General features: G+C 39.3%; 2 protein-coding genes across 3 annotated transcripts; one reads left to right on the top strand and one right to left on the bottom strand.

Annotated features, from left to right (window-relative positions):
- The first annotated feature begins 8,375 nt into the window (after positions 1–8,375).
- Positions 8,376–52,131, top strand: LOC127353686 (anoctamin-1). 2 transcript variants are annotated; one of them, XM_051383158.1, is made up of 25 exons: positions 8,376–8,827; positions 15,114–15,491; positions 22,194–22,292; positions 22,551–22,702; positions 25,332–25,386; positions 27,038–27,086; positions 27,569–27,624; positions 27,839–27,880; positions 28,216–28,280; positions 29,230–29,364; positions 31,753–31,913; positions 32,376–32,458; positions 33,141–33,152; positions 36,989–37,057; positions 38,051–38,119; positions 38,239–38,440; positions 40,263–40,374; positions 40,942–40,999; positions 44,454–44,554; positions 45,807–45,949; positions 46,783–46,935; positions 47,097–47,149; positions 47,707–47,891; positions 49,458–49,563; positions 50,959–52,131. In XM_051383158.1, exons 1-25 carry the CDS (start codon positions 8,723–8,725, stop codon positions 51,217–51,219), a joined length of 2,904 nt encoding a protein of 967 aa, XP_051239118.1. In that variant the 5' UTR covers positions 8,376–8,722; the 3' UTR covers positions 51,220–52,131. The 2 variants fall into 2 exon arrangements, with proteins under 2 accessions (XP_051239118.1, XP_051239119.1); XM_051383159.1 differs by lacking the exon at positions 33,141–33,152.
- A 6,278-nt stretch (positions 52,132–58,409) lies between these two features.
- On the bottom strand, positions 58,410–62,383 carry LOC127353733 (zinc finger protein 184-like). The gene is made up of 2 exons (XM_051383241.1): positions 62,115–62,383; positions 58,410–60,303 (listed from the first exon to the last, which is right to left on the bottom strand). The coding sequence occupies exons 1-2, from the start codon at positions 62,338–62,340 to the stop codon at positions 59,105–59,107; spliced, it is 1,425 nt and encodes a 474-aa protein (XP_051239201.1). The 5' UTR covers positions 62,341–62,383; the 3' UTR covers positions 58,410–59,104.
- Between the last annotated feature and the right edge of the window lie 4,658 nt (positions 62,384–67,041).

Raw genomic sequence — 67,041 nt, 5'->3', positions numbered from 1 at the left:
CTGCAGCGTTCTGAATTAATTGGTGCGTCTTAATGGTCTTATTGGGACAGCCTGATAATAAGGAACTGCAGTAATCCAGCCTAGAATTAACAAATGCGTGGATTAGTTTTTCTGCATCTGTCTGTGATAGAATGTGTCTAATTTTTGTAATGTTATGTAAATGAAAAAAGGCAACTTAGAGGTTTGCTGTATGTGGGAATTAAAGGACATATGATCGAAGATAACTCCAAGATTCCTGACAGGGGTGCTGGAAGCCAAGGTAATGCCATTTACAGTAACTATATCTTTAGACAGTGAGTCTTGGAGGTGTCTGGGGCCAAGTACAAGAACTTTTTTCTGAGTTTAACATCAGAAAATTGCAGCTCATCCAGGTTTTTATGTCCTTATGACATGCTTGTAAGTTAGATAACTGATTAATTTGATCGGGCTTGATCGATAGATATAACTGGGTATCATCTGCATGCAGCAACAGTGAAAGTTAATCGAGTGATTCCTAATTATATTGCTTAAGGGAAGCATATATAAAGTGAATAGAATTGGTCCAAGCACAGAACCTTTTGGAACTCCATGACTGACTTGTTTATGGAGGATTCATCATTAAAGCGCACAAACTGAGAGTGATCTGATAAATAGGACTTAAACCAGCTTAGTGCGGTTCCTTTGATGCCAATTTGATGCATGAAGTCTCTGTAATAGAATAGAATATGATGGTCAATGGTGTCAAATGCAGCACTAAGATCTAACAATACAAGTACGGAGACAAGTCTATTGTTGGAAGCAATTAAAAGGTCATTATTAACTTTAACCAGAGCTGTCTCTGTACTGTGATGAACTCTAAATCCTGACTGAAAATCCTCAAATAAAGGCCAGGACACACCAACCCGACGGCCGACTGCCGTCGACTCCCGTCTCCCCGAGTTGGTCAAAAAAGTGCCTCTGAACACACCAAACCGACGCCGACTGGAGAGTAAGTTCTGCGTGTGCTTGAGGCATAATACATCCCCATAACAGCAGGCGGCGCTAATCTGTGTTGTCGCCCAAAAAAATGAAAACCAGAAATGACGCATCACTCTAGACCTAATAAACACAGAGCACGCTGTCGTCAGTCATTGTTTTCATCAGAGAGTGTTGATAGTAGTCAAGAAGGATCGTTATTGTCATTACTCGCTGAACGGAAAATACGATGGCTAATAATAACAAGATACTGGCGTTGGCGTAGTACCATCGTCCCTTCCGGTTTTCTCGTGCACTCACTGATTCGCTAGTCAAGGGCTAGCACTCCACCAATCAGATTGGTCATTGAGGCCGACAGCCACTGGCCAATTCTACATGTCGAATCGGCCAAAATGAACACCGACGCCGACTGACGACGGCACGGGACACACCGAACCGACTCGAGTCACCGACCTCGCCTGACTGTCCGACGACGTCTGACGGCCGATAATCGGGTTGGTGTGTCCAGGCCTTAAGCTGTTGTTATATAGAAAGTCACACAACTGTTTGGCGACTACTTTCTCCAGAATCTTAGAGAGGAAGGGGAGGTTAGAAATCGGTCTATAGTTGGCTAAAACCCCTGGGTCAAGAGTGGGCTTTTTAAGAAGGGGTTTAATTACAGCTACTTTAAAGGACTGTGGTACATATCCTGACAATAAAGAAAGATTGATCATATCCAGTAAAGAAGTGCCAACTAAGGGTAAGACTTCTTTAAGCAGCCTACTTGAGATGGGGTCTAAGGGACAGGTTGATAGCTTCGATGTAGAAATTATTTAAGTTAAGTAGCAGAAAAACAGTGTAAATATAAATCTGATTTTAGATTTGTTAAAGTTCCTGAACTTGGAGAGACAGCGATACCTGTTGAGGGAACTTGGTGACTAATTTTGTCTCTAATAGTAATCATTTTTATCATAAAAGAAGCTCATAAAGTCATTGCTACTGAGGGTTATGGGGATATGTGGCTCAATAGAGCTGTAAATCTCTGTCAGCCTGGCTACAGTGCTGAAGAGGAACCTGGGGTTGTTCTTATTTTCTTCTATTAGTGCTGAATAATAGGCTCCTCTGGCATTACGGAGGGCCTTTCTATATATTTTAAGACTATCTTGCCCAATTCAGTGATATTCTACTAGTTTGGAAGAGCGCCATTTCCTTTTAGATCTGCGGGTTTGGTGGTTGTACCACGGTGCTGGCCTCCTATGTTTTAATATTTTCCTTTTTATTAGGGGCAATAGAATCTAGAGTTGTTTGCAGTGAGCCTGCAGCACTATTAACGAGATTATCAATTTGGGAGGGACTAAAGTTATTATAGGAGTCCTCTATTATATTCAGACATGGCATTGAATTAAGCACTGATGGAATCTCCTCCTTAAATTTAGCACTGTCAGATAGACATCTGCTGTAGGACGTTTGGCCTAATGGCTTATAATCTAGTAATATGAATTCAAAAGTTATTAAATAATGGTCAGATAGAAAAGGATTTTGTGGGAAGACAATTAAACGTTCAATATCAATGCCATACGATAGAACGAGGTCAAGAGTGTGATTAAAACAATGAGTGGGTTTATTTACACTGACAGGCCAATTCAGTCTATTAATGAGATAAATCACTACAATCCTTATGTTTCAGTAGAAATCTCTTCATCAGAGTTGCAGTGGGAGATGTACCACTTATCTTAGATTTCATTATGTCATCCCAAATCCATTAAATAATCTAGGCTAAAAGCAGGTTTAAGTGTTCTTGAGTAAATTGACCTGCAGCCTTTGAAATAAAGCAAGGATTATTGTTGTTGTTAATTAAGCATGAAAATGTAGATGTCCTGATGCTTTTGTAAACCATCCAGCCAAGTGAAGCAGAAAACCTCATGGTTTCTTTACTTCCACTTTAGTTCAAGCTTTCTGTAAAACCTCTTTGAAACACAAGACGTACTGTAAACCTAGCCCCAGTATGTGCCTGCTCATGTATCAACCTACATTAGAGTCACAGAGATTAGCCTCTGATTTTTCTAAAAATAATAGCATGGCGATCTTTGAAAACCTCAGATCTTTTAACAGTACTTACAACTGTTGTTTTCCAACCATCTGAATAAAAAAAGATTTTCAAGTAGTGAACGTTTTTCCACAGATTAACAAATATGGCCATGAGTGATTGTGTCTTACTTGTTTTGTATGACACTAAAATCATAGACAGCAGTTGACTATGAATTACACTGAAGCGCTCGCTGAAATCTATGGTATGTCCATGTGGGTGTTTTAGCACGTAGTCTATTCAGAGTTTTTATTCAACTCTCTGTGATTTATAGAGTGTCCTGGTGGACAGTAGAGTAACTGCTGTGAAATGTATCTCTTTTTAGCTAGTTAGCTTAGCCGTACTGCCCACCTGCTTGATGTCTGGCTGTGTTAGCAAAGTTGCCGACTGGCTAGTTTTTGATCATAAGTAATGTAATCATGACAAATATACAGCTGTCCATATTTATCATCCTCATCATCATCATCAAGGAAGTCTTTCCTTGCTGCCGTGGCCAAGTGCTTGCTCATGGTGGAAACTGTTGGGTTTTATAATTAATCATTTTATAAGGAGTTCGGTCTAGACCTGCTCTATTTAAAAAGTGTCCTGAGATAACTTTTGTTATGAATTGGCGCTAAGTTAAACTGAACTGAACTGAATTTACCACAGTGATATTGCAACTTGGGGCAACAAATACCTTACATAATGTTGTTTTAAGTTAGCGAATATTAGCAAAATGCTAGCTGGCTATTAGTATTAGCTATTAGTTAACATTTCGATAACACTATCAGCTGTAACTAGGTAGCTAACAATTGATGTGGATTAGTTAGTAAATTTGCCAATAATAGCATAAAACACCGTATGGCTTTTTAGCTGTAGGAGTCCAAATCCTATGGCCAGCCAAGCAAACAGTTGCGTTATGAAGGTGCTGATCAACAATAGAAATAGGGGTCCTTTCAGTCTGCCTGGACGGACCTGAGATATATAACTACCTTACTGAATCTCATATTTCTAACATCTGTCACTGTTGTGGTTGTCTGTCCAATGTAATGTTACTGTAAACTAATTACGTCTGTATGTTGGCAAAGAATCCCTCTGCTTCACACTGTCAGACCAAACTCCAAAAGTGTGTTTTATGGTAGAGCCATATTTCTTCACAGTAAAAACTTTATTTACACCATTACTAAGACTGTTTACTGATTCTTTTCAATCCACAGTCGGCAAACATGTCATTTACTCAGTAACATTATTCACTAACCTGCGCTGAAGGGTTTGCCACAGATGGACACACATACTGATTGTCTCTGTAGATAGCCTAAAACCACAGATCTTTTCTTTCACTGTCCTTCAATCTTTGTGAAAGTAAATAAAATCGTAAACTGGGTTTTTATTGTCCAAAATGGGACGGAGCAGCTTTTAGGCATGGTGCCACTAGGGACTTATACAGCACCCAAAAGGGGGCATGGTCATTCTAAAGACAGGAAAGTGACGTATGCCTGTTCTCATGAATGGAATATAATATTCAGGCTTAGTATGTTTGCAATAGTGTATAATCACCTGAATATATAAATAGTTTTGTTTTTGTTACCTTAGAATGAGACGTATACATCTACAGACACTTCCATGGAAGTCACCATGCTGAACTGCCATGTTTGTACAGTAGCCTGGAAAGGACAAACCAAATACAGGCTCTAGATAGGGAAATTTGCATTTGTCTCACATTTCAGGGCCACTGTAGTTTATCCTTCACCCTTGGGAAGGGAGAGTGAAGAGAGGGAGAGGCAATCAGCAGCTACACTGCTAGATGCCACTAAAGCCTACACACTGGACCTTTAATTACAAGAATTTTAAACGTTTTTCTTTTTCATGATCAAAATCGACGAACAAAATTTCAAAAAACTGTTTCCAACTGAATTAGTTCACTTGTCTGATGTCTGATAAGGTGAGGAGACTGTAGGAAAATTATGGTAAAAACAAATTATACATCAATCAATCAATCAAGCTTATTCAAAGTCACACGTAATCATACAACATACAATCACAGTGAACTGATATCCCACCAAAACAAAAATAAAAGGTCATTCAGATGTGTAATCTGTAATTCAGATGTGGGCCGGCTGACATCAAACTTTGTGAACTCTTAAGTAAATGAGGTCCCGAAGCTAAAAATAAATAAAACTCTTGTTGCTCAGCCTACTGATGAGAGCAGGGAACATGAATATCAGTTTGATACCCAAATATCCGCCACCCCTCGTCGTTCAGGTAGCTTAGGTAGTTCCTTCTGAGCCTCCAAAAGGACAACAATTTTATAATTATCAGGTTGTTGATTTGTTCCTCACCCATTCCATAGTACATACATACAATGTACATTACAGTAAAAGTTGTGAAATAATTGCCTAAAAAGAACTATATTGATGCTTTGTAAATACCTATAATTTGGAGTACAGTATTGTAAAGAGTTCAGCAGTTCTCTAGTGATACAGTTTGATTGTCCGTTTGTTAAGGCTCCAAACATAAACCACTGAAGAGCTCTCAAAACTGACCCGTAAAGTGCAGATTAGTCTAAACTTCATTTGACTGGTGTTTTGGCCATTGTTGTTGAAAAAGCTGAGATACAGTATGTGAACACAAACACCACTTCCTTCTGTTTCCTGTGAGAACTGACCTCTGACCCCTACATCTTGCTCCCAGCATCGAGTCAGACACATGATATCCCCTGGGAGCCCGGCGGCATGTGCTCTACAAGGTCCCTGCTTTCCTTTGCTTGATTCTCTGTATATTTTTTAACTCTTAAAGTCTAAAAATACAGCTGAGTGCGGATGTTGCTGCTGCGTTACATAAGCTTGTGGGACTGAAGTGTCAAGAATAAGAGGTTGTACAGAAAGTTTCTGGATCTCAGTTCTCATAAAGTAAACAATCATGGAAGAAAGGACAGTTTCCTGGAACAGCTTCACAGAGGAAAATCTTGACAGAATAAGCTGCAAGCTTCATGTTTTGGTCACTTTTTAATATACTTGAGGAAAAATGTCACAAGTTTCCTGGGCTCCACTGTAAAATTTGATAGTAATGAAGACAATAAGTCAAACTGTAGTTTAGTCTATACTCCACATTTTTATGTAGTATAGCAGTGTTATCATTCCCACAGTAAAAAAGAATGTGCCTTCATCCCCAGAAATGTATCCTGGACAATGTCACCGTCAACTTTTCTTTTATTTCCTGCAACTGTAGAGTTAAGGACAAAGTATTATTAGCATTTCAATTTCTTGCTATCTGATCTAATGAATATAGATAACCTATATTTATTCTGATTAAAGGACACAGAAGTTAATGTAATTATTTCTGATTCATTTTGGGTTGAGGAATAGCCATGCAGTGCTTCTAATTTTAATTCTATCCTACTGACCTCATTTAACTGTGCGTAGGATCCATACCAAACGTTTGTGTGCGCAAAGAGTCAAAACTGGTTTACGTCAAAAGTTATGGATATTTGATGGGATCTCTGACTTCAGTAATGTGGCTGAAGTGAAAAAGAATCTGAATATTCAGGGTTAAAAACAGGCAACTGTTTTAATTGAGGCCCTCGGGTCATAACAATACGTGTGTTAAAGCTGCAGTGGGTAACTTTTATTACAATAACCTTTTGTCATATTTGCTGAAACTTTTACTATATGCTGACAGTAGTACATGAGACATAATCTGATCAACTATGTTCAACTCTGATTGGTTGCTTTCGTTCAGGCCTGGTTGATTTTTCAAAAAACATTAGGAGCACTAGGAGCAAATATGACAAAAAGTAATTTTTTATAAAAAGCTACCTTCTGAAGCTTTAACAGTACAAGAAAAATCAATGTGCACATTTTAATTAAAAAAATCTAAGAAAAATTAAATCAAATTAAATCTTTGTTTTTGTTTTTGTTGCAATTTCATATGGTCTTTCTGCTGGTTTACTCTAGACTTTACTTTGTTGCTATACACTCCACTTCCAAGTGCGAAGTAGAAACTACAGTGGCCACGAAATGTGCAAAAAACACTACTCAGTGTTTGGTTTGTCTTTTCTGGGCAACTGTAGAAATACGGCACTTCAACATGGCAGACTCCACAGAAGGTGACCTGCAGTGTGATGACACTAATGAAAACATACCTATAAATAATATTTTAAACCTTTATACCTTTCCGCAAATATGGCCGATACACTAAATGACGTCTATGCATGTTTTGAGGCCCATAACAAGCAACCAAGGAGGAAGACCACCCCCTCGTACCCGAACTCAAAAAGGCCTGGAAATGTACCACCCAGAGCTGAACCGGACCCGTTTATTGTTTGAAAGCTGGGACCCACGCAGAACGGAGAAATGTTGGACACGACTACCTGGATAGGAGACAGATGCCCAATCAAGTAATACAGAGCTAAGATTAATTAGTTAGCTAAGTATCAACAGCGTGGCTTTCTGTTGGAGCGAAGTGTTTCTTGGGCTGGGCCTCACTGATTACTGTACAAAAACGCAACTTTATCACTATACCAAAACACAACGTCATCAGTGATTTGTGTGAAACTGGGTCTTATTTTATGAAGACATTTTTTTCTGGTTTTCCCTCTGATGTCCTGCGTCCTCAACTTTGCTAACTGCTGCCATAGCTACTGATGGCGTGCAATGGAATGGCTCAGCATCCTTCCAGTGAACACAACTTCTGTGACAGACTGAGGCCAGTTTGAGTTTCCAAATGGACTAGTTGTTTAAAAGTAGCTAACTAGCTTGTGTAAATCTTAGACCGTTAAAACTGGTCTGGCTTTGATATTTACTGGGAGTTCCCAGCCCAGTAGAGTCAGCCAATAGGACCGCTACAGCTGCTTGATGGGGGGGATGTAACATACATTCAGCGCTATTGGCTACAAGTCCCTCTGGAGCTGCCAGTTTTTACAGAAACATAAATATTAGGAAGCAAACTGCCCTCTGCTTAATGTTTATGTGGACTTATGTGGAATGTAATCCCTATTGTGTAGTTGTATATGAACGGGTTGACAATACATTTTCTTTCAAGGATTGTCATAAGGGTTACTAAAGCTGTGCATCCTTCAGCATACTGGTTACAAGGAGTGTACACAGAAGAAACAAATGACATAAATCATTAAATATCCATTCACACACACACTGAATCACTAAGGGTCCTCGGAGCTGAGCATGAATTTATTCAGTCTGCAGTCTGATACAATGAAACACACATATACACACACAAGCTTCTATTGACTGTGTTGTTTGGGAATGTTTTCAGTTATGATTAGCAGCCACTGGCAGAGAGAGGGAGGGGGGGAGAGATGTTGGGTGTGTATTGGGGTAGTTGATCTTGTAGTGATTACAGTTGAGGAGAGACAGAGTGAGGGAGGGAGGGCACCTTGTGTTCATCAGAGTTTTATCGTTGCCTAAGTTTAGATCTTGGCTCACAGACGGCTTCTCAAGTAACAAGGCTGCAGGCTCACTTCAGCCACTCCACAGCGAGACAGACACAGAGCTCCACGCAGAGCTTTAAAGGGAGACGAGCAAAGGCACAGAAAAGTGGCAAGTCACAAGGAAATAATAGAGGCAGGAGAGAACGCCAAGCACTGCCATATGATGAGACATTTTAAGCAGAAGACAGAAACGTAGAGGGAGAAAGAGCACAAGTTGGACTATTTGGCTTGGAAACGGCATCAGTTTATCTCTGCTCTTTACCTACTGGAATTGGACAATGACAGAGGAAGCTGAAGTGGGAGGTGACCTCTCTCCAACCTCTGGGTCTGAGCAACAGGCGCCACATTTTCTGCAAGATGTCATCTTCCACGGCAAGTTTAAGGTGAGGTTCTCCACGAGAGACAAACAGCAGACAGACTGTGACCAGAGATAGACCACTGAATGAAATCTGTTCAGGTAGAGATGTAAATGTCATTATTTCAATCTAAGAGCAAACTAATTATTTGCATTTTTGCACTAGTTCATAATTTTTATGACTTTACAAATACCTATGCTGTGCAATACCCAATAAATAATGAAGAGCAAAAAAGAGTGTTGATCACCCTGCACTATCACTACTGCCTCAATCCCTGAGGAAGATGAAAGCAAAGTTTGTTCTTATTGACAGAAGGACTCACACTGCAGCTAATTCATGACTCTTCTCTGGTAGTCTGGGCAGCAGAGGGCTCATGAAAGAAGAGCTGGATTAGATCAGCAAGAAAGGAAAGGACGTGGGGCCTCCTTCATGAAAGCCTAATTTGATGATAACCTTTTGTCATTTTTGCTGAAACTATATCCTGGTAATCTATGGTTCCTCTGGCTCCTCCTAGTGCTCCTAACGGTATTTGCAAGAATCCAATGCTTGAAATAAAACAACCAATCAGAGCCGAGAAAGATAGTTGATTGTTCAGTCTCATTCCCAGGTCGTCAAATACAGAGTCTGAGGCACCTGGTTAGCTCAGTGAGTAGAGCTGGCGACCCATCTACCGAGGCTGAACCAGGGTTCGAATCTGACCTGCAGCCCTTTGCTGCGTGTCATCCTCTCCCCCCCCTTTCCTGTCTATCTTCAGCTATCACCATCATAAAGGCCCCAAAAAATACTTTAATAAATACAGACTCTGAGAATGAGACTCAGCAATCAACTATCTTCAAGCCTCCAACCCAAAGCATCTTTCTATCTTCTTGGCTCTGACACAGTGAAAGTTTCAGCAAATATGGCAGAAAGTGAATTTAAATAAAAAAAGTTACCTACTGCAGCTTTGACTTGATCTCAGAAACAGCAGCTGACTAAAGTCTCACAAGGTTAATTTAGTAACTGATCTGGAGCAACTCCTTTAAGTAAGTGATGGCGTGTGGCATAAAATAAGACACTATTTATGGCACACTTGAATACACAGATATCAGTTGCTAAACACCTGAGTGTTGCAGATGTGTGTGCAGTGTCTCTTGAGAGCCTCTCCGTGATCAGTGTCCAGTTCTTGTGACCTTTGTACTGTGTGTGAACGGACTGAGTAGTAAACAGGCCAGTTGCATGCTGTTTATCCAGGCCCAACTGCCTAATGATCCAGGCACCCATAAATCCAAATAGTTGATCTTGGTCTGGGTTGTATAAAAGCTCATTGACAAAATAATGATTGCTTTTGCTTATGTAGAGACATCTCACATTTTGTGGCTTCCATTGTTGTTTTGTTTATGTCCAGTGAGTAACATTTTGGAGGATCTATTGTCAGAAATTAAATATAATATTCATAGGTATGTTTTCATTAGAGTGAAAAAAATATGTTTTTTTTCACCGATTATCAGTCTCATATACAACTCTGGACATTTAAGCAGAGACCCTGAGTCGGGATTTTAGCAAAGTTCCTGAAGGTAACTAAAGTGTCGGTGTTACATATATGAGCTTTAACACATTAATACAGCAGCAAACAACTATTCTCTATGTAAAGATATAGTGGAGTCATGGTGTCACACTCTCTCTGCCTGTGTTGCTATCACAGCCTCTCTTTCCATTGTCAGTCTGCTCCATGTGCAACTGAGTAGAGCAACTGGAACTGCTGTTTTTATCATCTACGTCAGTGCATTAAGGATTTATTTCCACCAAACCGATGTTAGGATGTTACGATGACGTACAAATTAAAATTACTAAATTATTATTATTTTGTCTATGGAGTCTGGTGGCAAGCAATAGCAATATTACAGCTGTTGGAGGGTTGTAAGGATACTTTCCATAATGTTGTCAGTGTAAATGTAAAAATAACAATCTGAACCTTCCAGTGGCAAAAACAACAACTTTAAGTGGACAGACCTTGTCGGATGCATTTGGATTGGATGCAAAGGATTAGCTTAGCTATAAACTTCACATTTTTACATCTAACTTGGTGAATTAAGCCTAGGTTTATTTTGACCAAACCAGAGTTGGTGATAGTTGGAATTATATTATTATTATATTATATTCAATTGAAAGTTTTGTGCAAGGTAAATTGATTGTGTCTGTCTCTGGAGTCTGGTGGGCTGTAACACTCAGTTCTTTTGTCTGAGATGCTGGTGCTCTAGTAAGACATATAGTAGAACTGAATTTGGCATATATAACTTTTATCCCGCCAAAGCTGCTATTAACACCTGGTTCACATACGCTGCCTGAATGCGTGTCAGTCCTAAGTTTCCTGACACACGTTTCCCTGTATAATGTCTATTAAAAAGTTGTGATTTACCGATATGCATAAAAATCGGTACACGTGTAGATCTTATCCTGACATACAAAAAATCTCCCTGGAGTCATATCCTAAACCCAAAAGGAAGTCGGCCATTTTGGATTTAGTGGCCATTTCTGGCGATTTGCAGACATTGTATTTTAACGAACTCCTCCTAGGGAATTTATCGGCTCGACTAAACATGCCCGAAAACTCAAGAAACTTTGCACAAAATTCAGTCATGGCGAAGGCTTACATATTGTCTTGGTCCTGCAGATGGGCGTTGCAAAATGGCTTAGCCCCGCCCACCAGAATCAGCCCCCAACACACGTACAACCGACATGTACAAAAATTGGTACGCATGTGTATCATGATCGGACAAGCAAAAAAGCCTCATGGACCCATAACCCAAACCCAACAGGAAGTTGGCCATTTTGAATATCGTGGTCATGTTCTGCAATTTTTTCGCATTGTACTTGAACAAACTCCTCCTAGGGATTTTATTGCATCTACATCAAAATTGGTCAGTACAGTCAAAAAACATTGCTGAATGAAGTTGTGCTATTTGTGACTGTACGTCTAAGGGCATGTCTGTGTTGTAGTGCCAAAGTCTGCCATTTTGCATTTTGTGGTCATTTTCAGCGATTTTACGTGTTGTATTTGAACAAACTCCTCCTAGGGAATTTATCGGATCAACTTCAAAATTGATCAGTACAGTTAAAAAACAATGCTGATTAAAAGTTGTGCTATTTGTGACTGTACATTGAAGGGTGTGGCATTGAAGTCGGCCATTTTTAATCTTTTGGTCATTATTTGAACTCATATGGAATATATTGGATCAACTTCAAAATTGGTCAGTACAGTCATAACAAACTGATGATTAAAAGTTGTACATGAAACAGGAAGTACTCATAACGTCAGTGTATCTCCAATCCAATCTCCACTAAACTTCACATATTCTGTAACAGTCCCACCCTGAACATGGGCACACCCTGAGTGCAAGGGCCCGTTCCTTACTGCTTGCAGTTTTCATTGATTGTTGAGTCTCATTCTCAGAGTCACAAAGCATCTGCATTTGACACCTTGGAAATAAGACTCAACAATCACTGTCTTCAATCTTATTACAATCTTTCTTGGCTCTGATTGGTTGTTTTTGTTCAGGCCTGGCGGATTCTTGCAAATGCTGTGAGGAGCACTAGGAGGAGTCGAGGAACCTGATTTTTTCACAGATTATCTGTCTCATGTACTACTGTCAGGGTATAGTGAAAGTTTCAGCAAATATGACAAAAAGTTATTTATTATAAAAGATACCGACTGCAGCTTTAATGTCAGAGTTTAGGTAATCCAGTTACTGCCAATCATGAACTGGATCCAATATGGAACAGCTGTCAGAACCCAATCCTACACATGACTAGTAAACTGAGCTTCAAGTGTAAAATGGGCGGAGCTCTCCTTTAGATATCTGTGCATTCCATTTTGTGTAGTTTGATCTTTGACACCTTCGCTTAGATCTGCAGCCAGACTTCTGGAATAGACTTCATAGGGAGAAATACTATAATAGGCTCAGGTCATGACACAGCTCATAATTCACACACTATTTATGTCCTAATTTAATCGGAAGCACCACGGTGGGCATAGCAACTGCCACCTCTACTATGAGACCCAAGGTGCCCTCTTAGCTCCTGAAATCTTAACTTTCATTCGATGTGTCTGTCTGCCATCCAAATTCCTGATATGTGTAGGAAGAAGTGCTCTGAACCATGACTAAGATGCCAGATATTGGGGCATTGTGCCAAACATATGAATTGCACAGCTGCATAGCTGCATCTGGAGCTCAGGATGGACGTCAGAGCTCCATCTGTGTAAACTTCCACTCATACAAGTCAATAAATGTAAATTACTGTACACTAAATTGGTTTTACAGTGAGACCAGGATCATTAATTAAAGGTGCAGTCTCTCTCTACAAAGCAGCTGGTGCATTCATCACTTACTGGTTCAGGTTCATACTTGTATTTGTAAAATGTTCAAAAAACACATTATTATTTTTGTCATACTGGCCATTTCTGCAGCTCCTCATTCACCCTCTATCTGACACACTCCATTTTCTTTAAGGCAAGTCCACAGATACCAGTGAGGATAACCACCAAGCTAGTGAAGCTGATGCCAGCTGAGCTAAAACCAGCTGAGCTAGTACTAGCTGAGCTAATGCTAGCGCTGCAGTATAAAGTTACACAAAAATAATTACTGTCATGCAACCTACTACAACTGTTATTTCAAACAAGGCTTAACGTTGACACATTTACTGTCCCTCAATATTACAACGCTAGTGACATTGGCAAAATAAACAGTTAAGCAACATAAATAGGGCAAAATCTAGAGCTTCCAAGTCTGTAGTCGAGTAGCGGACAGCTAGGTTAGGGTTTAATCATTGTTTTTCTGTTATTGTGTTTTCTGCTGTTTCTCCGCTTGTGCATATACCTTGTGGGAGAACACACAGTCAAACAAAAAGTTTGTGAAACTTCACGTAATTTAAAAAGAACCGTTAACCTACTGTTAATGAGACATAATGACCAACAGTGACTGTGTGCACACCAGTAGCGTTTCCCACAGTCTGCAAGGGTTCCTGCATGAACCCACCAGTGAAATGGTCCATCCTCACAGATAACGTTTTAAGCATGGGAGTTTAGACAGTTCCTGTGATGCACTGTGAGGAGTCAATGCTCTTTGATTTGACCTGCTGAGGTCGCAGAGCGGCATCTTGTGGTCACGGATGTCAAAGCAACTTCATTAGTAATTTAATACATGTAAGATATTTACTGCATTACTTCTGAGAGACTATAGCCAGGGTTGGCTGTCCTTCCAAAATGTAGCCTGTTAACTTTTGATGAAACAGTTCTATCTGTGACATCCAAGCCACCTTTATCAGGGGTGGTGGGCTGAGAGCAGCATACAAATAAAAACAATTTCTATTAGCAGAAATGGAATATAATATTCATAGGTATGGCGCAGGTTGCCTTTGCATGTTTCTACAGTAGTCCAGAAGGGACAAACCAAACACTGGCTGGAGATAGGGCCGTTTATATTTTTTCATATTGGACCTTTAAAAAATGTGTGACAGTTAGGCCATGGGCCAAGGGTTGAGTGATTTGTTTTTTGTTTGTTTTTCAAAATGTAACATTTAAGAGAGCATTTTGAACATTTTCACTATTTACTATTCATTTATACTTGACTGGTTTTCATTACACGATGTCACTTGCTGGGTTATCTTTTTTTTCAAGTCACCATAGCCTGTATATTAGGGTTGAGAAAGTATACGGCTGAAAGAAGTATCTGGTACAGTTAATGTGCGAGTATCAAAACAACTAGTTAAAATGTGTCCGTATCTGCACCCGTAAATATACTAACTTTTATTAAAAGTAACTTGTGTGACTAGTTCTCTTACTATTGTGATCAAAAACAGCTCTGAAGCTCAATTCTGAGGCTGTTCTGTAAATAGTTTTCTAACTAATATTGTAACTTCTGATCAACCAAGTTTAAATGAACCACTTCCAATTAATACCGCACACTAATGGTTTAACCACCACTCCACCGACTTCGAGTACAGATAGGAATACAGATAATTTAGTTAGCTGAACAGATGCAGATAATGTGACACCGAGGATTTCTAGATGGAATTGTTGCACCTTGGTACTTTAGTCCCCGTAGTCCGGCAGAGTCAGCTAGGACCACTGCAGCTGCACAGCACTCTGATTTCTGTTTCATGTGGACTGTAAGTGGGCCGAATTAGCATGACCCTCAGTTGCCAACATCAAAAGAAGCAATCCAAGTGGTCTGGCCTTTTTAATGAAATTTCTCACAAACCTCTGCCTCCACCTGCAGTTTCCTGTGTCCTAAATCCTTTCCCCTCTCCCTGCCTGCCCCCGTGTGCATGCTTTCAGCTGCTGAAGGCTCTAACCCCAGAGGAAAACTCCCTCTGCCAGCACGGCCTCTACTTCCAGGACGGTCAGCGGCGCGTTGACTACGTCCTCACCTACCCCGTGAAGAAGCCGTCCGCGGGGCGCTCCAGCCGACAGTCAACGCACCTGCTCACAGAGAATGCCGTCGCCCGCAGCCTACGCCGCAACCAACATCTCCGACATCACCCGGCACAGAAGGCAAGAGACTCATCGTCCCTGCTGTCGTCTCCAGCGGCCGACGTTGAGCTGGGCTGCCCGGGAGAGACCTTTGGCGGCCAGGAGGATCACAAGGCGTTCAGGAGGGAGGAGTTCGAGGGGAAACTGAGAGACATGGGGCTGGAGCTGGAGAAAGATGAGGATGTAAGTTTACATCTTTATTCATTTATTCATTCCAGAAACAACTCCACCTAAAATCTATTTCTAAGGTTCTCTGTGGACAGAAAGACTGTCAATTTGCAAAGGTTCTCTTCTGAGTTTAGAGGTTTATAATCCTGGTTTAGCACACTTACAGGTCTAATTAGTGGACTGCAAAACAGGGATCAGTGATCATCCTTTGTTACTTACTTTGTACGACTCAGAGGTAAACCCATACAGCTCAGATCACATTTCTTTTGTTTGGCTGTTCACATTATTTTTTAAATGCTCATTCCAGTGTTAACAGTTCATGGACCTGAAGTGACCTGAAGTGGATGTCAAGCTAGAGTGACGTAAAAGTCACATGTATTCTGATATGACCGTTTACACTGAGTTACCACTGACAATGTGGTCCAAATCAGATACTTTTTGCAATGTGATGAAAAGATCAGATTCTGTGTGATCTGACCATTTACACTGTCATCTAAAATCTGATTTGGGCCATTAGTGTCTGCAGTGTGAATGTAGCACAATATTTCAGCTGATTACTCTGCTCTTAATTTAGGTTAGTGAATTGACTTCCTCAATCTTTGTTGTTGTTATTCTGATTTATTCATCTTACCTATATCTGACTGAGGTTTATGCAAGTTAGAATCTGTGGCTCCGACCATGGCTCTGAAATATCAGGAACTGCGCTGTGTATTGATCAATCCATGGCGCTGTCCGTGGTGCTGAAGCAGCAGATGGATTTGTGATTGTGCCTTTTTCTCTCAGCATTGTGGAGGACTAAAAGTGCCACAATTAAATAAATAAATACACCATTAAATAATTACTTAAATGTGTTATTAATTAATTAAAATTGGAATTAAATACATAAATGTGTTATTAAATGTGTCATTAATTCATTGAAATACCGATTCATTTTATGTAAAAAACATATATAATTATTTCACTGTTTATTTAATTATTTCATGGTCCTGCGTTGCAGTGCTTCATGAATTACTTTAATCTGTCAAACTCACCCTTCAAAGTTGGTAGGCGGATCCTAACACTTAATTGGTTACCCTGGGCATCAAGCCAAGGCAAATCAATTCCAGATAATGGATTGATGCATAACTAGTGAACACATTCCAATACATTATTGCTATTGGACTACTTCTTCTAAATCTGCAGTCACTCAATGGTCAATATCTTGGTCGGAAAGTGCGGAAATAACTCCAAGAACTTCAATAAGTTCCTCTGGTTTACTCACTTCATGCTCTGGGTCAGCAGGTCCTGCTTCCACATCCTCTATTAAGTCTAAAATGTCTAAGTCTAAAAAATAGTGATTTAGTGTTTAACTTTAGAAAAATAAAGTGTAGCAGCAGCTTGAGTTTCCCTTTTTCTTTTTTAACTGTTTCATATCTTGATTAACAGTCTCAACAAAGTTTATAAGAAATGAAAATCAACACATCTTTACAAATGAACAGTTTCTCTTTCTTTCCCTCTTATATCTTACGCACCCACTTTCTGTTGTTCAGTGAGAGTATTGAGCTCTAACCTCTCTCCCTTGTTGGGCAGTGAATGAATGGGTCAGGATACTGGTTGATTGATCATATTGGGATCTGAGACTGCTTATTTTCTGTGACCAGACTTGAGTGGGTTTGTTTGATGAAAACTTTGTGTTTTGTCTCATAGTGGCGTTTCACAGTGGCACTTTTAATCAGTGCCACGGTCTCTGAACATGAGACACGCTGGTTATGTGCTCCCAGTGGGAAGAATGAATATGAATGAATCTGTCCATTCCGGGTTAAAAGCTCTATTTTTACTATCCACTTTTCTCTTTTTGTTGTCTCGCACTCACTCATCTCTCCGTTTCCTCTCCATGTATCGCTAACTTCTCTTTCCGTCTGTCACTCGCCTCTCATCGCTCTCATATCTGTATTCAGAGTCGGGCTGTTTAAACAGATTTGATTGGCTGAGCAGCATCACATGGGATGGCTTAACTCACAATGCGATTGGTCTGTGAGCTTCCTGATCCGCTAAACAAATACCGTAAAGACTTGAAAAGCTGTGCTGGTTAAAATAGAAGCGCCCCATCAAAATTTAGAATCCCTCAATAATGAATTGATTATATGTCTGGGTCTGCATAGGACGGTGTCTGGGTCCGGACTCGGACCACGGTCTGCCCTAAAAAGTTCATGAAGATCCTCCATCGTCTCTATCCAGGCACTCTACCTCAGACCAAAGCAATGGATCACACTAGATTTACGTTAGCCCCACCCACTGACTGTGATGGGTGGGTTTGACAGATTAAAGTAATTCATGAAGCACTACAACGCAGGACCATGAAATAATTAAATAAATAGCGAAATAATTATATATGTTTTTTACATAAAATGAATAGGTATTTGAATGAATTAATGACACATTCAATAACACATTTATGTATTTAATTCCAATTTTAATTAATTAATGACACATTTAAGTAATTATTTAATGGTGTATTTATTTATTTAATTGTGGCACTTTTAGTCCTCCATACAGCATGCCTTCTGCACAAAAGGGTGCAGATTAATGCAGTTTGTTCATAGAGTTTATTGCACTAGGCATAAAAAATCCATTATAGATCTTTTTGTCCTGTGTACAGCTGCACTGTAAAGATCATCCAAACAAATACCTGTTTTTGTCACATGGCCATACCAGACAGAGATATTAAACACAGGAATGCTGTCTATCAGGCTGAGATACACTTTTTTCCAGAATGTCTACTGACCCCTAACCCCTTTAGTTTTTATAGAATCAACATTGCTAGTGGAACTCAATTTGTCATCCATGTGTGTTCCTACTTATTTAAATATATGCAATAAATACTCAATTCTGTACTATATTCTAGCCTATATATAGTCTATAGTATAGACCAAAAGTCACTTTCTCCAACTAATTCAGAATGCAGCACATCGGCTTCTTATTCGTTCTAACAGACAACAACACATCACTCTAATCCTAGTGTGTCCATTGGCTCCCTGTTCGTTTTAGATTTTAGGATTTAACTGATCACTTTTAAAGCACGCCTGGGTCTGCTCCCAAACTATATAGCAGAAATGTTGACCCCTTACAAGCCAGTTTGCTGCCATAGGTCCTTAGGTAGGGCTTTACTGGCTGTTCCAAAGTCAAGGCTTAAATCTAAAGGTGACCGTGCTTTTGCCTTCAGGACCCTTCGGCTTTGGAACAACCTGCCTGAGTGGATAAGGATGATTCACTTCTTGAAATCCATATTATAGACTTGTTTTTTTAATCTTTCTTGGTAATGGAGAGGATACCTAGATTATAAAACCCTCCTCTGTGAGCCTGATTTCCACAGTTGATTCCATTATATATGAATTAAGATAGAACTCTTATGATTTGTCATTACAGTTTTTACTGATTGCTTGCAGTCTTGCACAGAATTTGAATTATTGTGTCAAAACTCCACACACAAGCCCAATAAGACACAGCACTTCGAGATAAAGATCTAATTCTATATATGTACTTCAAGTTAATACACCTGTTTTTACTGTGCAGCACAGACCTCCATTAATACTGTATTGAAGGACTACACTATTTTGTGCTGTGATGCAAGATGATGTGCAACAATTACATAGGTGTGCGAAGTTGAAGACATAACTGTCTAAATGTCACTACCATGTGACTCAGGTTGGGCTGGACTCTCTGCCCAGCCTCCCTCATTGTCGGGCCATGATTTATCACATGGTCCACCAGAGTGGCCCTAATGTCATCAGAAATATATGTCTGTCTGTCTTTTGCTCTTCTTTGTCCTTGTCCTCTCTCTCTCATGGCTTCCATGTTTGCAGAGTTTTCACAAAAGAGGTGAGCTCATCTGAGGTCTATTTGCAGTGCAGACTGATTGTTCAATCAGTGTAAGTGTTTTTGTATGTGGGTGTGTGTGTTTGTGTGTGTGTGTGTGTGTGTGTGTGTGTGTGTGTGTGTGTGTGTGTGTGTGTGTGTGTGTGTGTGTTGCTAATTTTAGGTGTGTTTTGCATTTTGAATAGAAGTGTTTCCCAGTGATTGCAAGACTTTTTTTTCTTGTACAAAATGTCTAAATGTCAGAAACAGAGTGTAGTGTTGCAGAATTGCAAATGAAGTGCAAGCAGTAAATGTGTGTACTTTTGGTGCTTTTGTTTAAGGGATGGTTACAAAGGTTTAGCTGCAACCTGCGGCTACAGATCTGCATGTGACTCTTTAGCCCCCCTCCAGTGGCTCCCCATGACTTTAACAAAACATATATGGAAATAAATTAGGGTTTTTCTTTTGTTGTTGTAGGCCTAAAGTAATAAAGTAAAATTCTTCAATTGTAAAACATTTTGAATATACAAGCGTACTGTAAGTGAGAATAAGAAATGTATTGAGAGTCAGATGGACCCACTGGGAGGATGATGAGTTAAGGCGAAAAGATGAGTCTTCAGTTTAGATTTAAAGGCATCAGCAGAGTCAAAATGTCTGATATCACCAGGGAGGTCATTCCAGAGGAAGGGGGAGTGATAGGGAAAGGCCCTACTGCCTCCAACTTCTAGGGACAGACAGGGGCCCTGTATTCTGACAGCATAGAGCACGGGTTGGGATATACATTTAAGGTGCTTCATGAGAATTACCTTAAATTCTGATCTGTATGGAAGCCCAGTTCCGCCAATGTGACAAAAAACTAAAAGATTCTGTAAGTCATTATAATGAGAAACTTCCTCAAAATAATGAGAAACTCTCACATAGTAAGTCAATACTTTGAGAAAGTTTCTCATTATAATAACTCACAGAAAGAAGATTTTTGAGCCTCAACATTCAACTATCTTCCTTGGTTCTGATTGGTTGTTTTTGTTCAGGCCCTGTGAAGCCAGAGGAACCTGATTTTTTCACAGATTATCTGTCTCGTGTACTACTGTCAGGATATAGTGAAAGTTTCAGTGAATATGACAAAAGATTATTTTCATAAAAATACCTACTGCAGCTTTAAGGAAAAAGACAGGTACAGAAGGAATATCCACTTATTGAAAAACATAATGAAGACTAGTTTAATATGAATATTTTACACAAGGTCTAGGCTGACGTTTTTGAATGTAAACTGCATTTTTAGACACGTGTGGACATGGCCTCAGTTTTGTTTCTGTTTAACTACTAGAAGTTAGGAGACTTCTGAATGTCTTCAACAATTTAAGTGGCAGCCAATTTCTGTAAAACTATTTGCAGAGTTGCAGCTTAGATATATCTGTGTATCAGCCGTGTAAAAGTGTAAACTGATATTCTGCCTATGTATAAGATGTCCTAATGCCAGCATATAAATAGAAATTAAGGCTCTCAACAGCAGTGATTTTGAAAGGCTGGCCTGAGGTTTCCCTTGCCACATAGATGTTCTTGATTTCCTATTTTCCAGAAAGTGGGCACAAGGGCCAAAAATGGTGTACTCTAATTCTAATTCAGCACAACCCTAAACATAACATAACCATGTAAAAAACATGTAATACTCCTTATGCCTTTAAATAATAATAAAAAACGGGGTAAGTTGTATTTGCTAGTGGGGTAACCTGACTGAGCCAGATGGTTTCTTACATAGAACCATCTGGGAAGTTGTCACTGGAAAAGGTAGGCACTTTTCAAAAAAATACTCGTGATTGGATGAGCCATCTGTCTATCACTGTCATCAGATCAATGACCCATACAATTGATCTCAACCACAGAAGTGCATAGTTTAAAGCCTTGATTCTTGCATGATCTCGTGAGCCTAGCTGCCTAGCAAGGTTAGCAGTGGAGCACCATGGAGCAGAATGCCGTGATGCATTTCTGGTGAAACAGTTCCAAACCCTGGTCAAGATTTAAATTGTTTTGTTAAGTATAACTGCTACACATCTGTAATGAAAACACACAGGGAACTAATAACTATCTAGAAGCACATAGAGGCCAACTTGTTTTCGAGCATGTTGGACAGCAATGTCACCATATTTTGTTTTTACCCATATCAGCACCCTAGGGAGCACATCATCACTTTGCCGTCGCTTGCACATTGGACCGTTGTAGAGCAGTGCTGTAGTCAAAACCACCTTTGTTGAGTCCAAGACCAAGACTAGTCAAGGCTGACTCAAGATTGAGTCCAAAGAGGTTTGAGTCCAAATGAGAGAGTAGACAGTCAAGACCAAGACAGACAAAAGGAATTTGCCAGTGAGGTGAGTTTTGGCAGTCAGGCATACTACTAGTTACTAGACGGCCAGTGTCTGAATAAACATGCTTCATCAGTGGTTTTGTTTTGAAGGAAGAAGTTACTTTAGAAAAAAAATATATTGTTGGACTCAGTTGAGACCAACTAGAATGTTTGGCCAAGTCCGAGTCAATAGAAAACAGCACTGCTATAGAGGAGGGCCCTTTATCATGATTTATCTACCAAAAGGGGCACTTTTACAGCATTACAGAGTCCACCTGTGACACAGCCCTCTACGCACATCAGACTGGTTGGCTATAACTTTGTATTCTGCGTGTTTACGCAGATTGTTGCGGCTCAATATTACCGAGCTTCATGATGTCCTTTCCAATGTCTTTTTTTCAGTTTTCTAGACTTTCATGTTTTATTCTTGAAAAGCATTTTGGTAAAGACACTACTATATCACAAAATGTGCCATGTGATGTGACAATTTTCAACATGTAGTAGAATTAAGACTGACTGATAATATCTTGTATGTCTCTTAGACCAAGGTTACAGGGGTAGGCTTTGTGAAGATTCATGCTCCCTGGAACGTTCTCTGTCGAGAGGCTGAGTTAATGAAACTAAAGATGCCCACCAAGAAGGTAAGACTTGCTAATGGTGAAGTTGCAGATTGCAACCATTTAAATGCAGCTCAGCTTTCAAAGATCTATGAAATGTTATGGTAAATATTAGCATGAAACAAGCATGCAGTTAAACCTACCTGTCCTCAAACTGTGTGTGTGTGTGTGTGTGTGTGTGTGTGTGTGTGTGTGTGTGTGTGTGTGTGTGTGTGTGTGTGTGTGTGTGTGTGTGTGTGTGTGTGTGTGTAGCGCGTGTGTATTTTTTGTTGGGATTACTAGATGTATGAAGTCAAGCAGTCAAGCGGTGTTGTGGAAAAGATCAGCTCTCTGGTCAGTAAAGTTCTGGAGCCCCTCCGCCCTCATGTCGAGGAACATCATACCAAGAACATCAAACACCTTTCACACACCTTTTCCAGGGAAAAACAACACCTGTAAGTACACCAGTTTGGCCCTTGTAGCCTGACATTGTACATTGTACTGGTCATGTGATATGTGTGATAAAGCTATTTTGCTCATGGTCTAGCCATTGTAGAAAAAATGTGTTACCCAACCCTCTGGTAACACATTTTTTCTAAAATGGCTAGACCATGAGCAAAATAGCTTTATATATATTTCATAAAGGAGGCCTACTGAACCTAGCAAACTGAACAAGAATTCAGTTGTTTTATAAAGCAGACTCTGAGTAATTGTGATCAGACGAAGTTAAGCCTGGTTTAAGAACCATTGGTTTGTTTGTTTGTTTATAAATCCAGCCCCTGTGGCACTTCTCATTGTCCCCCATCATCTTCTTCATGTTCATCATCATCATCATCATCAGTCACTACTATTAGTGTAGTTGTTGCTACTGTTGTTGCTGTGCATCTTTGTCTATGTCTCTGTCCTTCTGTCTTTACCTCTCTGTCTCTCTCTCTCTCTCTCTCTCTCTCTCCCTCTTTCTCTTTCTCACCCCAACTGGTCGAGGCAGACGACCACCCACCTAGAGCCGAAGGGTCTGTCCTAGGTTTCTGCCTCTTAAAAGGCAGTTTTTTCTTGCCCCCGTCTTGGTCTTGCTCATGGTGGTACTGTTGGGTCTCTGTAAATAATGTTATAAGGAGTTCGGTCTAGACCTGCTCTATTTGAAAAGTGTCCTGAAATAACTCCTGTTATGAATTGGCGCTATACAAATAAAACTGAATTGAACTGAATTTAATTGTGGTTAGAAATGATAAGGTAGAAAACATTAACTGGCTGTGCTGTGTCACTACGCACCATTTACTTAAAAAACAGTTTTTTGTTTGTAGTGAGTGACTTCGTAAGTAACTGTTTATGTTACCCATCATCCATCGTATCAATAAGTCCACCAGTTTTTGTTTTGTGAACAGTGAAGTTGGAAGTTAATTTCTGCCAATAAATCCTCCTAAATGTTACACCCTGGACCTTTAATGAAAGATGGCCAGATAGTAGTAGTAGTTTTTAATGGAGGTGAAAATATTTTCCATGGAGCTGTAATCTCTTAGTTTACCATTGTGTAATATATATGGTGTTCCTTGATTTCAAGTTCATGACATGGATAGTTTCTTGGAAACAGAGTACTATGAGAGTGAGGGGAGGTAATGGGAGCAAAGGAAGAGGCATAGTGAGTCAGTGATTTCTTTCCAGAAATGTTTAATGGGTGTTCAGTGCCAGGTGGAGCTCACTCATGTTCACTCATACAGTAGCTACGTATATGAGCTATTTTGAGTGCAACACAGATTTCTAATAAGAATAAAATGTTTTGCCCAGTGAATTCTGTAGAGAATATTACACTGTATGAGGTTGCCATTTGTAGTCTGCCAGTTTTGTTCCAGAAGTTGGCATCAGGAGTGATGGATACCTCTAGTCCCCATTTTATTGATGCAGTTTTGACATATTGTGATATTATTCTATATATTTTGCAAAAGAGTTCTTTGGAGAAAGGGATGTTGATTAACTCGGACTTTGAGGGAGGAAGATCTACATTGGTGGCCATTATGTGAACTTTTGTTTGGATGATGATTTATGTTGCTATATGATGCTGTACGATCAAGTGGTAGGATGAAACAAGGGTGTTATTTTGGAAAAAATGTTTGGTGCCTTTTTCATGGGTGTGCAAGAATTAAAGGTCCAGTGTGTAACATTTAGGAGGATCTATTGGCAGAAATGGAATATAATATTCATAGCTATGTTGTAATTAGTATATAATCAGCTGACTTTTGAACTGCCATGTTTCTACAGTAGCCCAATGGACAAACCAAACACTAAATAAGGCCACTGTAGTTTCTCCTACATACTTCACAGCCCGTCCTTATTCCCAGGTCAGATGTGAGCAGTGTTTGGTTAGTTGCAATCTGCAACCTCACTAGTAGATGCCACTAAATCCCACACACTGGTCCTTTAAGTGCATTTCTCATTAATTAAAGAAGTGTGCATCCTTGCCTGGTCCCCTGTGCAGTATGACTCTTTAAGATGTTTGTCCATTGGTGATGTAATAAGTAATAATTTTTTTAAATTACTATTTATAGTGCAAATGATGTGATAAACATGAAAACAGGAAGCCATATGAGACATGACATGGCAATACAGAGAAACAATGACAACAACTGAGAAACAAACAAACAGTTGACCAGCTTCGGGATGGATTATGGATGGTAGTGACTTTCTATCATGTGAGCTACCTTTCACATTTTTGTGAGTTTCTTCTACACCCTCTGAAGGCGAGTGCTATTCATTTGGTTAGAATCTGTAACTTTACCACAAGATACCTTCTATCCTACACAGTGGAGCTTTATGTTCTTTTCAAAAATGTTGTGTTGTTGGGTGCCTGGTTAGCTCAGTGGATAGAGATGGCGACCCATGCCTGCCCCCCTTTCCTGTCTGTCTTCAGCTATCCTATCAAATAAAGGCAATAAAAAGCCCCAAAAAATACTAAATACTAAAAAAAAAAAAAATGTTGTGTTGCCATAGACTGTGGTGTTGATTACAGTCAGTCTGAACTTTAACAGACAGTATTTTGTGTTTGTGTGTGTGTGTGTGTGTGTGTGTGTGTGTGTGGTGTGTCAACAGGTTTGACCTCTCAGACAAAGATTACTTCTTTGACAGCAAAACCAGGAGTTCAATAGTAAGTGTGCTGAAGTTCACCTGTGACGTATCCACCAACACCAAACTATCCAGTTAAACATGACTTATTCTGATGCTGGTGGTCACCTGTTGTATTGACAATTTTCTTTTTTCCTTCAATAATGTCTTAACAGAGATTTAAAAAAAAAACCTGTATCATTCAGACACCAAATGTATTATTTACGTTTGAAATAGCTTTGGCCCAAAAGGAAAGAATTTTATGATTAAAATCCTCCATTTAATCCCCACAGAGCAGTATGAAAGGGGAGGATACTGTTATTAACATTTTTTTCCCCACATACCCTCACACTGGGCTCTAAATATTTTGGGAACCTGTTTTTATTTGACTCAGTTTACTCAGTGGTAGATTGAACAAGATTGAAGCTGCAGTAGGTAACTTTTACAAAAAATATTTTTTTCATATTTGCTGAAACTTTCACTATATCCTGACAGTAGTACATGAGACAGATAATCTGTGAAAAATAAGGTTCCTCTGGCTCCTCCTAGTGCTGCAAGGATCCACCGGGCCTGAACAAAAACAACCAAAAGATAGTTAGTTGATCAGTCTAATTCCCAGGTCATCAGATACCAATACTTTGGGTAAAATATTAAATTTCTTAGAGCATCTATATTTGACAATTTAGGAAGAAGAGTCAACAATCAACTGTCTTGGCTCTTATTGGTTGTTTTTGTTTAGGCCCGGTGGATTCTTACAAATGCAATTAGGAGCACTAGGAGGAGCCAGAGGAACCTGACTTTTCCACAGATTATCTGTCTCATGTACAACTGTCAGGATATGTAGGTAAAAATTAAGGAAATATGACAAAAAGTTATTTTTTATAAAACTACTGCAGCTTTAAACTGTGATTTGTCAGTCCATAGTATGTTCAGCTAATATTAAGTAGTGCTAACCCTAGACCAACCTTCTATTTCAATGTTTAAGGTTCATGGGTAAAGCAACACACTTGTTAATTGCAGTTTGTTAGAGACATTATTGTGCACCTGTCACTGTAACAGGAACCTGAGAAGATTTTGATGCTAAGCCTCCATTTCTTATATTCTTACTGAACTGTTGCTCAGAGGGATCGTTGTCTTCTTTCTTTTGCAAACCCATCATATTTACATCTATTTATAAAGAGGGCTTCCTACAACCTGAAAGCATGAAAGACCATTCAGAAATATAGAGCAGTCCTCAAACATTAGAAAGACCAGAGCTAACAACTAAAGTAACAGTTTTTAACATCCCCAAAGATAAGAAGGAAGCCGAGCACAGCCTGGCAGCTGTTTGTTGTCCATGATGAGGGGATGGTTCCATCCTGTCCCACCATGTCTCTGTCATATTAAAGTACAGACACCATTTATTACATTTCAATTAAATATATACCTGGACTGTCACAATGAGTAGTAGTACCCCCAATACAATGCCCAACTACTCATTGTGACAGTCTGGACATGTATTTAATTGAATTGTCACAAATGGTAATAAAATGGTGTCAGGGATTTGCTTGAGGCCATTATTGCAATTGCACATTAAAGCATTTGCACTTTTTTTAGCGTGTTTTAGTTATTTTATGTACACTTTTAATATTTTCTATGAATATTTTCTTCAGGAGCATGCTGAATTAACTTCTTTTGTCCTGCTTCCCTTTAAGGTTTTTGAAATATTAAAGAGGACAAAATGCAAAGCCAAGTACAGCATGGGTAAGTTTGGATCTCTATATCTCTCACTGCTTGACATAACAGCACTGCACAAGATAAGATTAACTTTTACAGATGTGTTTTAAAGCTGCAGTAAGTAATTGTAATAGTAGTTTATCATATTTGCTGAAATCAGGTTCCTCTGGCTCCTCCTAGTGCTCCTAACGGTATTTGCAAGAATCCACCGGGCCTGAACGAAAACAACCAATCAGAGCAGAGAAAATTATATACACACTTTAGGTCGAAGGCTTCAATTCAATTCAATTCAATTTTATTTGTATAGCGCCAATTCATAACAGAAGTTATCTCAGGACACTTTTCAAATAGAGCAGGTCTAGACCGAACTCTTAAGGCTTGAAGGTAGTTGATTGTTGAGTCTCATTCACAGGGTCGCAAAGCATCTGTAATTGGAAACAACAATCAATTATCTTTCGTATAAAAATGTGAAGCCCACATTATCACCTGCATTTGTTTCTTCCCGGCAGGAATCACCAGTCTCCTGGGTAGTGGAGTCTATACAGCAGCTTACCCTCTTCATGATGTGAGCAGTACCTGTTGCTAATAGATTATCATTGATGGTGGTAGTTTCCAGTTACAGTGTCTTCATATGCTTAACAAGACAAGTTGAAAAGATGCCAGAATTAGAAAACTAAACATTTCTTTAAATTAGCCCATCTGAGATGATAAATCCTGGTTTACAGTCTCCAGTCAGTGTGTACAGTAAATGGCTTCAGTGTTTCTCTTTACTTTTTCAGGGAGATATTAATGAGGAGAGTGCAGAACCCAATGACAGAAAGGTGAGAACGTTATTTTTTAACTTATGCAAGCCAGTCTAAAAGCCTTCACATACTGGTGTTCATGTTTTGCATTTGTACAGTTTGACACACTTGCACATATAGAGGCCAAAATGTCCCCCACTTCCAAAGATGGGAAGCTGGTGTATTTCACAGTTGATGTTGAGCAGTACAGAAGTGAATATATATAGTCATGAAGTCACAGTCAATGACACAGGAGATGGAACTCCACCAAACAAAAGACAAATAAGACAAATATCGCAGTAGAAAAAGGCTAAAGGCATGATACATTTGGACAAATAATGTAACAAAATATTGTTGATTGTCTTCCCGTTCAGCTTTTGTATGAGGAGTGGGCAAACTACAGTGTCTTTTACAAGTACCAGCCCATCGGACTTGTGCGGTAAGGAAATATTCCTTTGGTTATATAATTCACTGCCAATCATCCTTTTGTGTTAACAACTCTGATACTCTGAAATATCCTCCTATTCATCAACCAGGGCTTTTATTTTGAAGGACTGTAATTCGTAATTATTTGCCACAGTGTAATCCCTGACAGAATTTTAAAGAAGGGGGTCAAATCTGCCATGTGTTAAATGGTTAATTGTTTGGATTGCAACATCACTGAATAGCAGTGACTGATTTGGTTGTGTATTAGCAATAAGCAGTTCAGCCAGTGATGCTGTCCCTGCTTCTGCCTCGTGGCTGGGCAAGAGTGCGTGAGGCTGGTTACAGTGCTGTAGTATTCAATCTGGACTCGAGATGTTTTTTCTATTGTCTTGGATTCATTTGTATTTGCACTCAGAACACTGATAAGGCAGGGTATTGGTTTAATTCAAAATCCATCAAGCCGTAGTGTCCTTAGGGGATGTCCCACAACCTGAAACAAAAGCGAGGGTTTGAGGAATTTTACCAGCAGGATTTCAGCAAGAAACCAGAATAGTGATATTTGATCAAATCAACAGTAAACACATTTAACAGTGAAAAGAATCCTGTAACTGACTAAATGGAACCAGGGGGCTCGCATCTTGAGTCATGCGTGTGATTGGGCTTAGGCAACAAAAGCACTTGGTTGGCTGGCTCTTGGTAAACTTTGAAACAAATAATTTGTTAATCCAAGTGGACTTCCCGGATTATATTTTATTGTCTCACCAGTACCTTAAACAACACACCAACGCTGCACCCTAGGCTGTTTCAACACAGACAGGTCGGAATCCTCGCTTACTTTAGACTCTGGAATTTGACAACCTTGGAAATCTGTACAGTTCAGATTCAAATGTCAAATGAGTGATGCCAACATTGTAGTTTTGTCTAAATAATTGAAATGAGTTCCATCTTTTTGTGTTGTTTAGGAAGTACTTTGGAGAGAAGATTGGTCTGTACTTTGCCTGGTTGGGTCTGTATACACAGATGTTGATTCCTGCCTCACTAGTGGGGGTCATTGTCTTTCTGTATGGATGTGCAACAGTCGATGACAACATACCAAGGTAAACACACACAAAACATACAGTTTAATAAGCAGAGACATAAAGCGAAGTCTGAGTTTTTTTAATTGAAGGCCACTGTATTCACTCATTCTCTGCTAATCATGTTTTCTTACATCTGGAGATTTGTATGCCAGGGAATCTCTTTAGAACTGCAGTACTTCTATTAGTCTGTCAATGGCGTTATATCCCCTTTGTGCCTGCGTCAGCGTTGTGGTTGTCTGCCAGAAGCTGTCATACATTGACTTTTTATCCAGTTTGAAGCCACATCTACCATCCACTGTTTCGGGCTTTCCACACAATATGGAGTAGCCATCTAGTGAGAGAAAGAAGCCAGCTAGCTAGTGGCAGAAATTACATACTGAACGATTAACAAAGCATCATAAAATAGGTATTGATGCCAATCAGGTTTTGGAAATTCTTAAGGCACCTTTCACGAGCATTTACAATCATTCTAAGAGTTAGGATTTTTTTGGAAAACAACTGTCTGTAAGATTATAGATTATTGATTGAATCAACTACATATAGAACATAGAGCTAGAGTTTATCCACTGTTTAATGATTATAGATCATTGATTGAATCAACTACATATAAAACATAGCTCTAGAGTTTATACACTGTTTAATGATTATGGATTATTGACTGAATCAACTACATATAGAACATAGCTCTAGAGTAGAGAGAGAAATGTTACATATTCTAGCTTTAAGATGCTGTTGGAAAGGGCTCTGAGACATGAGGTTGATATTTATCTTCTAATCTCACTTTTGTGAAAAAATTAAATAAGTATAATTCCCAAAAGGTTTGACTATTCTTCTAGGTAAATTAAATATTAGGACTCAATAATGGACAAAAAGCGTTGCTAAATTCTTAACAGTGTTAGACATCAAGAAAACCAAAGTGAATGAGGAAATAAAAACAGAAGAACAAATACAGAAAGAGGGAGACAAAGGAAACAGTTTGATGAATGAGTTGAGAAAGTGGGGCCTCTTGTCCTTCCTCCACCTGCCTCTCATCATCCACAGGATATTATGACACATACTGCCGGCTCGCATTTGCTCTCAGTGCAGACACACACCACACACGCTCAGTAGACGTGTTAATGTCAGAGTCTCACCCGGGCCCACAACCACACAGTAAGACAAAGCAGACCTCCGGTCTGTCTGTGTCAAAATGATTCCAGTGTGTTCAGCAGTGTACAGTGTCAGGAAGCACTGCTGCAGTGAGACTGAAGGAATAACAGCCGATGTCAATCTTCCAATACTCTCAGATCTGGAGGACACCAATTATAGGGCTGTTATTGCAATCATATTAAAGGGTTAAAAAAATGTATACATTTAAATATAAACATTACTTTTCTCATGTCCTCTATGAACATCTCTACAGAATAACTTTTTTTAATAAAGAGAAAGGCTGAAAGAGTAACTCGCTCAACTAGCTGAATCCAACACTATATTAGGATAAAATCAACAAAATACAATACAAGGTAGAGGTACACGGAGAGATATAAAATCATTGTATTTCACAATTCCAAAGCTCCTTTGGCTTCAAGAATCTAAGTGGGAGGTTGAATCCACTGGGCCTGAAAACAACCAATCAGAGTCAAGATAGAGACTTGGGTTTGGATTGTTGACTCTCATTCCCAGTGTCTGTATTTGACCTGGAAATGAGACTCAATAATAGACTATCTTTCTCAGATCTGAAGTGTTGTTTTCGTTCAGGCCAGGTGGATTCTTGAAAATGCCATTAGGAGCACTAGGAGGAGCCAGATTGTTTCACAGATTATCTGTCTCATGTACTACAGTCAGGATATAATGAAAGTTTCAGCAAATATGACAAAAAGTTATTTATATCACCTGCTGCAGCTTTAATATAGATCTGTCTGATTACAAAATGTATGTTCAGTAATTTATACTAATAACATGTGTTCTATACATACATACATACATATAGTTTTAGCTTTTAACAGACAAAATTCAGGCTTAGTTTGATCCATTCATACCTTTTGTTATCAGATAAAGGTGCTTTGTTGAAAGTAGATATTTCCTTCATGGATCTCCTCTTTCCATTGAATGCCTCTACTTCTACTGGAGTACAGATTTTCAGTACGCCTTCCACCACTGGAAGTCTCTGTTTTCTGTATATATAGCAAATTATACTGATTGGTTGATTTTGTCAGATGACGTTGCAACCATGACCTCCACGGTTTTGATGCAGTTTTGTTGTTTGCCAACAGAAAAGGGGGAGGAGAGGAAGGGTTTTAACCATTTTGATGTTGTTCAGGTGTTAAACTGTGGACAGAGGTCTTTACTAAAACAACGGACATGCTAGTATGGATGTATGTCAATAGTTAACTAGCTACTAGTGTGTGTGTGTTTCTTGTTTTCCAGCATGGAGATCTGCCACCCAAAGAACAACATCACCATGTGTCCTCTGTGTGACAGAGTGTGCAGCTACTGGAAGCTCAGTACTGCCTGTGGAACCGCCCGGGCCAGTCACCTTTTCGACAACCCTGCCACTGTTTTCTTTTCCATATTCATGGCTCTGTGGGGTGAGTTACCACACATCAGCTCACTCAAAAAAGTCTACCTAGCTAAACTCTGTCGTCATTTCAGAGGCTGTAGTTTGTGGTGCTCTTCAATTGACTCATTCTTAAACCAGATAATCACCCAAGAAAAAAGGTACAAATAATTACAGTTCTGGGCCATAAAAGAGGTAAACTAAAGCCCCATTCGCACGGGACTAGTATTACCTGGGGACCTCATGTGATTTAGTAATTACTCCACCACGTCTGTGTTTCGTGCGGCGCATTCGCACGGGATAAGCGAAGTCTGTGTTTTAACTCGAATTTACTGACATTATCCCCCGGATATGATGTCAAGGCTCTGCGTATCCTATCCTCAACAGTCTGTTACTGACCTGACGTTACCTTTGCTGGTACCAGCAAGTTACTGCAGTTTTCTCAGGAACCTGGGCGATAGCTATGTCTAATCGTATTCTCTCCTGTTCAAAGCTGCCATGTTCATGGAGCACTGGAAGCGGAGGCAGATGAGACTGAACTATGAATGGGATCTGACTGGGTTTGAAGATGAGGAGGTGAGTAGTGCCCAAATCACAGACAGGCAGACAACACTGAGAAAGAACAGATTAATTGCGAAGACAGAGAAAGGAAGAGGTGAGCTACACCTGTATGAAGAACCCCATACCAACAGGTTCTCACTCCCAACTCCTCAAACACTGCCGCTTGGTAATGCGCTTTAAAATAAGACGCTATAGGTATTCCTCTTGCATCATTTCTGGATGCGCAGAGCTCTGTGGTCAAGTTAGCAAGAACGTAATGTCCAGTTAGACTTTTAAAATAATATAAATTAAGGTTCCATTCCATTCAGTATAGCAGAGACTCTCACAACCTGACACTGTCTGGCATGAATGGAACAGAACATTAATTATGTATGATCGGTAAAAATGGCGGCTGTGAAAAAGGTCTTAATCCACCTTAAAAAGCCTTTAAAACGAATATGAAACCAGGTCACCAAACAAAAAATTATCTCGTTTTTCAGGTTTTCAGCTACCTTCCTACTGACTTTCCAATAAATTGTGATCTTATTAAGTATTAGTATTATTTTTCATAGTAAATTCCTCTTCAACACAGAAAAAACATGTAATGAAATAACTGTAATGAGTAAAGTTTATCCTGACTGTTTTTACTAACACTCCCCCACATCCCTGTCCCCCCCCCCCCCCTCTCTCACTCTCACTCTGGGTTGATTTTTCACAGGAAGCTCTCAAGGTTTGGATGAATTCCTATTACTAGATAAAATCCTCTTTCTCTCTCTTTCCTCTTTGTGGCCTTTCTGCTGCCAACCTCCGAGTGTAACACATCACACAAGACTTGCATATGTTACTCTAAATTGTATTTGCAAATGTAGTTCCACTTCCACTGTCATAAGGACATCAATAATTGAGGTTTTCCCCCATCAGTATAGTTCACTTCAGAGTTCAAAGTCAGCTTCAACTTGCCAATGCGATTAAGAGCCTGACCTCTGAAAATGTCTCAATATTAGCATCAAAAGCCGAGTCACAGTACCAGAATTGATTCATTCTAAATGATTCCATGAAAAAAGGCAGCCTTCTAAAAACCAAATCTAGACAAACTGTAAATATGGAGAAATCATCACAATTTAAAGTTCAGTGGCAGGAATTCAGGAAGTACAGCCCAAACCATTCCTACAGAACTGAGTCAGCAATAGTCAGGTCTCAAGTCTTTGAGCCAATGTCCAAGTCAAGTCTCTTATGGTTGTAATGAGCATTCTATCATCTGCTGTATATCTGGTCAGCTTAGAACACTTATCTAAGGAATTCAAAGCATGTACTGTATTATCAACACTTCTTTACCATAAGACACATAAAAGCTTAAAAACTCACAGAGGGGTATTTACTATTTCATGTTGTAGAACGAAACCCGAAAATCTCTTGAAGCTTGTGTTAACCACAGACCTTATTTCAGGCATCTAGTCAAAAACCAATTCAAAACACTAATTGACTTTGAGGAGAGAATCGGAGGGGCTAAATTGCAAACTCATTTCAGGGTTTTAGGACTCATTCCTGCTGCACTCCCAGTGGCCACACCTATAAAGGATTTGCGCCCACATAAACCGTGCATACACTTATTTCCTACACATACACACACAAGCAGAACGTGTGGTGAGAAAAAGAAGTGAAATAAATATTATAACTTATTTGTTGATACACTATATGATACGGAGCCCCTAAAGGGACATGAAAAAAAAAAAAATGAAACGTTTCTAGTGAGCACTAGATAGTATCTTGTGCTCACTAGATAGTATCTTGTGCGCACTAGATAGTATCTTGTGCTCACTAGATAGTATCTAGTGCTCACTAGATAGTATCTTGTGCTCACTAGATAGTATCTAGTGCGCACTAGATCCGTATCTAGTGCGCACTAGATCCGTATCTAGTGCGCACTAGATCCGTACAGTGCGCACTAGATATGGATCAGTGTTGGCTCATTTAAATATTAAAATTAGCCATGTGTTAATAGGTCACAACAGGAAAATGTAACCAATGAAATTACTTATTTTGACACACATTTTAAGCCAATACGTATTAAACTAACAAGGTAATGTGTCAAAAGGTGGACTGTTTTGTTATTTTCTCAAAAGGAGGACAGGCATTTAAATGCGGACTGTAATAAAAAAGGTTACAGATTAATTTACATTTATTTTTACTTACAGACAAATTAGTTTAATACTCATTTGAATATTAAAATTAGCCATGTGTTGATTCACCACAATATGGATAGTATCTAGTGCGCACTAGATAGTAGTAAGTATTGGCTTAAAATGTGTGACAAAATAAGTAATTTCATTGGTTACATTTTCGTGTTGTGACCTATTAACACATGGCTAATTTTAATATTTAAATGAGCCATGTGCTGATTCGCCACAACACTCCATCCATAGGATCTAGTGCTCACTAGATCCGTATCTAGTCGCACTAGATCCGACTAGTGCGCACTAGATACTATCTAGTGCGCACTAGATCCGTATCTAGTGAGCACTAGATACTATCTAGTGCGCACTAGAAACTATCTAGTGAGCACTAGATACTATCTAGTGCGCACTAGAAACGTTTGATTTTTTTTTTTTTTCATGTCCCTTTAGGGACTCCGTAATATGACACTCTGAGATCATACTAGAACAAAGCAGTGTTTGCTGCATATCACTATCGCTTTGCTAGCTACCTCACTGCTGCTACTGAATGGAGCCTGGGAGGGATGCGAGAAAAACATTTACCACCTGCAGGAGATGGATGAAATAAGGCATATATGATCAGCTCAAAATATATTTATGTCCAACAGGGCCATAGGGTGGAATCAACACACTCACACAGAGAAAATAGCTATGACACATTTTAGGATGTGTGTTTCAGGATAAGAATATGATTTAATGCTGCGATCCATTTGTCTCGAACATGACATATGTACCACTTATAGCGTTCCAGTTTGTCTGTGGGCATTACGAGTCGGAAAGAACATGGACGCCACCAGTGCAGCAGCTGTCTTGTTATTGCTTTTTGGGTACTGTTTCAGGTCAATGTGAAATAATAAAGAAACACTAACATTTCAAGTAATTCCGTTATTGCAAGTCTTACATTTCAATAATATTTTTCCATTTTCACTTGTTGAAATTATTTCAGTTTCAACAAGTGCTGTGGCGTTTGTCTCGAGCCACCAGGGGCAGTGGCAGGCTAGTGTTATTGTTAGCTACATTAGCATATTTAGCAAACCAGCTCGAAAACAAAACTTTACATTGCATGGCACGCACAGCAACACCGTGCAATGCACAAAAAATTGGTGACCGGACTAAAGCAGCAATGTAAACAAGTGTGTAAGAGCATTTAAAATCGACATTAAAACGACCAACGTAGTACAAATACAAAGAAAATACATCTCAATATGGGCGCAGCCATCTTTGTTTTGCGAGTCGTATGTTCACCCTCGTTCAGCTCGGTGTACTCTGAGGAGCCCCGAGTGGGACGGTCGATATTGCCACCAAAATGGGGTGTGTCTCGGTGAAATGTCGCAAGATAGCTGCAAGATTTACACTTTCCAACTCGGGCGGGGGATTTACGAGACAAATGGATAGCAGCATAAGTACATAGTTAATTACAGAAAAATTACACTCCCAGGTTCCATAAACTGAAGCAACTATATACTTCAAGCACTGTGATTATTTCCTGGCCTTTCGACTCCAGCTGTTTTTCTTCTGTTCACTTATACTCTAGCTGTGTCACTTCACTGTTATACACAATGTTTCTTTTCAATCAGGATGTATAGGTTTGACTTTTTATTTTAATCTGTTTCAGACTTTCTTTCTGTGTTCTTTCTTGTGATGTTTTCTGGTTCTTTGTCATATTTACGTTAATAAAACCCCCAAATAAGACATAATACTTTATCATATTTTATTATTAAGGTTTATCCTTGTACTTCATTATTGTACTTCATCAGGTATACCTGATATATGGTTGTGTTGACATTGTAAACAAATATAAAGCAAAGAACTATGACATTTTGCCAAATGTTTCAGGCAAGAAGCCCTTCTTCAGAGGGTATTCTAGCCAGCAACCTACAGTTATTTGATTGCATTGAAAACGAAAATGTCCTTCCAAGTTCAATACGATTTGTGTATTTTAATCAAGGGTCCAGTGTGTAGGATTTAGTGGCATATAGTGGTATAGTTACAGATTGCAACTCTCTCACTTCACACTCCCATTCCAAGCACGAAGGAGAAACTACAGCTGCTGCAAAAAACCCAAAAAATCAAATGCCCCTGTTTAGAACCAGTGTTTGGTTTGCTCGTTCTGGGCTACTGTAGAAACATAGTGCTTCAACATGGCGGACTCCATTGAATGTGAGCTGTGAATATTATGTTACATTTCTGACAATAGAGCCTCCTAAATGTCCTAAACACACTGGACCTTGTACTACCTTATTAAAACAGCTCTTGAACAGAGCATTCTCTTCTACCACAGGCATACATATTATCTGGTAATACCACTTTTATTTAACTGCTCATGTCACATCTGTTCATGTCACCACCACAGGACCACCCCAGGGCCGAGTATGAATTCAGGGTCATGCAGAAGTCTCTGAGCAAAGATCAGAAATCAAAGGTAATTATGTGGTAGGCTCTGCTGAGTTTCATCTTTCCGGTTGTATGTGTTTATTCGGGATTCATAACTAGATGGATCATCAGCAGAGAGCGTTGCACAATGACCTGTAGAATATGGCCTGCCCCCTTTGGTTCCCATGTTAAACCTGATCATTTTTTGGTTGGCTGGGACCTCTGTTCAGGCAACTTTTTGCCAATTGCAACTAAAATTTGTTTGGAACCCGGAAAGATAGTCCAAAAAATAAGTTTAACTTTGGAACCAATATAGGCGAGTCATATTCTACAGGTCATTGTGTATTGTGTAGAGCCCTCTTTTGATGACACATGATTAGAATGGTTCCACTCAAAACTGGTGGAAACACAGGCTGGTTTGTACCAAGGTTCCATGAATCTTGAACGGAAGAGCTAATTTGGTGGGAAAACACTATGTGTCACAGATTTAGTCAAAGATCTATTAGAACATGGTAAATGCAATACTATAAATAGTGGGAGTTGCAATAGCAGGGTCTCAATCAGTAGAGGGAGGTTTGTATGCATATTTAGAATTCAATATATAATAATATTTGGACATGAATCGATCAATAACACTATTACATACTCATATACATAGGTTTTCAGCAGAATTGTTTGGGTGTTTTTTACTCTTAAGCCATATTACGGCTCCAGACACATGATTGAACTTCGCTTTTGTTGACTGTCAGGGCCCTGAATTCTCAGCTTAACAAGCTCAACAAAATGCTAGTAGTGTAGAAATTCAGGGAACAGCTGTCCGTTTTGATTTATATTCAGTTCTATTGAAATTCAAGCTGTGTTACTCCTTGGACATTTTATGGTGAAAAATCTGCCAAACTGACATGTTTCTGCTGTAACTGTCCTTGTGCTGTTCAACACTTCACAGATTACACGTCAGAATTCTAGTCTGAACAACCTCAGTCCTCTTTACAAAATCTGCTTGATGCAGTTATAGAGTATGTCTTTATTTATTGATTTTTAGATGGAAAAGCTCACATGTCGAGACCGCCTCCCTGCCTACATGACAAACATTGTCATGATGCTGTTAATGGTAAGTAGAACCTGATTCTCTATATATACTCTACATTACTGATGATTCATGGAAAGGTTGTGGAATTATTATTTATTTTCCCTAACTGTTTGTTATCCTGCAAACCTTTTCATTTATAGATTGGTGTTACGTTTGCCATTGTGTTTGGCGTGATCCTCTATCGGATCTCCACCAAAGCCGCCCTTCATATGAGCTCCAATCCGATCACACGGAACCATGTGCAACTGACGGTTAAAACTACCGCGGCCATTATCAACCTGGTGGTCATCCTCATACTGGATGAGGTGTACGGAGCTGTGGCACGATGGCTCACTGTGCTTGGTAAATTCCAATCCAATCTTAATCAGTACAAAACCTGCTTAACAAATCTGAATCCTTTATTATCTGTTAATAATTATATGTTAAAAATTAAAATTTTGTAAATAAGTTACAAACTGAAACTCATTCATTTGAGATCTACCTTCTTTTGGTAGGAAAGAAGGAAACCACCTGCAAAGTAGCAACATCACTAGTTTGACATCTGTAAACTAGCCTGTTACATGAAGTGCGCCACTACTCTAAAATAGTTTAGTTGGGATTAATTGTTTTCCGGACAAAAAATTCGCATTTCAATTTAAATATTTATACATTTATTTTAATCATATATCCTCAACACAGAGATGCCCAGGAGTTCCCTGGATAATTTTATTGTAGTTGGTTATAAATACTACAATACCCATGAGTCAAAGCGGTCGCAAATTCAAAATATTATATTGTAGCTCTTGGGAACAAACTTTGACACATGTTGAAATCTAAAAGCTGACCCATTTGAAAGTGGATTCATTTAGCATTGTTCCATAGACATTTGCTGGCTTGGAGCCGATATGGTCAAGAGAGCCCAAGATTTAATGAAGAGAGGGAGCGGCGTACAAACAAACGAACAAATTTGCGAATCAAATTAAAACGTTATTTTGCGATTGTTTCACAGCAGTTACATTTTAAAGCACAAATAAACACGCCCACCTACCTCCCTGTAGAATGTAGACTGTTTCTAGTGCAGAATAGCTGCTAACATAGCTCTGGTGATTTTATTTCTTATAAATTATTAACAATAAAAGTTGCCGTTTTTTTTTTGTTATTTAACAGCTTTTATTATGAAGCAGCAGCTGTGGTTGGTGAGACGTCACTTCAACCAACTTTGAGGTGGTTGGGTGCGCTTTGGCCCAACTCCGGAAAAAAGTGTGAATTTGGGTGACACTTTATTTAGAGCTTTGTGTCTTTCACTGCATTGTGTTTGGATGCAATCTGTAGTTTAAATAAAAACTTAACTAACATAGGGATGTGTGTGTGATTAACAACCTTTTTGACAAACCTTAATTTCGTTCTATCTATGTTCTATATAAATATATGATCTGCCATTATTGTCCTGTAATATTGAGGAATAAGAATAACCTACATCTTCAGGTGGGAGTGACCAATTAACAGCTTGTTAAAGCACCACTATATAAAGGCTGTAGCCGTGTGCCAAATGATACAGAGGCTGCTTTGGTGCTGCTGGAAGATGTTGCTATTGCACAATTTAGGAAGGAACAAGTATTTAGATGAGGCCACTCCTCCAAGGTCTGAGGTGTTCACTGCCTCTGTTAACTTCTGCCATTCACCTTACTTTATTTAATATGTTTTATTTTATCAGTTTGATCCACCATTACCTCCAGTTAACATTCCGTAAAATTGTGCTTCTTCATTTGCTTCTTCAATGCTTCCACCATTTCTCCTCAAAACTCTAAATGCTAAATGCTAAACGTGTGTTTCAAGCCATTAATAGTAAATCATGGGAATAGTCAGAAGGCTTGTGCAGGTGCGTACAATTTCAGGATGAAGGAAAAACACGTGGGAACAGACGTACTTGAGGTTTTATAAATATAATGAAAAGACTGTACACAGATCACACCTAAGTATACACAGAGTTTTATGCTTCTGGCCCCAGGGGTCTGCAGAGTTCAATGCCGCTGGGACAAAAGACGCTATGGAGGTTCACAAAACTCTGAAAGGCCGTTCAAACACTTTGTTTCTATGAATAAGAATGTGTTCAGAAGTAAAATTAGTGCCTGTTTTTTTATTGCAAATAGCAAATAAATCAAAGCAAGTTCTCTGTTCATTTTAGAGGTTCCTAAAACAGACAAGAGTTTTGAGGAACGACTCATCTTCAAGACCTTCATTCTCAAGTTTGTCAATGCTTTCAGCCCCATCATCTACATTGCTTTCTTCAGGGGGAGGTTAGTATCTTTATTTTATTGTCATTTGAGTCACTTGGTTTGTCATTTACTCAGTCCCTCCAGGTTTTTGCAGGCTTTTTTGGGATTGTTGCGGACTAAAATGCCTGATTTAAAAGCAAAAATGGCGATGCTTGTTGTGACGTTTCTTGGCATTTATTTGTAAATAAACTGCAGGAGAAAGTGAACATTTCTAAAATGGTTGCAGTTTTGGCAACGGCAACTTGTTCCAGTGAGAATAAAATCACAGTTTGGATAGTAAGTGTGAGGCGTACATGGTCTGCATCATCACAACTAGAAACAAGGACGGTGACATATGGCTCAACGTTTTCTGCAGAAAACTACAATGATAGGTCAAATTTGCAGTAAGGTTGAAGGAACTGGACAAAATTTCATGGTTGCGAAGAATACACTTGCAACTGACTGGAGGGACTGCATTGCTTTGCATTATAATATCTTTGACCACTCTTATATATTTTTAATAAGTGTCAAAAAGATAAATAAATCTTTTAAGATAAAGAACACATTGTATATCTGCTTTTAATCTTTTCATGAATGTGCCCCTTGTAGACTGGTAGGCAGGCCAGGCAGCTACCTGTATGTGTTTGAATCCTACAGAATGGAAGAGGTAAGTTTACACTTTTACAAATGATCTGCAAGTAGAATATTCGGTAACCACACACTGGCATTAGAGCTGAGTTGCTTTTTACATGCTCACAACAAAAATAATCACCCTTGTAACCCACTTTGTTGACATTTACATTGTTCACTCTTACCTTGGTGAACACATTTGGCAAAAAAAAAATATTTAAACCCAAAGCTTTTGTATTTTATAGTGTTTATATTATCATATAGATGAACATTTTTCATAAAACATACATTTATTGCTGCTAAAATGAACAGATAAGTCCTTTCTACTGACAGTTGCGGACTAATACCTAGCCAGCATTTTTTTCTATGTGCGGTATGTGATTGTCCGTGTGTTCCATAATGTCAATTGTCCATGTGGGCTTTATGCAGGATTACATTGGGTGTTAGGTGGGGCATAACTGGACATTCAGCAACCCAGATGGGCTCCATTTCTTTTCTGTTGCCCACTCTTAGCCCATGCTCTCATTTCCCATTAGTGACCCAATTAATTCAATTCAATTCAATAAAATTTTATTTGTATAGTGCCGATTCATAAAAGAAGTTATCTCAGGACACTTTTCAAATAGAGCAGGTCTAGACCGAACTCCTTATAGGATTATTTACAGAGACCCAACAGTACCACCATGAGCAAGCACTTGGCGACGGCGGCATAGAAAAACTTCATTTGAAGAGGCAGAAAACTCGGACAGACCCCAATATCTTTTTTTTTATGCCTTTGCAGAATTTAGTTGGTGGTTAGTCAAAAATGTCTAGCCTACTACTCTACAACCAAGTTGTTGGGTCAATGTAGTGGGAGCACCATTTTCAGACTTCAGCAAGTGGAACTTGCCCCAGTGTCATCTTGTAAATTAAGATTGTGGAATACAGGTACATCTCAATAAATTAGAATATCATGGGAAAGTTCACTGATTTCACTAATTCAATTCAAAAAGTAAAACTCATGTATTATATAGATTCATAACACACATAGTGAAATATTTAAATTGATTTTGATGATTATGGCTTACAGCTAATGAAAACCCAAAATTCAGTATTTCAGAAAAATATTAGTAATAGTTCAATATTGTAGACTCACAATGTCCCACTCTAATCAGCTAATTAACTCAAAACACCTGCAAAGGTTTCCTGAGCCTTAAAATGGTCTCTAAGTCTGATTCAGTACGCTACACAATCATGGGGAAGACTGCTGACTTGACAGTTGTCCAGAAGACAATCATCTCCACAAGGAGGGTAAGCCACAAAAGGTCATTGCTCAAGAAGCTGGCTGTTCAGAGTGCTGTATCCAAGCATATTCATAGAAAGTTGAGTGAAAAGGAAAAAGTGTGGTAGAAAAAGGTGCACAAGCAGCAGGGAGAACCGCAGATTTGAAAGGATTGTGAAGCAACGGCTGTTCAAGAATGGGGGAGATTCAAAAGGAGTGGAATGAGGTTGGAGTCAGTGCATCATAGCCACCACACACAGATGTATCCAGGACATGGGCTACAACTGTCCTCTTGAACCAGAGACAGTGTCAGAAGCGTCTTACCTGGGCTAAGGAGAAAAAGGACTGTTGCTCAGTGGTCCAAAGTTCCCTTTTCAGATGAAAGTAAAGTTGCATTTCATTTGGAAATCATGGTCCCAGAGTCTGGAGGAAGAGTGGAAAGGCACAGAATCAAAGTTGCTTTTAGTCCAGTGTGAAGTTTCCACAGTCAGTGATGATTTGGGGAGCCATGTCATCTGCTGGTGTTGGTTCACTGTGTTTCATCAGGTCCATAATTAATGCAGCCATCTACCAGGAAATTTTAGAGCACTTTATGCTTCCTTTTGCTGACAAGATTTATGGAGATCCTGATTTCATTTTTCATTGGGGACCTGCCCACACTGCCAAAAGTACCAATACCTGGTTTAATGACTATGGTCTTACTGTGCTTGACTGACCTGAACCCCATTAAGAATCTATGGTGTATCGTAAAGAGGAAGATGAGAGACACCAGACCAAACAATGCAGACGAGCTGAAGGCCATTATCAAAGCAACATGGGCTTCCATAACAGCTCAGCAGTGCCACTGGCTGATCGCCTCCATGCCCAGCTGCTGTATGATGCAGTAATTCATGCAAAAGGAGCCCCAAACAAGTGTTGAGAGCATATAGGGGTATTACGTGATATTTAAATTTTCTGAGATACTGAATTTGGGGTTTTCTATTAATAATAATAATAATAATAACAATACTATCAGTGATATTAGCAATGGCAGTCAAGCAGGACCATGGTAGGAGGCTCCACCAGGATCCATGAGAACCTGAGATAAGTTGTACCTGGGTGTGGAATTCACAGTATGTTCCCAAACTTAGGACCATATCTACACACTCAAGTATTGGGCCGCGATGTAATGTTGTCATGGTTCTCTGGAAAGAGTTCCTTCCAGTTTTGATGCCGTTTACTATGCCAGTAAATAGTTTAGCTAGCTAGTCAGCTGTTGGACTGTGAGAAAGCTACGGAGCAGGGGCGTTGTGAGTAGACAACCCAAGTAAACTCAGTTTATCCACCTCTTTGAAATGAGGCTGAGAGTTCATCTAGAGCTCAACTTCTGCTTTAATCAATTTTTTCCAGTTTATCACATTCGATCGCCTGCTGGGGCTACACAGACCTGCTCCACAGGCGCACAAGGTGTTCTGCCCTGACACACTTTGCCAAGTGCCCGCGTGTGTTGGTAGTATTACTATTCAAACAGCCAAACTCCTTGCCAGTGTCTAGGTACCATTTGAGGGATGCACTGCACACCATATTAAAAGGTCCAGTGTGTAGGATTTAGTGACATCTAGCTGCGAAGTTGCATATTGCAACTAACTGAACACTGTTTGTTTCTACCTGGGAATAAGAACAGGCTGTGAAGTGTGTAGGAGAAACTACGGTGGTGGTTCACTAAAGGCCCTATCTAGAGCCAGTTTTGGGTGTGCCCATTCTGGGCTAGTGTAGAAACATGGCGGTTCAACATGGCAGTCTCTGTAGAAGAACACACACAACCTCTGTAGATGAAAATGGTTCATTCTAATGAAAACACAGCAATTCCTATATTCAGGCGATTATACATTAATGAAAACATACCTATGAATATTATATTCAGTTTCCTAAATGTTACACACTGGACATAAGAGTGTCCTACTGTAACAATGACTACTACCTCACCTGACATCTAGTACTGGTATGTTCACCATAATGCACTGACAATCAACCTACACATCAAGTACACATATGAACACAAATTGGATTGGAAGGTGTTATTCCTTGACACCTGTAACGAAAGAAAACTGACAGAAAGTGCTATTCTTTAGTCCCAGATGCTGTCATTAGTAGGCTACTCATGCTGATTAGTAGAGCTTTAAACCCTTACATATTTGTAGTCATTTTGCTTCAGGCCTACTTGTGGACTGTGTTTTGGACTGTTTTACAGTGTGCTCATGGAGGCTGTTTGATGGAACTATGTATCCAGCTGAGTATCACCATGTTGGGAAAGCAGCTAATTCAGAACAATCTTTTTGAGATTGGAATACCGTAAGTATGCAACACTTTAAATTGTGTACATAATGCTTAAAAGTTAAAAAAACGAAATTTTGGCGATTGAAAACTAGGATGGCCATTTTCAAAGGGATCCCTTGACCTCTGACCTCAAGATATCTGAATGAAAATGGATTCTATGAGTACCTACGAGTCTCCCCGTTGCAGACATGCCCCCTTTATGCTAATCTCATGCTTGCAGTTTTTTGCATGTGATATAAAGGTGTTATTTTTGCCTAGTGTATTTGAACATTTCTGCATACTGGGGTCAGTAAACAGTTTTGACTGGACAGCTGAGACACATACTTAATGCTATATGCATTATTCAATGCCCCTTCTTGTGCCACCCCAGTCCAAAAAGTCTGCTTTGGCCCCTTGCTTGGAGGGCCAAAAATTAAGCATAGCGATAGTTCAGGCAGGCCACGAAGTCAAGCTCAGCTTTTAATTCCAGCTACATCAGCTGATCACAGCTAATTGTAAACACGCAGTCAGCTGACGGCTCAGCTGATTCCTTCAAGCATCCAATTGGCAAATATCATTCATGGCGCCTTATTTAAGCTGCTTTAGCCTGCCTATCTTTGCTGCTTCCTCTACAAGCTGTTTTGCAACCCACCTCCACCCCAGCTCCTCCTTTTTATGTTGTATCTAATTAATCAATGTCATTTTCTGATTTCCATTGATGCTTGCTCTGTTCTGTGCCATGGGGGGTCTCTGCTGCCGCTCTCCTTGTCCTAAACTTTTCCATGTATGCACATGGAAGGGCAGGGATGTGTGCTCTCCCTGCCTTAAGGTTTTCCACGTAGGCACATCGAAGGGCAAGGACGTCCCAGAACAGAGCCATACCGCCAAATGTAACATTCTGCTTTGGAAATAAAAGTTATTTTGAACAAAAATGGTCCTAACTGAACTGAAACATAATGGTGGGCCATTGTATTGTTAAGCAAAAGCTACAGGTCCCAATAATTGAACATTACAAAAATAAAATAAATAAAAAAATAATATAATGTGATCACATAGCAGTTTTACCTCCCAAAAAATAAAGCAGCATAAATAGCAATTAACAGTATTTTTTAAATGTGTTTTTAATTTGTTTTTCACTAGAAACATCAGATGGGCCAAATTGAGCCTTACAGGGGGCCAGCTTTGGGCAGCTGTGCACTAGCTAAAAGAGAAAGAGAAACGGTGTGCATGCCTCTGTATTCACATTTCATGTGTATATTGTATGTCTGTGTGTGTGCATGTTCCGCAGCAAACTGAAGAAGCTGATTCGCTACATTCGGTCAAAGCAAGGGGCTTTTCAAGAAGAGGAGAGACAGAAGAAGCTGCAGAGATATGAAACAGACCACTTCTTGGAACCATTTGCTGGATTAACACCTGAATATATGGAAATGAGTCAGTACCACACACACACAATATGCCTACACACACACTACTTAAAAATATAAAGTATGATTTTATGTGGTCTTAATACAATAAAACAAATCTTAATCTATCTGATCATATTGATTACATTCAACTCTGTTTACTTATGCAAATAATACTACCATATTAAGGACCTTCCCACAGTCACTCTTATCACAAAGTAAATTCATGAATGCAAATTCATTGGAAAAATACAATTAAAGAACAACAGGGCCAGATTATGTACAATAGATCCATCTTGTGTTGTGGTGGTGCTATAAAGAGGAGAAATCCACAATCTGAGCTAGAAACGTAAAGCTGCAGTACATAATTCTCATAAAAAATAACTTTTTGACATATTTGCTGAAATTTTCACTATATCTTGACAGTAGAACTTGAGACAGATAATCTGTGAAAAAAAGGTTCCTCTGGCTTTCCTAGTGATCCTAATGGCTTTTGCAAGAATCCCACGGGCCCCGAATGAAAACAACCAATCAGAACCAAGTAAGATAGTGGTTTACTGAGTCTCATTCCCAGGGCATCAAATACAGACGCTTTGGGACTGAGAATGAGAATTGAAGGCAGATCAGCTGCAGTTAAGATGATTTCATTGCAAACATAAACTTACAAAACCACAAAGCAATAGTCCAAAACAATCAAATCGAATTACACTGGTGATGGTAGGATAACTAAACACAGGTGAAAAAAATCAGGGCGGGGCAATCAAGTATATTCACTCAGACCATGGTATAATTACAGATATAAAGCTGACAGTAAGTAGTGAAGACTTGCTCATATATTCTTCTGTCTTCTTCTGTGTCCAGTCATCCAGTTTGGTTTTGTTACACTGTTCGTGGCATCCTTCCCCCTTGCTCCTCTCTTTGCTCTGCTCAACAACATCATCGAAATACGTCTTGATGCCAAGAAATTTGTGACCGAGTTGCGAAGACCAGTGGCAGCAAGAGCCAAAGACATTGGTAGGTTATATTCAACAGCTGTAGTTGAAAATATAAAAATACTAAAGAAATACAGTGAGATCTTTTTGAAATTTGCTGCTGTAAAGTTCAGTTCAGTGTAGAAAAAAATAAATCTTACCTGTAAAATCCAGCAGAGTTGATCCATGTTGTTATGTTTACAGGTATATGGTACAACCTACTAAGAGGGGTCGCAAAGGTTGCCGTCATCATTAATGTAAGTAAAACATGAATGTTTTCATTTATGTATGAACTGTGTGGTCTGTTGGTATTCAGACCTGTTTTGGGCTCTGGACTCACATTCAGATCACAGTTCAGCTTTAATTTACATCCATTTACATCCATGTGCAGAACTTTTTTCTACCCACCCCCAAGCATAAAATGGGCCAAGAAACACATATTTGTTCACCAAATATGGATATGAATACTACACTACTATACTATAACACCCTGAAAGCTGAAATTTGTGACATAGATTCTTGCAAATGCCATTGGGAGCACTAGGAGGAGCCAGGGGGACCTGATTTTTCACAGATTATCTGTCTCATGTACTACTGTCAGGATACAGTGAAAGTTTCAGCAAATATCACAAAAGATATTTTTATAAAAATTACCTACTGCAGCTTTAAACATGCAAAATTTGCTCCAGTTACACTATAAAACCAGATAAGTTAATTTAACCTAAATGATGTTGAACTGTTGTCTCTTCAGCAAAATTACATTAGTCTAACTCCCATTTCTGTCCCTAATCTCTCCCAACCATAATTCCTACAGGCATTTGTCATCTCCTTCACTTCAGACTTTATTCCCCGGATGGTCTACCAGTACATGTACAGCCCTGATGGCTCCATGCATGGATTTGTCAACCACACGCTGTCCTATTTTAATGTCAGCCACTTCCAGGATGGCAAAGAACCGATGGATCCGCTTCACCTTGGCTACCACGTTGAGATCTGCAGGTGGGAAACCAATCTGGGGATGTGTAACTTGTAGGGATGAGCGAGTACACCATTATCTGTATCTGTTCAACCAAAAAATTATCTGTATTCCTGTCCGTACTCGGAATGGGCAGAGCTTAAACCGTACATGGGTTGCGCTTAACCTGAAAGTGGGCGGGGATCAACCTTTGGATTGATCAGAAGTTGCTATATTTAAAACCATTCACAGAACAGCTTCAGGACTGAGCTTCAGATGGATGTTTTTGATCACAAGAGGACTATTTACAGTTTAGCTTTTTAAATAAAAGTTTCTATATTTTTGAGTAGGCCTACAGATATTGACACATTTTACTCCGATGATACTTTCTCAACCCTAGTTACTTGCTACAATCACTCAAATGAGACCACTGTTGAGACAATGCATGGCCTCTGTCATTCTTCATGAAACAGAAAGTGTTTACTGTGAGGTTGTGAGGACACTCATCTCAGATGTGATTTTCCCAACCTGCTGCTCTCAGAATGCAATGTTACTGTGTTCAAAGACCCTGAGCAGCTATAAATAACTCCAATATTACCCTTTCATTAGGATAAGACTGGAGATTAATAATTAGCTAATTATTTAGCCCTTGCCAAAAATATACCAAAAACCACTAACACCTAACAAATGCTGTCTGCATTTCAAAAGCCTTAAATAGCTTGTGACTTTGGGCCCATATACACTTGTCATACCAAAGATCTCCTTCAGACAAAATCCAGATTTGATCATCTTGGGGCTGTGGCTCAGGAGGTAGAGTGGGTCGCCCTCTAGTCTGTGGGTTGGTGGTCCGGCTGGTTCATATGTGTCCTTGGGCAAAGCACTGAACGGAGTTGTCCGTTCAGGTAGAAAACCGGTATATCAATGCAGTCCATCCGGCCCGTATTAAATAGTTATATTAAATATAAATAAATATATGAATATATAGTTAAAAAATAAAAAATAAGACAACCAAGCTCTTAACAGTGGATGGTAAAAATGTGGCTTCAGACTGGATAAAAAGTCAATGTATGACAGCTTCTGACAGACAACCAAAACGCTGACGCAGGCACAAAGGGGATATGACGCCATTGACAGGCGACCGGTGAGTTTGAACATTGTTGGAAACATTTGGGATAAAATGTCAGTACACAACTCAACTAAATATACAACATAGAGCTAGAGTTTATACACTTGGTTTAATGATTATAGATTACTGATTGAACTCAACTACATATAGAACATAGCTCTAGAGTTTATACACTGTTTAATGATTATAGATTACTGATTGAATCAACTACATATAGAACATAGAGCTAGAGTTTATACACTGTTTCCTATCTCTTAACACAATGACACTCATAACATAACACGTCACCCAGTACCATATAGTACTGACGTTTCTGTTGAACTCTGGGTCATGGGGTTACACTCATAAAAAGAATATTTATTTTTTCCCCCTTTTTTTTATGGCACCTGCATCTCGGAATAGCAGATGAGTCAGTTGTCAAGAAGAAAGTTTGTGAATTATCAACTTGTGTCAGAATCAAATTGTTTTATTTTTGTCTCATAAGGTATAAGGACTATAGAGAACCTCCTTGGTCAAGCACTCCATATGAGATCTCAAAGGAATTCTGGGCAGTGCTGGCTGTTCGACTGGCCTTCGTCATTGTGTTCCAGGTAAGGTGAATCATCCAGAGAAGTAGCAAAAACAGTTAATATAAATTTATGAGAAATTGTAAGAAATTATCACACACCTTTATTTTATTCTATTTTGGTATGTAAAACTCAAAGTCTCCTTCCATAGAGTCCACCATGTTTCTACAGTACCCTTGGCTCTAGATAGGGGGTTTGAGTTTTTTGTAGGCTATGTTTCACAGCCAAAATAGTTTCTCCTTCGTGTTGGAAGGGGAGGGTGAAGCAAGGGAGTTGGGACATCTAGCAAGCATCTGCAACTACACCACTTGACGCCACTAAATCCTACACACTGGTCCTTTAAATAAGAACTCTCCAAAAGTCTCCTAACTCAATAAGGAGTAACCAGCAGATGGCTGTGTTACAGCAGAGAGGCAGAAGACACACTTTCCAGTAAAGTAAAGATATGATGTATTAGTATGATAATAATAATAGTAATAATAGTATGATGAAAAGATACATGGTGTGTCACAATAAATGTAGCAAAGATTGAAGGAGCTACTGGTCACCAAATCAGCACACGGCGCTGTGATTATTACTCTTATTGTAATTACATTTGTAAAAGTGGTGAGGCCTTAACCGCCAAAGGTGCAAACCGGAAATTTGAATGGGGCGTATTACAGCCTCAAAATATTTTGTAGAAATAAGTGCATGTCCTCCCATATAATTTTTAATGATATGATCTCAGTTGCTATCAGACCGATCAAGTTAGGGCTGTCACCCTAACCACAATACATATTGTGCTATTGAGAAGCCAACCACACGGGATGGCAAGTCACCACCACAAAAGCATGTGACGTCACATCGTCCCAGAGAGGCAAGGCTGAAGAGACAACAATTCAAATTTTTTTTTAGGTTAAATGAACTTTGGTTTTACAGTCTAACTGGAGACTTTTCAGCTAAAAGTCGACAGTTAAAGGAGTCACAGACCCATCAGGCAGGAGGAGGGTGGGTGCAGGTGATTAGTACAAGCAGGTACTGAGATTAAACATTATCCCGTTGTACCACTTACAAAGTAATTAGCGAAAACAAAAAACGGTGATAATACCACACACAAACTGTTGAGCCTCCCTTAATCACTGCAGAGAAAAAGCCTTCATCAACTCTCCCACACACTCAGAGACGTCCACTGGCCGAGCCGCTAACTTCTGGTTTTAGCCCTCCGTTAACTTGAAAGCGATAAAATGAATTAATCGTGTGGCTCTTCCTGATATGTTACTGGACAGAATGAATCAAATTCAGATTTTTGAGGAGGGTTGTGACACAGTTTATCCACCTGTGTGCCATGTGCCAGCTTAGGGCTTATTCATGGCTTATTTTATAATGAATTGGAGAAAACTAACAAAGATTACATGATTCCATTCCATTTATCTTTACCAGAATGTTGTGATGCTGATGAGCGACATTGTGGACTGGCTGATTCCAGACATCCCTAAAGACATCAGCCTCCAGATCCACAAGGAGAAGATTCTCTTGGTGGATCTCTTCATGAAAGAGGAGCAAGGCAAGATCCATATCCTTGAGAGCAGTTACAGATTGTCTACAGGGTGCAAGGAGAACTGCAGCAGGAGCGACAACAACAACAGCACAGCAGCTCACCCACGTTCCGGACTGCACACCAACAGCACTAAAAGCCTCTAATGCTAGTAGCAATGAATTCTTAGTTCACTTTTGGATAGCAAATCCAAGCTTGCTAGCAGCCTGCTTGCTCAGGCCAACCTAAACTCTGTGTTTTTGTTCTTGTTCAGAACATTCCAACAACTGGGAGAGCAGCTGGCTGATGAGGTGTGCATGGGGCCAGATATTGTGAAACTCTATCTCAACCCATACGTGCGACAAACTTTGCAAAGGTTTCAAGCATTTGAAACACAAATCTGTATGTGTACACTAGGGATGGTAGGACCCCAATCAAAAACTGTGCACCTAGTACAATTGACCCTTCTTAAGCCCCGCCCCTTTTTGCAATGTGCTCCAATGAGTCATGAGTCAATTCTCATTCCCAGTCCCAAAGCGTCTGTATTTGATGGCCTGGGAATGAGATTTAGTAAACTACTATCTTTCTTGGCTCTGATTGGTTTCTTTCGTTCAGGCCCGGTGGATTCTTGCAAGTGTCATTAGGAGCACTAGGAGGAGCCAGAGGAACCTGATTTTTTCACAGATTATCTGTTTCATGTACTACTGTCAGGATATAGTGAAAGTTTCAGCGAATATGAAAAGTTATTTTTACAAAAGTTACCTACTGCAGCTTTAAGAGGAACCAAATAAATAAAAGCAAACTATCTGTAACCTATTAAATAGCATCAATCATCATATTCCTTCAAATTGTGTCAAATCACACTGCATTGCAACAGGGGAGAATCATATCCTAGCCCATCGGTAGTTGCTTCGTATCTTTAATGTATTGGGCCTCAGTGCTGGAGATGCTTATCCTTGGTGAATGTGTACAAAAATCATGCATGCTCAGATTTGCTAAGTGTACACAACTCTCTAAATGTGCATACGATTTATACATTTGTATAAGAAGAAATAATAATAAAAATGTGACTCAAAAAAGTTGGTGTAAATGGGGTATTTACTGAGCCTGTCACAAATTACTGCCAGAAGTACAAAATCTTCACCACATTTTCTTTATTTATTTACTTTATTTATTTACTTTATAAAAAAAATGTTTTGTTGTTGTTGCTGAACTTGTTCTTTTCTTTTCTCCAATGAAACAAGGGAGTGGCAATCTGCAACCTACATCCTACACACTGGGCACACAGGAATAAGACTTTAAAAGATAAGACTTGTGGTAATTTTCTCCTTGTTAACAAATCCCATGTGAAGACTAAACCCAACGATGATTTTAGGCTCGTTGGAGTTGAATTGCGCCTCCCCTGGAAAGTGGATGCAGGAGGAGGTGAAAAAAAGCTGCAGTCAGTCAGACAGTTTCCAGCAGCCTTCAAGGAATACACAGGAAGTTACAGAAATGTTTGCATCCTGTTGGATCATCTGCAGGCTGCCTGTACTGTGCAGAGCACGTTCAGATATATAAATAAACATTATTATTATTATCAACCACACAAGATCTGTTTGTCAACAGATTAAACCTCCATTCCGTCCACACAAAACAAGTGTTTGTTGTCAAAAATAAGAGCCAATCAGCTCTTAGATCAGGTGACAGCCTGACATTTCCCATCATGCCCTGGGTCTCTCAGTCGGTGGAGAGCAACTGTGATGCCTGGCTCTAAAGGTTGCCACCTTGATCTCTTGAGGTTATCATTGTCCACATGTGCACACCATCAGAGCTAGTTGGCATTGAGTTGTTAACAAATGTAACCAGCATGCATTGTGCATTGATCACCGATGATCAATTCTGTGCAGGTCTAATTCATCTCAAAAAAGTCTATTTGTCTCTTTATAATAAAATAATTTGACTGAAATGCTAATATTTGTAGGGGACTATTTCAAGCGGTGGAGTAATCCACATTTGTCCAGCAGCAGGACAGTATACAGTTTGATTTAATTTGTTTTATTTGGCATTTCCTGGCATTTAAGATTGTCATTCAGGTTTAGTTTTGTTTGTTTCGAGACACCCAGGTCTGATCAGCCTGCGGTGGGCCTCCATCTGCTGAGGGTGTCTTGTGATAAATGGCACGCAGATATGTCAAGGTACATAGCTGAAGATGTGTTGTAATGGTAGCAACATCATTTAATGGTCATCTCCAACAACCCTACTCAGTCAACTGAAGTGCAAATACTTAATTTAAAAATTATTTAAAAGTTATTTTAAAAATAACTGTATGTTAGATTATGTGTCTCATGTACTGCTGTGAGAATATAGATATATATATATATATATATATATATATGAAAATATGACAAAAATGATTTCTGTAAAAATTACCTACTGCAGCTTAAAGGGATTGTAACACTCAGTCCTTCTATTCAATCTATGGTTTTGTTCTTAGTGTCAAAAATAAATACATCAAACTTCACACAAGGATGCACGCAAATCAAAATGTACACCCTTCACACTGAATGACATAATATATATTCAAGCCACAAGAACCAAACAAACAGCACAAAATCAAAAGTTATATATTTCGATATTTCCACTTAATAACCTCCCAATCCCAGGGTCACAAAAATGAAAAATAATTTTTTTGTTCAGGTAGTAGGTATAAATATATATACAAATATTTTTTTCTCTGCTCTCTGCTCAAAAACCAATAGACGGATGAACAGAAGTGGGTTGAACTGCAGCGCTAACCGGGAACGAATCGGTGAGTAGACAGGAGCTTCCGGGGTGTGTACAGCGATGAAATCCAGGTTGTCTCAGTGGGACTACAGTGTGTGTTCTTCTAAAACACATGAAGCGTTTTATTCATTCGGGCACCCTGTTGTATTGCCAACATGTGTATATTATTAGTATTGATATACTATTAGTATTTATTTATAAATCAGCAGGATTTACCCTATCTGTTTAGGATTTGTTACCTGATTTATTTACATTTGTATTTATTTTCAAATTTGACTACTTTAAAAAAAAGAAAAGGTATCATTATAAGTTTAAACATTTTTACAAAAGACAATGTATTATGCCAAATTTTAGGTTCTACTTCCAGCACCTATGCAGCCAAGGCTCTTAAGGGGCCGACTGCCAGATTTGAGTGCCTCACAGAGCGAACGACAAGTCAAATGATCATTTTACTCATTTTTGTCAGACATCACACACACTTACATGTAAACTTGCTTTTTCTGGGTACTCCTCCAATGTCTGTTTACAGTTCTTTTACCACTTCAGCGCCTCGTCTCGTATCCCTGTGTCTAATGTCACAGTGCTATGAACTGTGGGTGTTTCCCTCAGGCAAAGTCTGAGAAATGCAGACTTACGGAAAGTGTGGATAAATGGCTCAAAATGTCTGCCAGAGAGCCCTCGTGCATTTGACAATTTGACAGTGTGACAGCCCTAAGCCCTCACAAAGTTACTGGGAACTCGCCTCAAAGTCTGTCAATGTGGAGATTGGAACTGAGTCAAAATAACTACAGTGTGTTCATGGTAAAGACAGAACAGCTCACCCAATGCAACAAGAACAGTTTTTTCCCATCTGCATCTGGCCTCATAAACAAGGCCCGGGACCCCCACTGACACTGATTCTTTGAATTTATGTGATACATTAATGCACATTTCTTAGATTTGATCTTGCACATTGCAGATACCCTTTATGCACGATGCTGCTACTTGCACATTCTCTAAACAATATTTTGCACATTCCTGCACAAACTGTACAGTGCTTAATTTGTTTACTGAAATAACAGTAATATTGTACGTATTGCCTCTATTTCATCTTTATTCATATTTGTCTTTGTTTATTTATGCACAAATATACCACGGCTAATTCTTTGTATGTGAAAACCTACTTGGCAATAAACCTGATTCTGAAGATATATCAGGCAGTAGAACACACTGATTAATTCACAGCCTTTAATTGTCCAAACAGACTAATGTTTAACACTACTGTGTCTTCATCAGAATCAAAATGGACAAAGACATGTGGCAAACAACATGATCATCCTAGAGCAATTCACTGTGATTGGATAATTGGTTGAAGAGAATATTGGATCATGAATCTGAGGCCCGGAGTTACCAAAATCAGCATCTGCACTCCTAAACCAGGTCAGAAAAAAGGCAAAATAACACAGAGCTCTTTTAAAGTTACAAAGACAAAAGTACAAAGAATGCAAGTACAAACAACCATCATGTGTGCCAAATTAGAGGAAACAAATGCAGTTCTTCAGTAATTCCAAAGGGCTCCACTGTGTCCAGAGCGTGAACCCAATATGGCAGATAGCTGATGATGTCAGAACCCCTCAGGGACAGTGAACTCTTTTCTGTTCCCCAGAACTTTAATAATGCTGCAGAGCCATAACGTCAGGCAATAGCATAATACATAGCATAGTACATATTATTTTGTGTACAGTCTTATGTTCATTTCATCTCTTTACAACTTTCTTCCTTTCTTTAGAAGGACCATGATCACATGGAGCATAAACAGAATATACAGTATTAACAAAATGACAGCACACAGCACGGCTAAAGTACAACAAATGTTACTTAAACACACATTGAAAAAGGCATAGTTTACTAATAACTTATCTGATTGTTGATGATTGTTAAAATGGGCAGTTTAAATAATACTTTGGCAAACGTATTTCTCTATAATTCATTATGCTTAACATTCAAACTCAATATGATCTCTCTCATCTCCTAAACGATTGTCATTACAGAGGTTGCAGATTCTTTGGTTTCTACCCAGCCCCCTTGTTTTTTAGGCATTTTTCAAACCTGATCCTGTGTTCATTGTGCTGGGAGTTTCAGATGCCATATCTGTATTATCAAGAGCACAGCAGCAACTTCCTCCTCTCTTATGGTGATTTTACAGCATAACAATTAATCCTGACATTCTGGATGAAGAAGGAAGTTCCCACTTTTAATATACCTGAGAAACAACCCATAGTGTACACTGCTCGTGTACTCTACTGGCCATTACGCTTTTCACTGCTTTTTTAAAAAAACTATTTGTCCACTGCAAGCTTTATTATTGTATACTACTCACTGAGCAGAAGGGAGGTAGGGTTGGTGTTAAGAGTATATTTTAAGATTTAAATTATGTTGATACTATCTGTTGTATTAGCTTTGCTTTTCTTCAGTAAAATGTGCACTGTATTCTCATGTCCTACATTTTGTAATCCTGCCTCAATCAAACATACTTGACAAAATAAGCTTTTTGAGGCTTCAGGCAGGAGAACGATGGCACCAGTACGGCCTTGACTTTTTATTCAGTTAAAACACAGGAAAATATAATAATAATTTATACTTCTACTTATAAACTAAAATAATTACTCAGTCAGGAATGAACACCCATGATCAACAGAGTAAAAGCACAACAGACAGTGCCTCGTCCAAGCTGCTTGCTGAATTTGTAAAATGAAACAACCTTAGCGTGCGATCACAAACAGACGCGTTGCTACAGGCACGGCTGCTTCAAAAATGCCATGGTAAAGCACATTAGTGTTTGAACTTGTGTTTGAACTACAGCTGCAATCAAAAGGCATCGGCCATATTTCAAGCAACACCAAATGCAACAAGGAATATGCATAAACCTCTTGGTTCCCAACCTGACCACTTTATTGTATTATTTGGTGGTATTAAAGCTGCAGTAGGTCATTTTTATAAAAATAACTTTTTGTCATATTCACTGAAATTTTCACTATATCCTGAGCAGTACATGAGACAGATAATCTGTGAAACAATCAGGTTCCTTACAGTTATGTATTCATTTATATATTACATATATAGTATATATATATATAAAATCCTTATAAATGCAAATTTCTAAACCAACAAATAGGGCTGCCCCCTTGTAGCTGAGTAAAGCATACGTCGATGAGAATACTTAACCCACTGTTCATCAGTTGCATAGTCCCTCAAATTCTACTTGGGAGCTGCACTTTGTCACTGGGACAAAAGAATGACGGGATTGTTGCAACACAGACCTTTTCCCTTTCACAGAAACACACCTACTGGCACACTGTTGTATCTACCAACTGTACTAGCTGCCATTAGCTACTTAGAACTGTTGTTTGTTGTTTACAGTACTAGCATAAGTACGGAGCCACTAAAGGGACATGGGAAAAAAAAAAAAAAAGAAACGTTTCTTTTTTATCAGTGTCACCAGATAGTATCAGACTACAGGCGCACTAGATACTATCCATATTGTGGCGAATCAACACATGGCTAATTTTAATATTCAAATGGGTATTAAACTAATTTGTCTGTAACTAAAAAATAAATGTAAATTAATCTGTAACCTTTTTTGTTACAGTCCGCATTTAAATGCCCTGTCCTGCAGCCGGACACTCATTTGTCCTCCTTTTGAGAAAATAACAAAAACAGTCCACCTTTTGACACATTACCTTGTTAGTTTAATACTTATTGGCTTAAAATGTGTGTCAAAATAAGTAATTTCATTGGTTACATTTTCGTGTTGTGACCTATTAACACACGGCTAATTTTAATATTTAAATGAGCCATGTGCTGATTTGCCACAACACTCCATCCTTATCTAGTGCCCACAAGATAGTACTAGATACTATCTAGTGCGCACTAGATACGGATCTAGTGCTAACAAGATCGTATCTAGTGAGCACTAGATACTATCTAGTGCGCAAATGAGCCAGGTGAGCGAGCAACAGAAACAAGCTCACCTACAAGACTTATGGAGGGCAGGTGATTTAGAGCGGCTCTGACCAGGACTCTGCCTCCAGGGACGATGAAGACATAGTAGGTTCAGGAGAGGAGCCAGTTTGTAGCGAGGTAATTAATAAGTAACTGTTAATGTTATCCATCATCCATCATATCGATAAGTCCGCCAGTACTTGTTTTAGTGAAGTTGGAAGTAATTTTTTCTGTGTTTTGAACGACACTAGTGTGATGTTGTACAGTGTTGAAATAATTGAACTAAATGTTCAGTCACATAGACTCATTACCGTTTTTTACGCATTTAACAGGCTGCTGTTAAAAAAAAAAATTTAAAATGTAATAATATAAATGTGCGACGAGTGTGTCGACTATTCAAGTCTTTAGTTGGGGGCAGCCCGACAAGTTAGCATATTTCACTGTTATATGACATTAACAATAAATTGGAAAGATAACTGATACATAAGCCAACAATACAAATGTAAGAGCTTTTCAGCTGCCTTTTGGCCTGTGCTGAGATTTCAAGTGCTTATTGTTGCTCCTAAGCCATGTGCTGCTCTCTTGCAACTTTTTCTTCCTCTACCTCGTCTTTGCTTCCCTCTCTGTTGCTCTTGAGGATGGCTGCAGTAAGACTCCACTCCACTGACGCGTTGTTTACCGACGCCTGCAGTACACATTGAACTCACCATTAAGGTAGAGGTAGCAGTATTTTTTCAACCTAGACATTATTTTTTGTGTCCAAGTTAGTGAGTGAGATCGCAGCAGCTAGCGATCACAAAGAAGCAATCTTTATGGGCAATTCACTTCAGGTCAACTGTTATCTAATATGGGCCATTTGAACAGCCATACAAAAAAAATTTTAGTTGAGCAATAAATCTGGATTGAGCACTAAGGCTTGCAGTGTGAACGTAGCCTTTGACACAGAAACATGATGAAGGTCCAGGTTGAAAAGTACCAGATACCCTTTAACAAGTATTTTGATGCGCTTCACACACCGTCAACTACAATGCCTTGACAAGAGAATCCCATAAAAAATAAATAAGGGTGATTTTCTCTTTGCGACACGCCACTGCCAGCAGATGCTGTGATACATAAAGCTACAGGTGGCTCACTTTGGAAAAGTTAAACTGAAATTTTCAAGTTACAGCAACTGAAACCAGTTTATCACAAAGAGCAGTGTTCTGCGTTTAGTGCAGGTGAGTCTGATTCATGTTGTTCCTACCTCAACCACTCAATCCCTCTTGCACAGCGGTAAGAAAAGTGGGAGGTTGCAGCTCTGCACTTTTATTTACTGATGCTGCTCTCAGGAACACACTTATGGTTTTTCACACGTGACTGTCTGGTGAAATTTCTACCACAAACAGGGCAGCTGAAGGACTTCTTACCCGTGTGGACTGTCATGTGTTGTGTCAAATGTCCTTTTTGTGTAAATTTCTTATCACAGACTGGGCAGCTGAATGGTTTCTCTCCCGTGTGGATCCTCATGTGTTTTAACAACGACTGGCTTAGGCTAAAAGTCGTGTTGCACACAGAGCAGCTGTAAGGTTTTTCTCCTGTGTGAACTCTCATGTGTCTGGCCAGGACTCCGGTCCTGATGAACCGTTTCGGACAGAGCGGGCATCTGTGTGGCTTTTCTCCTGTGTGGATCCTCATGTGTGAGATGAGACCCGTGCTCTGTGTGAATCTTTTACCGCAGACTGAACAGCTGAAGGGTTTCTCGCCTGTGTGAATCCTGATATGTCTCACAGCATCGCATTTGTAGACAAATTGTCTGTTACAGATGGAACATCTGAAGATTTTATGTCCTTTCCTCCTAAGTGTGACTACATGTGACCTTCCGACACAAAATGAACAAACGGGTGGTTTGTCACCCGAAGGACTTGCGTGGCTCTGCACATGGTTGTCAGGGTCAAATGTTTTACCACATTCAGAGCAGTTAAGAGATTTCTTGCCAGTGTTGTAGTCTTTATCACCTTCTGACTGAGCTATACCTGTCTCCTTCCCGTCATCGTTTTCAGTCTCAGGCTCAGAGGAGTCTGAAGTCCTGTCGCCATTGGCTGGTTGACTGACAGATACACCTGTCTGGGTCTGCTTCGATATCACAGCGTTTAAATCTGACTGATGTTCCCTGCTCTGTTTCAAATCATCGATGTTGCCAGCTTGTTGGGAAGAGTCCGGAGTCTCATCATTATTAGCTTGTGTCTTACTATCTAGATCTAAGCTCCTGATTGGTTCTGATCCTCCACGGTCCTCTCCGTCACACATAGTGTCCATCTGTTGATCTGAGCAGCTGGCTGGAGGCTCTCTGTTCTGTTCCGTTTGTGACAGATGAAGCTGCGAGGTCGGAGCGTTCTCTTCATCGTCGTCACTCTTCACAGGGATGGCTCCTTGAAGCTGCTCTCCCTCCTGGCTGCTCCAGGGTTGCTCCTGCTCCTCTTTAATGTGCAGGGGCTCTGGGTCCTGCTGAACATCTGCAGATAATACTGAAAAAACAAACATTATTGCAGAAGGTGAGCTCAAACACACCCGTACAGCAGTCATTCGTGTTTCTCTGCCACTTTGCCGTCACGTGGTAACTGGTGCCATGCAACATTAAAGCTGCAAAGTGTGTGTATGTGAGAAGGGGGGACACTAGAGTGCGGCAGAGCATCAGAATTGCCTGATTTCCACTATGGCGATGTTGTCAGATTGCAAAAGTTACACTTTATTTACGGTTTACATTCTCTAACATTTTCCAAGTGGTTTTAGCTGCTTTAAAGCTGCAGTAGGTAACTAATACCTAATAAATAACTTTTTGTCATATTCACTGAAACTTTCACTATATCCTGACAGTAGTACACGAGACAGATGATCTGCAAAAACAATCAGGTTCCTCTGGCTCCTCCTAGTGCTCCTAACAGTATTTACTAGAATCCACCGGGCCTGAATGAAAACAACAAGGCCCAGTAGATTCTTGCAAATGCCATTTTCCACGCTTGGTCTAGGCAACAGGTCATGCCTGCAGAGTGTGCAGGAGGCGCAGGACTCATCTGTAAAAATGTTTCTGCATTAATATCAATACAAACCGAGTCCCAAAATGACCACAAACTACAACTGTAGACACAATTGGAATTTTATAAATTAACCGAGTGATGTGTGGCTTCTGGGGCTCCAGTCCCAAATGTTTTCTCAAAAGCCCTGAATATTTTAGGATTTCAAAACGGGTTCAACTTTGTGTCTGAAAAAATGCTGAGTGACAGGAAATGCAAATGTGTTTGTCTGTTAGCTTGACACTGCTGTTATCTTTAACAAAACTGCATCTACAAAACAAGAAAACAGACATTTTCAGATTTTTTTCAGACAGCAGATCAGTTAGAAATATGTCCAGGTGTAATGGAGCAGCCACAGTGAGCTGTTAGAGGAAGAGCTGCAGGGACACGCTGCACACCCCCAACCCTCAGCCAGGCATCGTTAACAAACTACTTTCACTTTAACAGTTCACAGACTCATGACGTCTGACTGCGCACACACACACAGTCAGATCACAGTTGGTCAAAGAAAGATGGAAAAAATAATTGCCTGACTTCTTTACTAAAACAGTAGTTTGCTTTGCTTCCTCTAGTATTCTGGGAACTGTAGTATTATCCAGGTGTGAATGCACAATAACGGTGCAACTGCACTATTTTCTAAATTATTATACTTTTATCAGTGTGAACAGACTAAAAACATGGGAAATCCATAATGATAACTAGATACTAGAAAATGCTCTAAGAGCTCTATAGAAGCTCATATCCACAAATGTAATTATACACATTACAATGATTATAATGGTCTAAAAAGTCTGTAAATCATTATAATGTGAAACTTTTTGAAAATATTTACTTAGTCAAGAAGTCATGTTCCTCTGGCTCGTTCTAGCACAAAGGCAAGAATTCACAATACACTTCAGGCCTAGGAGGAACCAGATTGTTTCACAGAGTATCTGTCTCATGTTCTACTGTCAGGATATAGTGAAAGCTTCAGCAAAGAAAAAAGTTATTTTTACAAAAATGATACACTGCAGCTTTAAGTTATCCCAATAGTGACGACTGTGAGACTCCTGAGTACAGAAAGTAGTGCAGTGTGAGCAGCACAGCTCTATGGAGCGTTCTGTAACGCCACTGTCTGTCTGTCTGTCTGTCTGTCTGTCTGCAGCGCGGCCACAGCTGAAGTGTTGAGAGTCTGGCTGCGGGACTAAAGTGCCACCAGCTTGCTAGCTTGTTTTCTATCTGAAGGTATAAAAGAACGTGTAGCGAGCCGCCGTTTGAACACTAACCTGCTCTGTGTAAGCGAACTTCAGGATTCAGAATGTTGTCCAGTAGTCTGCGCTGTCGCTCGTTCTCCCGCTTTGAAAGAGAAAGTTCCTCTTCGTACTCCACTATGGTTCTCTCAAACACGCCAAATATCTCCTCCGCGGCCGCCATTAGACGCTGACTCACCACCAACCTCAACATTTCCACTTTGGATCTGTTTAAAACTGTTAAATGTATGGGCTCCTCCATGTTGTCAGGCACAGCCACTTTCTAACTTCCGTGTTCTGCCAGCAGGAGCAACAACAGGGAGACTTCCGGCCCAAATCTTTCACAATAGTTTTCAGAAACGTCCTGGAATCCTGGAACATTTCATTTCATTTGTATATATGTAGACGGTACTTTTTTAAACATCAACTTTACATTCTATTGAAGTAGAAGTACAATGACAAATATGGAAGCCCATTTCTCTCTCTCTAAAAAATATTTCAAATTCAAAACGGACTTTATTGGCATGAAAGTTTTTTTAAAACAATATTGCCAAAGCAAAGCATCAAAGTACAATACAATAAATCAAAGATATATACATTATGAACATTATATTAGTTATATACAGTGTGTGTGTGTGTGTGTGTGTGTGTGTGTGTGTGTGTGTGTGTGTGTGTGTGTGTGTGTGTGTGTGTGTGTGTGCCTCAATCACTCACTGTCCCTCAGGTTGTGGCATGTTAATACATACTGGGCAGCAAGGTGTGCCCGCTCTCCTTCTCAGAGGAGTATTTTTAATTTGGAGAGGTCGTTCAGCTCTTTGAAATCTGGAACCAAAGAGCTGAACTTTTTCTAGTATTATTTAATTTTGTACATTGTAGGAGAAAGTGCATCTCTGTCTCAACTCTCTCTCTCTCTCTCTCTCTCTCTCTCTCTCTCACCCCAACTGGTCGAGACAGACGACCACCCACCTAGAGCCGGAGGATCTGTCCTAGGTTTCTGCCTTTTAACAGGCAGTTTTTCCTTGCCCTTGTCGCCAAGTGCTTGCTCATGGTGGTACTGTTGGGTCTCTGTAAATAATGTTATAAAGAGTTCGGTCTAGACCTGCTCTATTTGAAAAGTGTCCTGAGATAACTTCTGTTATAATTTGGCATTATACAAATAAAATTGAATTGAATTGAATTGAAATTTCCGCCAGTAAAATAAAGAAATAAGATGAAAGCCTTGATAATATTTATTTTTTATGTTAAATCCAATTAATGAGATAAAAGTCATAATTATGAAAAGTACACAAAGTAACAACCAAAGACCTAATAGAACAATAAGGGTGGGAAAAAAATGAATTTATCAAAAAAAAAGGAAGCCTATTAAGATGTATGATTGTTTAAAAAAAACAACATAATGCAGACGGAACATTTTAATAAAACATCCCAAAAATATAATTAAATCAATATTCAAATAATCTGCTCATAATTCATCCAAATCTCTGGTTTCCTGCAGTTATTGTGTTCCCTGTTTGTGTTCATTGTACAGTTTATCAGTTATTCCCTACTGTTATTGTTATGCACTGAATATAATAAAATATGTCACTGAGTCAGTTTACTCAATGATGGAAAAGGGTTCCCTTAAGGAAAAAGGTTGGGAACCAGTGATCTACACGGTGATTTTTGTGTCCACAATATAACCCCCCTTTGTTAATGCACTAATTATCTGTCTACGTCCATTATCACTGAGTCTGTTGAGGGTGGGAAAGACCAATAGGCAACAACAGGCAAAATAAAGAGAATCTACACAGATTTCTAAATGGCTTGTGTCTGTATAGGCTATTAATAGTAATTTTCTGTTTCAACACTAGGTGGCATTCTCTGAGAGCAGATGTGAAGTTCAGAAACAAAACAAGTGCTACTAGTGAGGACATTTATAATCCCAGCAGTCTGCAGAGACTGCTCAAAGGCGAACTCAGTACAACCATTAAAAGTAGCAGTATGGCACAACCTGTAAAATTCTTTAATAACTGAATCAATGTTTATTTGATTTGTTTATGTGTCTAAAAAGAAACATTAGACAATACATTGTTGTGGGATAATAAATAATAATCACAAATAATAATCAACCTCAACAATACAGTCTCCCTGCAAATAGGTCTGGTCTAGTTGTCCAGGTTTTGAATGGAGAATTTCCCACACCACAGTAATGCTCAACCTTGATAAGAGGATAAAGATCAAAACAAAGGGACACTGCACTCTGAAGACTAAGAGTTCAATTTATTAATGATGATCGTTGGATATTCTGACCTTCATCATATGTTCAAGAGGCCAAAATGTTATCAATAAAGTATACACATACATAATGTCTAGTGTAGTGCCATACCTTTTGTACTGATTAAGGCCAGTGGTTCCCAGCAATTGAATGGATATTTCATATTATATTTAATTCATAACAATAACAGTAGAGAACACCCAAACAGTGACCACAATAACTGCAGGAAGTTTGTGTAAAGCCAGATATTTAGATGCATTTTGAGCAGATTATTTTCTGTGAATATTGATCAGAGATGAGATTTTCCTGAACTATACATTTAACTTTTTTTAACAAGCATACACAATAAACAGGCTTTGTTTTTTGACATATTCAGTGTTTTATTCTCCCTGATGCTGGGCTATTGTTGTTGCTCTTTGGGTGTTTAAACATTTCAAATGAGGCTGTTCATCATAGACTGAATGCTCTGTGAAATAGTTCAGTTGAAAATCACAGTCTTCATAAAAATAATAATTTCATGTACTATGCTGTGATATGGGCCTACTGTGTGTATTGTATATGTTTTCTTACACTACCCTTAAAATCATAAGGCCTTGTGACCCCTTGTGAAGCTTTGGCGACCCCTAGTTGAGCTCCCGACCCCAAGCTAGTCTTATCTTTATTTGAGTATCAGAAGTCATATTGAAACACAATAATAAGGTACTGCTGGGACTTGAAATGCTTTAAAGAGGCACCAAGCTGTGTAAGTGTAATCAATTAATTAATCAGAATGATCAAAAATAATAAATAATAACTGGAATTAATATTAAAGTTCCTCAGGGGCACCAACTGATGGCCAATTGACAGACTGATTCCCAGTCCCACAAAATACACTATTCATTTGTAACTCTGATTAATGATTAAATTAACGACTTCAGCAGTAAAAATGTCCAGCTAGTAAGAAACTAGAAGGATTTGAAGCTCAGCATAGAAGATGTTGTACAATATTAAAGGGGACATATTATGCAAAACCAATTTTTTAATCATTTGATTATGTACATTTGGGACTCTGGAGGGCCTATCAGCAGCAAAGTGTGAAAATAATGACTCAGTCATGTTTTTGTGGGCTGCCTCAGTCAGAATACAGGAGATAAATCACTCAATTTCAGACAGTCAGACTTTTTGACGTCATTTCGCCTCCATGTTGCCACCCACTGCAGTTTACTTCCTGTTGACTATCGGAGCTCCGCCATTGTTACTATAAAAGAGCTAGCTAGCAGAGAACAAGCACAGCCAGCAGCCTGCCAGCCTGCCAGCCTAATGTCTGGGCAAAGGCTTCAGCAGGCAAACTGCTCAGTCATTGGCTGCACAGCCCAACACCAATTTACATATGTATGAGCCACTGGATTTATTTTTATTTTTGACGGCAATGTCCGGTGGAAAAACCGGAACATGTGTGAACCACTTTGTGTCGAACTGTTTTCACAACCTCGGTCAGTACAACACTGGACTGGCTGAAAGACTGTTCCTGAAAGAGGAATTCATACCAACTGTCCCTGGAGAGTGCCAATGTAGGTATCCCCGACAGGAAGTGTTTCCCCTGGCCGCAGGAGCGCGCATTCATTCAGTGAAGGCGGAGAAACAGTGGTGCGCCTGCTTTCACCCAAGTAAATTAAAACTTTGCCGGGTGTACGTAAAGGTCAAAAAGCACGTTACCATACGTTCATAAATTGGACATTTTGCGGATTAATTTGGTCCAAGAATGGCCAAGTGTTGGTGCTATCCATTAACAGTAAATAATCAGGATCTCCTTTGTGTTGTGAATGTTTTGTTGTTGCTTGTCTTATCTTACCTTCAACGACGTACAAAGACGCTTTTCTCCGAAGAATAAATGTATCTTTCTTAGATAAATTCTCCGGGTATTCATTTTTAAGTTTGTAATTCACAATCAGTGTGTAGTCTTTCGGGTCCATTATCTATCAGCTTAAGCTTTTTTTTCACTGCGCACTTTATTGACTCCTCTTCACACCTTCTTGACCTCGCTAAATTTGCATAAGTAATTGCTGGGATCACGAGGCTTCATCTGTCTGTTTTGGGGGGGTATACAAATTCTGGCAGACAGGTTGTCAGTCTGAAATAATATGTCCCCCCCCATATCATTGGCTAGAAGAGAAGAAACTTGTTCATAATCCCAAAGGTTGTAGAGTAGTATCTGAAGTACACATAAAATAAATAATTTGATGGTCAGGCTTCATCTGTCTATTATAGTACATTTCGAGTGAAGTAGATTTAATACACGTAATTGAAGCCAGAAAACTATCACAGTGACCTTGATTTTGGATATGGACGTTTATTTAGTTCGACAAATTCCATACCAGGACTTGAATTACAGCGTGTTATATGTCAAATCACATGAGGAAATTATTGCCTTGGTTTTTCCGTTCAGTACGTAGTACGACGTTACGACGTACAAAAGAATAAAAGCATTTATTTTGATGGGCGGGCCATGTTGCAAAACCTCGTAGATAATTACAACATCAGAACATTGAATTAAACAATGCAATTGTTGTTAGTTTTAATTTACTTGGGTGAAAGCAAGCGCACCACTGTTTCTCCGCCTTCGCTGAATGAATGGGCGCTCCCGCGGCAAGGGGAAACACTTTCTGTCGGGGATACCTACATTGGCACGACAACGGCAGAGGAAGTAAATTTAAGTATTTTTAAGAATTT

Source organism: Dicentrarchus labrax, unplaced genomic scaffold, assembly GCF_905237075.1.
Source record: "Dicentrarchus labrax unplaced genomic scaffold, dlabrax2021, whole genome shotgun sequence".
Classification (NCBI taxonomy): domain Eukaryota; kingdom Metazoa; phylum Chordata; class Actinopteri; family Moronidae; genus Dicentrarchus; species Dicentrarchus labrax.
Note: the sequence above shows the minus strand (reverse complement) of the source record. Positions and strands in the feature narration are given on the sequence as shown.

Coding starts and splice junctions, on each gene's coding strand:
- LOC127353686 (XM_051383158.1), top strand. CDS start 8,723: ATGACAGAGGAAGCTGAAGTGGGAGGTGACCTCTCTCCAACCTCTGGG. Junction 38,120..38,238: donor TTGTCATGATGCTGTTAATG/GTAAGTAGAACC, acceptor TTTCATTTATAG/ATTGGTGTTACGTTTGCCAT. Junction 41,000..44,453: donor AATCCTACAGAATGGAAGAG/GTAAGTTTACAC, acceptor ACTGTTTTACAG/TGTGCTCATGGAGGCTGTTT.
- LOC127353733 (XM_051383241.1), bottom strand. CDS start 62,340: ATGGAGGAGCCCATACATTTAACAGTTTTAAACAGATCCAAAGTGGAA. Junction 60,304..62,114: donor AGTTCGCTTACACAGAGCAG/GTTAGTGTTCAA, acceptor TTGTTTTTTCAG/TATTATCTGCAGATGTTCAG.